Source organism: Passer domesticus, chromosome 1 (genome assembly GCF_036417665.1).
Source record: "Passer domesticus isolate bPasDom1 chromosome 1, bPasDom1.hap1, whole genome shotgun sequence".
Lineage (NCBI taxonomy): Eukaryota > Metazoa > Chordata > Aves > Passeriformes > Passeridae > Passer > Passer domesticus.
This window is the reverse complement of record NC_087474.1, coordinates 19,528,489-19,584,236: the sequence shown is the minus strand read 5'-3', so window position 1 is coordinate 19,584,236 and position 55,748 is coordinate 19,528,489. Positions and strand designations below refer to the sequence as shown.

At 39.1% G+C, this 55,748-nt stretch overlaps 1 protein-coding gene and 1 long non-coding RNA gene across 2 annotated transcripts; one reads left to right on the top strand and one right to left on the bottom strand.

Moving 5' to 3' along the window:
* The first annotated feature begins 16,640 nt into the window (after nt 1-16,640).
* LOC135293992 (uncharacterized) lies at nt 16,641-25,968 on the top strand. The gene is made up of 4 exons (XR_010356105.1): nt 16,641-16,980; nt 18,655-18,760; nt 24,761-24,848; nt 25,675-25,968. It is a non-coding gene; the product is annotated as an uncharacterized LOC135293992 (long non-coding RNA).
* Nucleotides 25,969-38,287: 12,319 nt separating this feature from the next.
* Nucleotides 38,288-51,285, bottom strand: HACD1 (3-hydroxyacyl-CoA dehydratase 1). Its single transcript, XM_064408722.1, has 7 exons — nt 51,011-51,285; nt 46,879-46,996; nt 45,639-45,657; nt 45,469-45,557; nt 42,611-42,732; nt 39,963-40,141; nt 38,288-38,494 (listed from the first exon to the last, which is right to left on the bottom strand). The coding sequence occupies exons 1-7, from the start codon at nt 51,139-51,141 to the stop codon at nt 38,412-38,414; spliced, it is 741 nt and encodes a 246-aa protein (XP_064264792.1). The 5' UTR covers nt 51,142-51,285; the 3' UTR covers nt 38,288-38,411.
* Nucleotides 51,286-55,748: the final 4,463 nt, after the last annotated feature.

Below are 55,748 nucleotides of genomic sequence, written 5' to 3'. Positions count from 1 at the left end.
GTTGCTTATGGCAAGGGGTGTTTGGAATTAGATGATCTATAAGGTCACTTTCAACCCAAAACATTCTATGGGTCTATAACTTGGAGTGATTTTGGTAAAGAAATGCTTCTGTAGCAAGCTTGTATCTTTCTACCTGATGGTGCATTCAGTGTTGCTTTCACAAGCCAGCCATTGGTATGAGAATCCTAGTAAAGTGACAAGGTGCCAATAACTATCTCCCCTTTATTAAAAGTGGGTAGAAGAGATGCTATGACTTACAGCAGCCTTTCAGTTGTGAGCTGACACCTTGTTTTTGCAGATTCTTCCCTATCCTTCATGTTTTCTGTATCTGTGAGCATTTCCTTAAGCCTTGGAGCTGCTGCTCATCAAACAATGGCTAGAAATGTAAGAGCTCTGCTGCAACTATATTAATGAAGTAACACAGACTTGATATTGTGAGTGGTTAGATATGACAATAAGAAGCAGCCAGCCCCTAAGAAGTGCACCAGAAGAACAGAACAGCACTGTCTGTGATTGTGACGGGGTGTGTAGGGAAACATCTAATGATTTTTGGGGCACTTGTTTGCTTGGTGGTGAGGGTTCTGGTGGGAAGGAGGTAGAAGCAGCTGGCTGTTGTCCCAAGGGGTTGCAGGTATCTGACTGGCTCATTGCACAGTCCCCTGGGATCACAGCTCAGTTGTCTTCTTGGCTTTGAGGTACTTAAGTGTAATAGCAAAACAAAGCCTGTCTGAAGACTTCTGAAGTTCTGAAGAAGTTTGCTGGTTCGAGATTGTTGTGAATCTCAAACCAGCAAACTTCTGAATTGTTGTGATTGAATATAAATGTCTGGAACGTGAAGGTGATTCATCCCCATTTCCCAAAAGCTTGTTTTGGGCCTATTCTATAAAACCAGCTGGCACTCTACAAAAAAAGTAGGGAGCCAACTGTCAATCTTTTCAAGGTATGTGTATATTGATCAGCAGATATTAGAAATATCAATCCCCCGTCAGCTCTGTAAAACATGAAGGCTCCTGCTTATTTTAGTGGATATCATCAGCTATTTTGTAATGCCCATTAAATACCCTATGTAAAACAATAAGTCTTTCATCTTAAAAGCCTAGTGGTATTCAATTCCAGCTCTGAATCAAAGAAGACTAAGAATTACAGTCCAGAAAAAGATTTGGCTTTTGCCCTCACTGTTATTTTCCTCTGCAATACAGTTTTCCTGTGAGTCCTGAGGTATCACTGTCAGCTAATCTATGGGAAATTTAGTGATACCAGTGAGGACATAATATTTCAAGTTAGAGGTCTATAGTACCAGTAAAGATTTTTTTTTTTCCAAAATCAGAAGGAAATGCCAATGCTAGTCTATAGTACCAGTAAAGATTCTTTTTCCCGAGATAGAAGGTTAATCTGTGTGTCATATTAAAGTTCTTGCAAAGAAAATTGGAAGATTATAAACTGAATGTGTTTAGATTAGACTGGGCACTTGGTGCTTGTTGTTTACTAACAAGTTTACAAACAGGTATTGATTGATTGTCACAGTATCTTTAAATGTTATCAGCCTTAATTCTCTGGCACAGCCGCTTAGTAGAAAGGTTAAGTGAGCCTACTAAAGGGTGAGATAAGAATCAATGGTGAATCAGAATTCAAATTTAGGAATGTTGGATTCAAAAGACCAAGTTTCTCTTGCATGGTGTTGCTGTATCAGAAGTGATGGTGTCAGGTAATGTAATCAGAGGGTCAAAATGATAAAGGTACAGGTGCCAAAGATGCCACACAGGAAAAGACAGAGACTTAACGGTGTACATAAAGTCTGTGTCCCATCTCGTCATCCTCCTCACAGCTGGAAGCTGCTGCATTTTGGCAGCATCCCCCATCCTCTGATTCCCATTAGCTTCTGAAGTCAGCAGGAATTGATAATTGCTGGCTTGCGCAGAAGGAAGAGATCACAAATCAGCCAGGTGGTATCATCATGACTTTGTTACTGAGCTCCTACAGCCCTACTTAGCTGCTAATTTGGAAAAGCAAAATGCAGCCTTGGTTATCATCCATGAAAGGCTGCTGTCCCCCAGGTCAGCAGGATTGCATCTCGAAAGGAGTCTGGTGGAGGTGCCTGTAGGGCTGCTGGTCACATGGAGCCAGCTTAGCCTTCTTATTTCCAGCAGCTAAATCATATTAAGAAGCAATTAATGTTCATTAAATGCTTTCCTAGTGCTGCCTTCTCATCTAAGCAATGGCTGTCACAGGGATATTAGTTATTGCAAATAGGAGGAGAAATTACTGTTACAATTAACAGGAAGAGAAAGGTACTAAAGATGTTCAGTGAAACTGGAGTCCCACGTTCTGGGGAAGCATGAGAGGCCCCAGAGTGAGGTGTTGGAGTGAGACAACCATTTTGGTGTTTTTAGTGCACTCACAATGTGCTTTTAGCAAAAAGAAATTTCCAGCAAATTCACAAAACAGACATATGTGTTTCAAACTGGGAAAAAGTCATTTTATTTCACAACTTCATTTATTTCCACCCATGGTTTTGGGCAACATGGTTTTACATAATGATAAACTGCAAGAACTAAGGTACCGTCTGCCAGACTCCAGGACATCAAATGGCCCCAATCATTCCACTAAAGGAAAATCACAAAAAGTAATGCATTCTTGTACCCCCTTAAAATAAAAATGAAGTCTAGACTAAATAATCACCTTGTGTGGCTGTTGCTGCTATGCTTTTTATCTTGCCTTAATGTTTTTTCTCTCTATTTTTTTCAGACAGAATTTTGTGTCCCATAACTTAAAAATTAGGCTTTATTAAAATAATAATTTAATAACTAAATTCAGCCAGCAAACAATCTGTTGGGATCAAGCTAAACCTAGCTAAATTATTAGGTGTTTAAAAGCAGTTACATGTACCATCACTTTGAGATGTTCATCAAATGTGCCAGTGATGACTCATCCAGTCAAGCACCATTCACTCTTTGGAGAAGGTCAAGGTGAAAAAAAATCAGGGCACATGGAGAAGTCTTCAGGATTCTGAGTGTCTCATAAGATGTCATACTTACAGTATCACAGAATATTCTGAGTTGGAAGGACACACAAGGATCATCGAGTCTGGCTCTTAAATGAATGACCTGTATGGGGATTGAGCCCATGACCCTGATGTTATTAGTTCCCTCTTCTAACCAACAGCAGGACTTGCTTCTTCTGCACAAAATTAATGATTTTTCACTGTTGTAAGCTATGTTTTTATAGCCATCAGAGTAAGATATTGTGTACACTTTACCACATTCCTTTATGTAGTTTAACTAAGAAAGCATCTTCTCCTCTTTAGCAATGATGATCCAGCCCAATGGCAGATAAATACTCATTGCCAAAAATGCATCTTGTAGCATAAGCAAACTTCAGGCCAGTAACTACTGAAAAGGAGTGCTCCACTGCCAGCCTCTGTGTGAGCCTTCATCCAATTAAGGGCACCGCAGGCATGTGCCCATGGCTGTGGTTCAGTCCGGTGTGTTTGCTTTTCCAAAGGAAGCTGATGGGCCAAGAGGATCTGAATTACAAAGGAGGATTTTAATTCAGAAACCTAAAAACTTGCAAGCTGTTAACCTGAAGGAAGATAATTTTTTTTTTCCCATTCTCTTTTCTTCCTAAAAGCTCTCTGCACGACATCTCAACATGACACTATGCGAAAGCCATACTGGGTCAGACTAGAACAGCGTGTTCTTCAGGCTGTGCCCAGCAGCACAATCCCAGGGAAGAACTGTGCAGTGATCCATCCCTAGGACCTTTTCTCATCTTCCAGCAATCAATGGCTCAGGGAATTTCTGAACTAGAGTTAGCTGTGTGTTTAGTTGCCTTTCATGGATTTTTCTTCCATAATTGTGTCTAATTGCTTTTTGAAGCCATGTAAACTTCTGGCATCAACAGTATCTTGTGCCAATGATTTCCATCCAAGATGAATCCTTCCATTACAATTAGCCCAGGAACAATTTGCAAGTCTCTGTTGTTATTTGGAACTCTGATCTCCTTTGCTGAAGGAGATTATATGCTAAGTATTCTTTTGCAAAGAATTTTACTACAGTTGCACAAAACAGCGCTGCTGTTAATACAAATTCACAGCATTCATTGCTAGAATTCAGTGGGAGTTATTACAGAGCATACTGTGAATGCAAATTAAAAATAATGCACAACACTCAACCAAATCCTAATGGACCAATGGCACAATGTCAAATACATCAGGAGCAAAGACTTCTAATACGATTATTAAAACCCCAAGCAAACAAACAAAGCAAGTAAATTAGCACTGATAAAAACTGTTGGAGCAACATTTACTTGTAATAGATCAGCATGCAGGGTGACTGTACAGCTCCCAGAGGCTTTTGAAATGCCTGCATGGCTGAAGGGGGAATATGCCCCCAGGGATGTCACGTAATGGAAGGGTTCTCACTGGGCACTGTGGTCAATGGTTGAGGTAATTAAGTCAAACTAAACATCTCTTTCCATCACTGATTGTAACACAGTGTGTCCAGCTGCCCATCTGTAGAAAAATCCTATTTGGGATCATGTGTTTGTTGAAGTGTGCATATAAAATACACAATGATTGAAATGAGAGGCCATAGTAGAGTCCAGAATCATCATTTATGATACAAGTGACGGAGTATCAGGGTCAGTCAGCATAATTTATGTTTATGGAAAATCAGAGCAACAATTCAGGGAAATAAAAGCATGATATAAGCAAATAGCAGGGAACACTTGGATGAAGAAAAGAAAGGGGCAAGATATATGAAGGGCTAATCTTGGGATGGGAAGATTATCTACTGAGTTTCATCCAGGAGGGTGGCCTGACTGATCAGCTCCAAATGACTTTTTGGGATCACAATGTACTAAAAAAGCTAGAGCCCTTTTTCTCTCTCTCTCTCTTTTTTTTTTTTTTTTTTTTTTTTTGGCATTCCTATATTTCCTTTGTTGAAATTCATGGAGTACAATAAATAGAAAAATAAGGAAAAATCCTGTGCCAAAGTGTGGGGATTGACTTCTTCATTGCTATGGAAGAACACCTCAGAAGTGGTACACAGCACTATGAACTCCTGGATTTGAGGGGTTTGGAGGAAGAAAGACAGGACCTCTGTCTTTAAACTGGGAAAAAGCCATTAACCTCATAAAATAGAGTTAAAAATATAACTGTCCAGATTGTAGCCTAAACATATTCTTACATAATAGTTATTTTCACAGTCTCTTCTGCAGTAAAAAATTGTTGAATGCTCCATAGAAACATAGCAGCTGCAAATTCTAGATTTTCCTTCTTCTATCATCAGGTACTTCTTAGGCTATTTGCAATGGTGAAGTTAATGCTGATAAGCCTGTGATACAAGGGGGGGGTGCCAAAGGGGTGCAGGTGAGGGATGTGGGTGTTCACAGAGGGATCAGCCAGACAGGGCTTGTGACTGGGATGCCTTGCTGTGAAAAGGAGATCACTTGGAGGACAAACCATAAATCATGGAGCTGTGTAGAAATTAATTGTGAGGGTGCTTGAGAGTTTGACAAGGTCCCTTAGCTCAGATGCAGCTTTAAGCAGATGTTAATCTGGGGCCAGACTTGAGCTTCTGGTGAGGCACCTGCCAGAGTCCTCTGAAAGCTCAGTGCGTCTCTGAAGTGAAACATCAGTGTTTACACAGGGCAGGGGGCATATCCATGCAGTGATGAGGGAAAGCAAGACAGTCACTGAACCTTCAGCACATCTTGGGAGAGAAATAGCATAGGAAAATAAGCTATACACTCAGCATTAGGGTGGCTTTCTGTTTCAGAATCATCAGTGAAATCAAGGGGGGAAAAACTCTACACAATTCTTTATTTTTTGTTTGCTTAGTAACATCTTGAGCCATTTGTAAACTGGAACTGAAAGCCTTTCCCTCCAAACAGAAATAAATCCAGGTTACTTTAAGAGCTAGCAAGATATACAGACTTTTGGGAATGTGTGCTGCAAACCTGAGTTGTCTCAGATGTCTTTTTTCCCCATCCTGAAGTAATTCTCTGTCTAAATGATGCTGGTTGTAGACTAGAGTCCAAAATGGGCCAAAACATGATGGGATTAATGCCAACATATGACAGAGCCATCTCAGCCAGTGCATGGCCATTGCTGTCCTGCTGGGGAGAGGACTGGCGGTGGGGCAGCTGGATTGGTGCTGTCCAGCAGCACAGCCCCTCTCTGGCATAGAGAGAAAGTGAGAAACCTTGGCTGTGCCATGGCCAGGGGCATGGAAGGTGGCAGGCAGAGGCCAAGGGAGAGCGTTAGGACATTTTCCTTCTCACAGCAGATTGTCATCAATTGGGCTCAGCTCTGTCCCTCTCTCTCTGTCTCTCTTCTCTAAACATGTAGTGCTAGGTATGGGACTTCAGTAAATATGCTGATATCCCTTACCTCAGTGACAGGCCTTACTGATTGTATTGCAATCACTTTCATTAGGCTTTGCAAATATACTGCCATTCCTGCAAAATCTGTGTGCTGGGTAAGCCAGAATCTCTCCTATGGTTCTCAGATAGTCACTTATCTATTTGTCTCCCTCTCAATTACTGTACTTCCAGAGAGAGCACATTTTAGTTTATTATATCCAGTGCCTTTGATGGCCTGGCAGAAAAGAATTAAGGTCTAGCAGAGGGGAAAACCAAATGTAGCTTCGGAAGAGTGAGTGTCGTCTGAACAGAAGAGATCAATAACAACTCTTATGTTTAGCATTATTTTCAGAACAGGCATTTAGTACCTAGCTCCCAGGTGAGACTTTCTGTAGCACATTGTAATTTTCTTCTTACAGATTGACCAATCTCATTTTTAACCTTGAGACCTTTAACACCATACCACTTATTTGGACATCCCCTACAGTTAACAAGTCCATCTAAATAGACTAAGTTGATAAATATATGGTTTTCATGCACCATTTCTGAGTCTTCTATATTGAAGAGCCTTGGCATCACCAGTAGATTTGAAGAGATCTAAAAATGTATCAGTGTTTGGGAAGAGGACCTAAAAGGGAGAACAGGAGCAAGGAGAGGAGGATGGAGGCTCCAGGACAGGGAAGAGGTGCATGGGGAGTTTAGGGGCTCGGTGTGGGGGACAGGATATCGAGTGAAATGTGTGGAGCCTGAGCACTAAGGGCAGAGGGGAGGGAGGATGAAGGCGTTTTCAGCTGAAAGGAATGCTGATGCTTAAAGTACCATTATCATGTGCTGGGGAGATGTGCATTTTAAATACCAGCATTTAAAATCCTTCGACTTTAATGTTGTGTTTGCATATTGCATGAGTATGCATTTGACCGAATAGCTGAGTGTGTGTAAAAGTCAATTCTAAAGCAAGGAATCATCACTTGGAACCTGCAGCTGGAGAAAATTTATTCAGGCTCCCCAGATGCACTCAGGCTCAGCTTGGCTGTCCTTAAGAGCAAACTGAGGATTTAACAAGTAAGCAATATGTGAAATGTTTTTGATAACTGTTGGGTATGGTCATGAAAAACTGAATGAGCCCCCTGCTGACAGCTGACCAGAGAGTACCAGAGAGAGCAGCAAGCAGATGCTGCGGCACTTCCCTGAACTGCTCCAAACCACATTTCCTGGATCTTCTTCAAGGAGAGACAGTGCTTCAGCCTTTACACCACCTTTTTCTATCTTGTGTGACTCAGTCTTCAGTAATGTGTATGGTGGAATAATTTCTCTTTTTAAGGAAAAAAAAAAAACCCCAAAACCAATTATCTTTTCACCAGGAATGAGATTGAGACCACGAATTCAGTCCACATTGGAGGAGTTGGAACTAGCTCCCTTTCTTAACCACAGTGAACCAGATTTTCAGCCCTGAATTGCATGTTCGCATTTCTGAGGCACGTTAGCATCTAGCTGAGGATGATGTGTACTGGCAGGTATCTGAAAGATCTGCTGCACAGGATATTTGCATGTAGCCTACTGAGCCCTGTAAGACAGGAACCAGTCATGGGGCCCATTTCCTGTCTGTCCCAGTGATGCATGTCAAGATCTGAAGCAAGATGATCTCTGAAAATTAAAAGGTGCCAAGTAATTCAAAATTGTGACATATTGATTTCTCTGTTCAGACACCATATAATTCATAAAGCTGCAACACAGCACTATAACTCAATGTTTGGTCTTTAACTGCTGGCCCAGTTATAAATACTGTCCTACCATTTACTGACTTTTACATTTATTGAGCATGTATTTTATCTAGATTTATAAACAGAGTGCAGGCCATTTTTAACAAACACAAAAGTATTTAAGGCTAAACAAAAGCAAAAACGGATTACTACGAGAGTGCACTTCCAATGCATGATGAGAAGGTGTTCCCAGGTGTTCTGTAGGAAACTAGGAAAAGAGGTGTGGGCCAGGGAGATGTGAGCAGAGCAGGGAGAGTAGCACTGGTAGAATTCCAGTAGGAACCCATGTACAGGTACAGGTTGCCTGAGGTCCTAAGCTGCATGTGGCATGAGTGGCATTGCTTTGAGCTGCACACTCATTTTCCACACACAAAGCAGTATCCTAACCACAAACTGCAGTAGCTGATGGAGGGGACAGCAGGGAAGGGAGCTGTGTTTTCCCCAGGCTCGGGGTGAAGAATCACTGAAGGAGCTCTGCAGTGGGCACATGAACATCATATCTCTCCTGAGTCTTTTTCCTGGTTATAGCAAACAGGCATTATTTTCTGTAGACTGTAGCATGTGTACTCCTGTATTCAGGTAGCATAACAGAAAAAGTGACAGAGCTCCCCCTTTGATCTTTGACTGTACTGATGTATTCTGTAATCAAAACTGTAAAATAGTATAAAATTTGGAAATTTAAGTTAGATATGTGAGTCTGTAGGAAGTTACTTTTATTTCAGTAAAGAGAACATTTTTAGGAAATTAAGTAAGTTATGAAATACAAACTTACCTTGCCATTCACAATTTGTTTTTAAATAGTCTATAGATACTGTGTTTTTCTAGACAGGATGCAAAATGAATAAATTATGTACAAACAAGCTGGTTTTGCCACTTATAGATACAAAACCTGTACGAGCTTCTGGTTTTAAAAGGAAATTGAAATGATACATTTTTCATTGAAAGTATCAACCTCATTAGATCTATTTATGTAAAAGATCTTTAAAAAACAAAGACACAAAAGTTTATTTTTATAGGACACAGATGGCACATCATGGCTGGGTTTCATATACAGTCATATGAAATATATACATCTACATCTGAACCATTCACCCTGGTTCCATTTATACTTAAATGAAAAATACTCACTGCTGGAGAGAAATTTATCTCATCCAAAAGTGAACATATTTAAGCTGATATTTATTATCATGTGTGTAAAAAACCCAGAGATACTGTTTCAGCTACAGGTGAGGTAAAGCCATCTTCTTTTGAGAAATATTTAGGGGAATTAAAAGCATTCCTGTCCTCATCTGAAAACGCTGGGTTTTTTTCATGTATTCAGACATATCATTTTATGAGGTAACGGCAACCTTTTAAATGAGTATTACTTAAAAAGCCTGGGACACAACTTCTACTAGAGATACAAAGCTGAATCAAGCCACATTTTGACATGGACTAAGCTTGACAGATATAGGGTTTAATTACACTTGCATGTTTAATTATGTGGGAAAAATAATTTAGAGACTTGGTATAGTGCCTGTTCCAATGCAACTGACTTCCTGAAAGGTGGTTGTAGTCAGGTGGGAGTTGCTCTGTTTCTCCAGGCAGCAACTGGCAGAATGAGAGGGCACAGTCTTAAGCTGTGCCAAGGGAAATATAGGTTAGATATTAGGAAAAAGATTTTTACAGAAAGAGTGATCAAGTGCTGGAATGGCCTGCCTGGCGATGGTGGAGTTATCATCTCTGGAGGTGTTTAAAAAATGTGGATGTGGCACTCGGAGCCATGGTTTAGTTCAGGTGTTAGGGCACACATTAGACTCAATGATCTTGAAGGTCTCTTCCAACCTAGTGATTCTGTGATGTTCTCATGGCCTTATTGACATGAGTTATCCTATCCATGGACACACTGCTATATTCACTGTCTACTTCAATTTCTCCTGAATTTAGAGCCAAAAGTAGCCTTTATCCTTTAATGTAAAAGATGTCTGCCACACTCACCTTATAGGAGGTGGAATTTTTCAAGCACTTGCCACTTGCCAAAGATGGTTTTGCTGTTAAATTCCCCAGAGAGCAGAAGTAGTTGGTAGGAACTATGAGGAGAAATCCTGCACCCACCAAAATAACTCTTTCATCATCTGAAGGGCTCTGGTACCCAGACTGGATGGCACTGGTATGCAGAGCACTACCAGGATTGTGGCTCACACTGTTCATATTGAGAAAGTCACAAAGCATGCACTTGCTTTGGGAATTCAACTATCAAACATCCTTTCTTCTCAAATTTATGAGACTTTAAAAGAATACTGGGTTGATTTTTTATTTCCATTCATGAGAAAAACAATAATTAACAAAAGTCTAGGTTCAAGTCAGTGAACCATAGAGTCATTTAAGCTGGAAGACTTCTAAGATCATAGAGTCCAACTCTTAACCCAGCATTGCCAAGTCCATCCCTGAACCATGGCCCTCAGTGGCATGCCTACATGTCTCTACAACTCATATTCTGTCAGGCTGAGCATGCTTCTTCAATAAAAGGAGCTGCCACAGATTTTAATGTACTGAGCCATAAATGTGCCAGGTGAATGGGCCTGGGCTCAAAAAACCCCGAGAGCCCCTCAAAACGTGGTGAATACAGGCACAGCCCACCCATGCAGGAGGCCTTCCTGGGCGACAGTGCAGCTCTTAGTGAACAAAGAGGAGCTAAACTCCTTAAAAAAAGAAAGGGCTGGCAAGAGTTTTAAAAAAGCTTTTAATCCGTAAAAAAAAAAAAAAAAATACACTGCAGTTCCTGGAAAATTACAGTCAAATTAAAATAGAGCAATAAGTCTGCTCCTAAACATCTCCTGTGGATGTTTAATGTTTTAAGACATTTTTTTTTCTGTTGCTTTTAAGTCATTGTGTTGAATTGCAGAAGTTGAAATGTTAAAAGAATTTCCATCGTGCAAAACATCCGGCTATTCAATAAAAAGCTATTTTATTTTTGTAAATTCCTCCTGAAGAAGTGACTTTTATGGGGAAGCGAAAGTAGTTGTTAATGTAGGTGGTACTGCCTCAGAAGCATAGTGAGTTTGGCTACACAAAGAGCTTGTTTTGTGATTATTCAGCTATTTCCTTTTCTCAAAAGATATTTACTGAGGAGTCCTGTTAGTTTGAAGTAATGGTCTCTATAGGACTTCCTCAATGCACTAGTTATTCTTAATTTGAACCAAACAGACATTCTTTGAGTAGCTGTTTCATACTGTAGCCTAGCTTTATGTAAGTAATTTTTGTATATATACACATGACTTGGGATAAGTAATTTAATCGAGGATATAGCAGTGTATTATACTGCCATGGAATTAAAAACTGTTAATGAGTTAGCTTCATTGTCAACCCTACGTTAGATTAGATTAGATTAGATTAGATTATTAGATTAGGGGTGGTTGCCTTTCCCTGGCCAGGATTAAAATGTTAGCCACTTTGAAGATCGGGAGAATATTCTTAGGACAAAATCTCAAAAACAGAAATATACCTGTGGTTTAATTAGGCATCTTGTGTCATTTAGTGTTTCTCTCACTGCTTAGTCACTGGAGTCATGAGATTCTGAAAAGACAAGATTTTCCTTTAAAAACTAATTATTAGTCCTTAAAATTGCTGAGGAGAAAAAAGTAGAAAGAAAGCTCCTCAGTGCTAAAGAAACCAAAAAGGAAAAAACAAAAAAGTCTTTTGGAAGAACTGGTGGGTTCCTATGCAGGCTTTTTAAAGCTGTGTTTGATATCAGCCATTAGTAAGCAAGTAATGTGGAGCAGAGACTGTATAGTTCACAGGAAATTTTTTTTTAAACCATTTTCCACCTCTTGGTCCTTAGAAGAAAGTCCCAAACAATTAACGATGAGGCAGAAGAGCTCCAGCCTCTGCTGGAGCCTCCTCCATCCCAGTGCAGCAGACGGCGAGCGGCACACGGGCCAGATTGCTCCCGTCTGGCACAGCTGGATCTGCTGCCTCCTTCCTGGCAGTCACTGACATTCACAGCACTAACAACTCAATAGCAGCGACCCTCAGTCAGCTTCAATATCAGTGGCTTTCTGCAGATCTCACAGCCCTGCTCACGCTCTGGGACTCAGTGCCAGACTGTCCTGAAGGGAGGGAGGGATGCGGGGAAGGAGACCCAGGGCACACCTCCCATACCAGGTGGCACCAGGTCTCTGCCTCCAGAGCGCAGCCTGGGCAACCCCTGAGACATTTAAGGTCATAACAACCACTGTGTGTGTTAGGGCAGCCTCAGTGCCTCTCTGCAGCCATGTGTGACAGGGAAAAACAAAAGGAGAAGGATGCAAACAGTAAGCTTTCCGTTACTGTAAACCCTCAGCTCTGTGAAATCTCCAAGTCACTGGTTATCTCTGGACTATCTTGTTAAAAAAAAAAACCTAAGGTTTTTTTCTTCCAAGAATTTGTCTAAATTCCTCTTGAGCTTCCTCGTTACATGGAATTGAATATCTCCATTTGGTTGGGAATTATGTGGAAAAAAAAAAAAAAGGAAATCATTCTCATATTTCATTTGCATAGGATATCTGATAATTTCACAACTTGATCATTATGATGGACAAATGGTGGCTAACATTTTTCTCATGATCCTCATACCAGACATTTAATTAGCCTTGTCTTAATCCTTCTCAGTTTATGAGTTCTTTCCAATTTTTTTACATTTGGAAGCAATTCTCAAAAGGTTTGAAAAAAATTAGAAGCAGAGCTTATGAAAAATCCATGTTTTCCAGTATCTGTCTTTAGGACAGACAATTTGGCATTGTCCTTGTTAATTTGCCATTACCACGTGCCATATTTCTAACAAGATCTTTTTTGCACAAATTCAAAATACAGGACTGGCCATCTTTTACCTGCTGCTGGATCAAAGCATTGAAAAATATACAAAATCAGAAGAACAACATTGATGTTTTATAAAGGAAAAAATGTGATATGAGATTATATCTTTTACCAGCGGTAAGAAAAAAAAAGAGGAAATATTGCTTCAAGGTTTTGTAGAAGCCTAATTTGAAGTAACTATTAATAGATGCTGCATATTATGTTAATTTGGCTTCTCCTGACACACAAAAGCTTCCTTTGAGAGCTTTTGTAGTAAAAGAAGGAAGAAAGTGAGGGGCCCTCACAAATAGAGGTATGATAAAAGCTGCTGTCATTATAACAGATCATCAGAAAGAGAGAAGGAAATGCTGAGACACCATTCATCACTTTGAGAAATGCTCACATTTCAGCTCACATTTCACAAACAGCTCCTGGTTAAGTAGGACTAGCTGCAATTTTTATGAAGAGGGATATGTTATCAGAAAAATGCAATTTTCCTTTTTTACAGGTTGTTTAAAAACTCATCCCAGTTTCTGCCAGTGTGATTTGCAAGAATTCGTTCGAATACCTCACTCAAAACAGCAAGAATTAATTTCTATTTGAAAATAAATTTCGTTTCCATGAAACATTGTTTGGTTTGGTTTTTTTTTTCAGAAATGGGATGTGAAGTATTTAGATTCTAGACTGTATGCAAACAGATCATTTAAAATGGGTTATTTTCATTGTATTGAGGTCATTGATCACACTATTTTTTCTACTGAATGACTGTTGGCATGAAAAACAAGATTTTTGACATGGGAAAACAGACCAGAACTAATGAACTATTGACAATGCATATGAATAATAGATAACAACCAGAAATGAGCTGTCCTTTCTATTATTTCAGCTTATTTTTTATTTTTGATAATTTTAAGGGAATATTGGCACCATGGCCACCTTCACTGATTGATTTACCCATAAAAATGCAATTTTTTCAGGAAGATAAAAGAAAATCTTTACAAATGAATGTCTGCAAACACAATATGGTTAGGGCATAAATGTCATGCTGGAAATTACATGTCCATGGACACTGCTTTGTGGCCAAGTTCTTTCCACTCTCCTGCAGACACAGACATCAGTGGAGTGAAACCCTTTGTACGGTGAGAAAGTGCAAACGTCCTCTAGAAATGTGGTGTTGGATTTATTTAAAAACATTAACAAAACACAAGAAATCATTCATTTGGAGATTATTCCAACTCATTTGTATCAAGTTGGTTTTCCATGAGTCTGTACCAGACGCTAAATCCCAGCCACTTGGGCAGTGTTCAAAGGGAAGCTTCTGTCCGGTCGATGGCGCAGCAGCAGCAGCCCCCTACAGCTGCTCTGTGCTGCTGTGGGGAAGGGGACGAGGCAGGAGGTGGCAGGCCAGCTGCTTGCCTGTGCAAAAAGTCCATCTGCCAGCTGCTGGGGGTGGTCTGGGAGCACCCTGGAGGATTTGTCTGGTGTGAGCAGGCATGCAGTGCTGTTCCAGGGAGGGCACAAACCACAGAGGGGCTGACAAGGTTTTAAAAATTAGTTGTCTGCACTCCAAAATCATCAAGCAAATCATGTTTTGTATTTTGCCCACATAACAGGGACACATAGGTTAAGCACTGAGGCTCAGAAGATCTGGTGCCTGTGCAGGTCTTGCTGGCCACAGGGGTTCTGCCAGCTTGTGCAGGGATTTTGATGTGATATGCACTACATGGTGTTGACTTAACCTCATCCCAGATATTACTTGAATGAACCCACACCATGAAATAACATCTTGGCCTAGGAAATCTGTGTCTTGATCAGATGTAAAGATGTAATTAAAGCAGTCTCACCATCTCTTATAATTCTCTCTCCAGTATTCTGTAGTGAGGCTGGAAACACAAAATCAGGAATCTTGTCATTTTTCAGGTCAGGGATAGCAGTAACCAGTAGCCTGGAAACATCACCATCACACTCATCTTCTGTGAGGTAGCAGCTGATACCAAGACTACAGAATCAAAATTCATCCTTCTGGACATATGGTTAAGTCAACAAAATTTCTCATCACTCCATTCCTCAGGGATAGAGGCAGAGACCATCCAGATGTCCTGCATTCTTCTGTTATGGATTTTATTATCATTACTTGCTGAAAAACAATGTAGACCAAAAAAGGAACACTTCCTTCATGCGAAAGGACCTACCTTTTAAGTTTAAAATGGGCTTACTTCTGCTGGGATAATGAATTCATTTATATTCTTCTACAGAATGTGTCTTTCCCACACTAAGTCACAGAGCCACTCTGAATTTTCAGTTGATGCAACCAGATACGACTCTTTTGGAAAAAGCTGACATTTCCAAAAGTGCCCAAGTAGGAAATGATTCAGTGGTTCCAAGGAGTAGAGCCAACTGTAAAAGACCACTTGTAATATAATACATCTGGAACCCTAAGCCACCCTTTTGTTTTACGAGCTTCTAATCCCACTATTTTAATGTGTGGTACTTTCCTTTTCCATAGGAGGATTTTGATCCCATGCTGGTTTCTTTTGCATCGACTGTGAAGAATTTACAGTGTAGCTGTTTAGGGAAACTCATCATAGGGACAACCAGTGGTCCCTGTCCTCTGCAAACCCCACTGGGTCCCAGTCAGCCCAGGGCAAGCTGTTTATGTAGGGTGAAGAGTACATCTAAAGAAATTAGTGACTGAGCCTTTACCATTTTGATGATTAGACTTTGACCTTGGATTCAAAATACTCATTTGCATTTGTCACAAAAGTGGTCACTGAGGTATGCAAGTTGTGCTGGCTCATTTTCTAAAAGCCTATTTTGCAGCATATTGAGGTATTGTATGCCCTGAGAGAACAATCAAAAGCTTGTTTTACCTAATAAGGAAGCTGCTGAGCCGTATGAATTACCGTGCTGTTTTCCAATACATTTCACACTGATTAATTTTCCAGTTTTATGAAACAAGCTGCAGTTATCTTTGAGTCAGGTTCAGCAAACCAGTGCTTGACTTTAAATAGAAAACTACGATGTTGCTGGACAGATGTGCACAGGCTTTCAAAAGACCAAGGCTCCCATCAACACCAAATGACACCATCCTCTTCAATCTCCCACTTGCTTGCTTCTCGCTGCAGCAGCACTGACTTCCCTTGTAACTGAAGTATATTTTTATTTGATACTTGCAATATTACCTTGTAACAACTTGCAGAAGTTCAAGTTTCATAAAAGAAAAAAATGAAGTTCAATTTTACTTTTCTAATTCATTTTCTATAGTTTATAAGTTTTTTTCTGAATCAGGTACTTTGTGGTGTAAAAGCTGAAGACGTGTTTTGCTGGCTGGCTGAAGGAACAGCTGAACTGCTTGCTCCTCAGATGCTTTTGTGTTGCAATTCTGTCCACGAAGACTGTTCCATAAAATATCAATATTAAATACTTAGTCTTCTTTCTAACATTAGTGCTGCTAGGCACCACATCCCTGAGAAATTATTTCATGCTTCTAAGGCAGACAGTCAAGTCTTGCTTATGTTAAGCCAGTAGGAACAGAATAAACATAAAGCTCATGTCACTTACCTTTTCATGCTCAACTGCCTAGATCTCTGCAGCATGCAGGAGACCACTGGTGTGCTAGAGGATCAAGCTCTTGGCACATTAGGAGGGATGAGAAGGGGTGCCTGTGACATCGCTGCAGAAACCTCACCAGAGGGCTTGCACAGTTTCCTTCCATTGCTGTTCCCTGCAGCATGGCCTAGGAGCACCATAACTCCCTGTGTAATACTTGAGCCTGCCAGCCATGTCAGAGCCTCACACACAGATCCTTTCCAAGGCAGAAACGAAGGGTGTTGAATCCTCACACTGAGACCTCCTGGTCTGTGCGTGTAGAAAGGCTCTGGCATCATATTGACAGCACAGCCAGCAGCCAGAGAAGGATTCCACACATAGGTTTAAACATTCCTAGCATGAAAGGTGCCATTTAAGCATCAGTCATCATGTTCACTGTTGGCAGAGGGCTAGGTGACTCATTTTATCAGCAAGGCTATTCCTAGAAAAAGAAAATGTAAGTGCCTCAGAAAGGCAGAAGGGCTCCAAGTACATGAAATCTTATAGTCTTTATAGGAGTGCCCAAAGTATGGCCATTAAGCACCAATGAAATCCTGAGTGATTAATGATCAGAGGAAATAGAAACGGGTTTGTGTTACTGGCTATGCAGCATCACCCCAGGTCCCACAGTGGGATCAGAGGTCTGTGGTGCCAGAGACCAGTGACCAAGGCACAGGTGATCAGCGTTTGCTGGAGTTGTGGGTCTGTGGTATTTTACAAACTGTTAACAGCTCCGTGAGAAATACTTCAACATCCTAAACAGAGAACTCTGGAACAAGCACTGCTTTGTTTCCCATGAGTATTAGTTCACCCCTTAACCAACCTCTTCCCTGCCCATGGGAATGATTTCCATCCAGGTTATTGTTATATATTGTTAGAGAAATGTAGAGGGTAGTACACTCAGGGTATGTTTGTAAAATCAGCCACCCTATCAATCCTCTTTTTGTTTGCTTTGTGGAGTTGTCTCAGGGTATACAAGGTGGCTGGCTTTCAGATTAGATTAAACCAGAAGACAGGCTTCTGGGTTGGGTTGTATCTAGTGGGCTCCAGCCACTAATGGCATTAACAGCCTCCTCCATCCTCCTCCATGTCCCCACCCTGGACAGTGTGGAAAGTGGATCCCCAGTGGCAAATGTTTCACCCCACAGACCCACTCCTATTGCAAACCACTACTCAGTAGTATGAGCATCCATTCAGATGCCCCAGCCAGGTCCCTGCTGATCCATGCCTTTGCTGATCTGGACAGCAGGATGGGGTCTCTGAATCTTTCAATTCAATTGGAGCATGCCATCTGCCACATCTTCAGCCTTGCAGGTTGTAAATTTCAAAATCTGTAGACTAAATTCACTGACTGTATGTCAGGGTGTGCATGCCCTGTCCATGTCCATGTCCTCCTCACAGAACTCCCTAGCCTCCAGGTCCTTGGTTCATGATTCCTCATAACCTTTCCTTCTTTACACAGGTGCATGCACCAGCTCTGTTCCTTCCCTGAAATATAATTTGTAGTCATGAAATGTAGCAAAGCACAGAGAAGTTAAAACCCATTGAGTTAGCAGGCTTGAGAGAGGGTATAACAGAAGAATGCATTTGGATATTGCTTAACAACTATTTTACCTATCTCAGTGTCCTGGTTTCAGCTAGAAGAGAGTTCATTTCTTCTCAATAGCTGTTATAGTGCCATGTTTTGGATGCAGAATGAGAGAGGTGTTGATAACACACTGATGCTTTTTTTTTTGCAAAGTCATTTCATTCTAAGTCAAGGACTTTTGTTTTTCCTTGTCTCAGTGAAGAGATGCAAAAAAAACCAAACAAAAAAAAAACCCAAAAAAGAAACAAAATAGGGAGGGAGCATAGAACAGAGGGTTGACCCAGACTGGACAAAAAGATATCCCACACCACAGATCATTCCCACTATATAAACTGGGGGGAGTTACATGGAAGCATGGCCAGTCTGGGTTTGACGTCTGGCATTGGTCAGCAGGTGATGAGCAATTGTACTATGCATCAATGGTTTGTTTCCTTTTTATCCTCATTAGTTACCATTATTATTGTATTACTCCATTCTCAATTATTAAACAGTTCTTGTGGCAACATGCAAGTTTTACTCCAATTCTCCTCACCATTCCACCAGGCAGAGAGGGACTGAGTGAGCAGCTGAGACGGTATTTTGTCTCCAGCTGGGCTTGAAACCATGGCAGTCCTTTTTTGGCAGCTGAACAGGGGAACCAAAGGTTGAGGTAAGGATCAGAGTGTGTTAAAAGAAACATTCATTATATTGGTTTAACAATAATTGCTAGTTAAAATGTGGACTTATTTGCCATCATATCTGTGGTGTTTTGTCTGAGTTGTACCTGTAATACCTCACTTGCAGTACATGCTCTCTCTGGTGTATTTCATAGGATGGGTTTATGATGTGACAGTGCTGCTTGTCAGGACACAAACCTAGTGGATGTATTCAGTATTGCAGGCACCTCTGTGCTTTGGGAGTCATCTAGAACAACTAAAAATCACACCTTTGGCTTTTTCTCCATTTTCTCAGAGGAGCAACCTATGGGGGAAACACCTTCCTATTTTTTTTTCTCCCCTCCTTTATTCTTTCCTTGTCCTCCAGGCTGATTACAGTAGTCAAGAATTTTAAAGATTTTGAACATCCTGTGACTACCCTTGAAAGCAAACTGGTCTTTTTGCTAAGAGCCAGCATGTTGTTGCATATGGTTCAGACCTTCTTTAAGGTCAGACAAATAATAAAGAATATTACTCAGAGATCTGCCCAAAAACTGGATAGTTCAGAGTGATGAGGTGGGTGGGATTGTATGAGTAAGTCCCTAGGGCAGTCAGCACCTCCAATGTGTTTGTATCTTACCCCTCAATATGTGCAGCATCCAGGAAAGAAGCAAAATATTCTTTAAAAGTGTCTTATCACCCTGGCACCCCACAGAAGACCCAAATTTCTACAACAGCTTGGGGCCTAGCCCAGGCCTATCAAGCCATGTTCAACAGTGCTCAGTGTCCTCAGGAGAAAAAGGTCTTTAAATATGACAATGTGACAACAGCCCCTGCAGATGCTCCAACCCCAGCAACCAACACCAGCAACAGGCACCGCCACTACTCTACCCCTGAAAATTGCTCTGCATATTGCAGATCTTGTTTCCATCTTCTCTGCATTTTTGTTTTCCCCAGAATGAATCAGTTCACGAGTAGATTGCTTCCTGAAATCTGAGTTCTGGCCAAAAGTACTTACTCAAAAATTACTCTATTTCAGAAGAAAAAACCCATCAAGGTAATATATGGACTTGACAACTCAGCTATAAGCACCTGTTCATCTCTTCATAGATGAAGTTCAGTTGAGTGTGTCTTGTTTCTAAAATTGTCCTGACACTACTGGGAATCTTGGCTCAGAGTAAAGGAAATGAGCAAACCCAGCATCTCTGCCAAACTCAGTGCTATGAACACTGAATGTACTGGGGAGCAGAGAGAAGAGTTATCATTCACCTCACAGTCACTGGCAAGTTCTACTGTAACATTTAATTTTCCATGAAATTGTATTCAGACATAGGAGGGAAGTATGAGAAAGACTATTCGTGTCTTGGCCAGGGTCTGCACAGAGAGGGGCTATCAGTGATAGCAGGTCTTAGTTAAAGGGTTTCTTTCTTTCATGAATGAAGACAAGGTTTTCAGATGTGTGCAAGCTGCGGTCACTACAATGAGAAGGGAGTTTTGCTGTCAGGTGAGATGTCATGCTGCTGCCAGTTTCTTTGCAGCTGCTGCCCCTCAAAATAGTCTCCTGTTAAGGAGGTGCTAAAACAACATAATGATATGAAGAACAAAAATAAGTAACTCACTAAACAGGGAACGTTGTAAAACTACATACATTGAGTCAGGACAAAATTCCCTGACATACAGTACTTTGACCCAAGCTTCTTCTGAGACTCCCAGTGGCAGAAAAAAGGACAAGAACACATCCTTGGCTAAGAAAGTTGTTTGTAGGTACTTCACAAGGCACCTAGAATATTATTTGCCTTGACAAAACCCAGTTTAAAAATGAAGCGACTAAACAAGCAGGACAATACATATGTGAAGCTGTCTATCCAGGAGGAGAAAGCTTATTACTCAAATCCAGGTCTATTTGCAAAATCTGTCTATTCAGACACCACCAAAAGTTGTTGCCGACTTTTCAGAATTGTGGCACCTGTTTTTCACTGAACTCTTTGGTTGATGGAAAAAGTTTTTATTCCTCATACTCAAAAACTAATCATTGTTTCCATTACAAAGCTCACTTCTGAAGTGGGCTGCTAGAGACTCTCCAATGGCAGTTGGTGTCAGTGTCAAGGGAAGACCTAACCTTCTGTTTCAGTAGACTGGAGAATGGTACATGAGAAGAGTCCTGATTGAAAAACGTGGCTTCACTAGAAGGCTGGTAAACAAAACCTGTTTGTTCAGGTTTTATTATAGAACAGCACAGCCACATGAAAGATTCAGCACATCTTTGCTTCTGCATTGATCTATAAGTTGAGAAAGGGTCCAGATGCGGCCAGGGGGAAGAGCACATTCATGTTTTCTTTCAAAGTGCACTCTTGCTTTTGTTGTCCCAATTCACTATTCTTAGAGCCACTAGGGGCCCAGAGCCTTTTGAAGTCACTTTTCTTATTTTCTGTCATTTGCCATTCATCCTGGCTCCTTCACTGTCACTCACACTTGGGTACTTCCAGCTGCTGTTGTTATTGTTGTCAGCTATTGGAAAAAATAAATAATTTTTTTAAAAGTGAAGCATCCCTTCTCCCACACCTGTTATCCTCTGTATTTCACCTATAGAAGCTGCCTTTCACATCATTAAATTGCTTCGCCTCCTGTTGTTAGTTATGCCTACAGAGCTTTAGGTAAGTCCTTGTCTCTGTTGCTGAATGAGGTGCACCTTTCAAAATAGCTGTGACTCTTACCTGAGACCATAAACCTTTGTCTCTTTCATCTCTGTTGTCTCAAGGCTTTCAATAACAACAATCCCAAGAGATATTTATGGCTGTTAACAACACACTAGTCACTAGTATGGTTCATCCTGCAAATGCAAACCAGCACATTTTGGGATCAGCTTTTAGGATAGCAGTGCAAATTTCCTTCAATTAATGTGGTTCTTGGAGTTTAACTGTGTCTTTCAGACACATATTAATGCTCCATAATTTAAGAAATATCAGTCTCCAGAAGCACAGATCCTCTTCACAGTCACAGCTCAATGTTATCCTTTCATCTTTTCTTTCACCCAACTAATATTTAATAAACAGCTGAGAAAGGTTTCATATTTTAAAGCTATCTATAACTCAGTCAATGGCTGAAATAATTACCTACACCATCTCTTGCACAAAGGACATAGCTCTTCTTCAGTGTCCAGAATATTTCTTTGACATGCTTCTGACTTTCTGACCAAGTGAGTATTTTTTCTCAAGGGCAGGTAACTATAGACTGAACGCATGTGAGGACAAGGGGTCATTACAGAGACTGAAATGTGCTGGTTTGGAGCAATCCTGTCGGAGTTAGCTGTCTGTAGGCAGGCTCAGAGAGGGCTACATAGATTCATCTCCCTCCCTAATGTACTATTTCTTCCCATTGTCTTTCTTTTTTCCTTTTGTTGTAGTAATGAATCACTGTGCTTAAAAGCTGTAATTCTGAATTCTGAAAAAGCTCCCAAGCCAAAGAATACTCCTTGATGTAAGGAGCAAGAGAATAAGAAAAAGTAGATTCAAAAACAGAGAAAAGGTTTTAGAAGTAGAAAGAAGTAGTGAATATAGTGCTTCATGGAGAGGTGTGAGGTTAAAACTGCAGGAAATATGACATTTTCCAGAAATGTATCAGGCAAGGGGAAAAAGTTCAAGTGACCATTATGTTTTCTGGGAAGACAGTATGAAAGAAAGAGGCCATGAAGTGGGTATTTAAAAAAAATATTGCTAGGAGACAGGCTTTAGATTTTCATGTAATCAGGTTTGCATAGGGAAGTTTTGAAGTTTGAGCCAGTGATCAGGCAGCACAAAAGGTACTGAAGGGGTGTATCACTTCTAGGAGAAAAAAAGTACTCTTGAGAGGTATCAGCTTGACAAGACAAACTGATCAGAGGGGAAGAAATTCTGAGCCATGTATAGCAGATCTATAACTTGTCTTAACTCAAAATACACCATATACTGGTATTATAATCACTGTGTCAGAGCAAATTGTAGTGGGGATCAGATGTCAAAATCAAGGGGAAAAATATGGATTTAAACCTGTAAAAGGCAGAGATTATTTAGTACCAGCAAAAGAGAACCAGGCCTGATTGCAAGAGTTAGAAGGAACAGAAACCAGTTTTACAGAACAGAGAGTAGCTAAACCCTTAGCCAATTAAGGAATGAGAAAAATTAAGGATTTCCTGGATTCCTACTGGGCCAAAGACTGAAAATCATAGTTGGAATCAGTGTACACCTGCAGTCCTCTGAAACACCATGCAAGACGTGTGTATTTTCAGCAAACAGACTTTGGCCAGAACTGTTATATTCCTAGGGGAAAACATTTTGTAAGAGCTTGCAGAGTGGTATCTAATGCACCTATTAAAAAGCAAGGACTCATTCACAGTCTACACAGTGAAAAAGAATTTCTCAAAAGGGAATGATGTGAGCAGAACATCACTCTGTTAAATTTGTGTCAGCTTGATTCTGTCTTTTGAACTAATTTGAGGTCTCAAAAATGAAACCTTATACTGCTGAGCACAGGCATAGAATGCCTGCCATGGTGGGTGTTCTAGAACTCCACACAAAAGGGCAATAACATCTTGAACATTCACTTCTAGGGAATAGACTACTGCATCTGTTCTAAGGTGGAAAACAGGTCAAATATCCAGGTTCATTAAAAAGTAAAAGAGTCCATAAAGACAGAAAGCTAATGCAGAGATAAAAAGAATGATGGACACAATAAAGGTCTAGAAAGGGCAGACAAAATGTTTAGTTCTGAGGAAGCAAACAAAGGACAAAAAATAACAAAACATACTATTACCATTAAAAGCATTAAAAAAGTATTGTGTTTTATGCACAGTGTTCAATACAGCATGAAATTAACTTATTTATGCTCATTCCTGGATCATGGATTCTCAAGCTGAAAGGCCAAGAAGTTGGTCAATAGGACAGGCCAGAGAATCAGGACTGAGCAGAGCAGTGTAGGAACACTGGCAGAACATCACAAGGCCCACGAGATGCTCTGAATGCCCAAGACAAAGTGAAAGGCTGAGGAGGTCTAAGTCATAAGACACAATAGAGTGTCAGTGGCACGTGCTGATTTTAAGCAGTTTTTTGGGTCGGTTAAAACAAACCTGACAAGTGAGGAGACACAGTTTTTCTTCCTTGCTTAAGGATGTTTCAGCCTGGATTCACTTCCACAGTGAATTTGTGTTTTGTGGCTTGCAAATTTCCACTGTCGAGCTTTCCTTTATTTTGTGATAAATTGCTCAAAGGAGCTGCCTTTCCATACCTTTTTCTCTCATTAAGGTGTTTAAGTAGACTCATTAAGTATAACATTTGGACAATACCCAGGCAGCAGAGATTACCTCTTTTCTGTTAGCTAAATAGAAGTGCAGACAGAGTGCAATTTTCTTTACACCTGTGTTTCAGAGGGATGCTAAGAGGATTTCATAGCAGGGAATGAGGGATTACAGGAAGTGATGCTGCAGGTGAAGGCAAATCAGCTGTTTGCTCCAGTTTCTGAAGAGTATGTACATTTTATTCCCTCAAATTCTCCTGATCCTTCTTTAACCTCTAAAAGTGAACAGTATTTACAATGTTACAAGTGATTAGAAATGACATGTGCAGAACAATCAGTTTAAGCTTGGATTCCTATAGATTTTTATCTACTCAGCATTTCATCACAGACGCAGCAGCTTCCTAAACCCTTTCTCTCTCATCCACCTGAGATTCTGCTCTTAAATTTCTGAAGTCCTTGCTTTCTATTGCATCCCCAGGTAGCAGCTAGATACTAGAGAAAGAGCAGGGTGCAGTGGTTTGTCCAGAGCCTGCTGGTGCTGGCAGGGTAGGCAGAGTGTGCACCCCAGTTTAGCCAGGGGCAAGTCCATGACCTCCTGATGGTGGCTTTCTTTTATGGTAACATTCACTAGGCTTTTTCTTCTGTATTCAAGCACAAGTTTCCTAAAAAAGATTTAGGCATACAGTGTCTTTGAAACATTATTGTCTCTTTTTCATGTGGCTGAAATTCACAACTGGATTGTAAAGCTGTTGGAGAGAGGATATGAGCAAGCATGAACTAAAAGGACATGTCACTCATTAGGAAGCCTCTAAGAGATGCAGAATTTTCTCATAGGTAAGATCCTGAAAAATATAGGATTTTTTTCCTTTAGAGATAGTCTGTAATGTTTTCCTTCATGTGGTCCAAGGGAGACTTACAAACCCTGGAAAGTGTCCGTTTTTGGATAGTGTTCAGTTTTGGAGAGTTTCTCAAATGAAAGCTGATACACAGCAGGGATAGAACCAGTCTCCTCCTGGCGGGGCAGCCTGTGAGCAGTGTGGAGTCCTTTATCAGTGTGCCTCTAGGAATACTGCTTGCAGAGCCAGGTACAGGATGGTATTTATAGCCAAAGAGGCTGGAGTAGGGTTCATCTCAATTAAAATTTGATGTCTACAAAAGGTTAAATGAACCACCCAGTTCTCTCTCCTGATTCTAAAGGGAAGGTTGTGTACCTGCCCTGGCTGCAAACATCTGTAGCATAGAAAGTTACTTGAGAGGAATCTCACCTTAATGTCCAGCCAATAGCTTCCCCTTTGTTTTACTTCCAAGTAGCAGTATTCTCAAACAGCAAAATACTGGTAGTCATAAAGCAACATGAAAAAGCATTTTAAAAACCCAATCTTGCTATAAAATGCAAATAAATCTGTCCTCTTGGTGACAATGTCATCAACATCAACTTGACAGGATGCTATCATTCAGCCTGCAGGTGCTAAAGTTCCAGCGCAGTAAGTGGACTGTGCTTCAGTAAAATCCATTTCTCAGTACAACCACTGCCAACACCACGATCTCTCTCTGCAATTAAGAAAATGTAAAACGATCCCCTGCAGAGAAGAGTACAGTAGCAATGAAGGGAACAGAGTTAAGTCCAAACCTAAGCCAGCAAATAATTTTATTTTTACAGCTTCCTGGAAAGGACTTGGCAAGGGACATGAATAGACAACGGAGCACAGTAAAGGCTTTATCATGATCCCACTTCTCTGTCATGCTAAAATGCATTTCACCAAGCTGCATTCAAAAAGAAAGAGGTTTTATTTAAGAATGGATGTACATTTTTATATTAATATGAATGAATACACGTATTTACTTCAAAAATGAGTACTTTGTAACTAACTCCAAGGTTACAGCAGTCACTGACTGCTTCTGCCTTTCTGCATTGTAGAAGGAGCATGACCAGCTCTGACACCATTTACCCAGGGAAACTCTGCAGTTCAGTTCCATGATGTGTTTTTCTGCTAGATTCTCATTATCACACATTCTGATCTGCCTCAGGCAGCTATTAAGCCCCTTGTCAAGTCACAGTTACATATCGACTGTGAATCATATCTTCTTTTAGCCCAAATTACCTCTACATTTCATGAGACTGAAATAGATACTGTACAATTAAAGCATCTTAAAAGCATTAATTGACACTTCAAGCAATAACTCATTTTGTTGTTTTGTGTCAGAAAAGCCATTTTTCTGCAGATACTGTATTATTATAATTGTTTTTAGCGTCCCCTTTAGTTTTATATCCAATAAACAGCATCAATCCTTTATAATATTCTCAGTATCAGAAGGGACTCACATATAATAGAGAGGAAAAATTGTATTTGCTATAGCCTTAAACAAAGTAGAGCCAAGTACAATGAAATGAGGAGTCATTAATTTCTTTCAGTTTTCCAAAGAACAACCTAGAGAGATACAGTTCAGAAAACTTAAAGTGATAGAGAAAAGGGAAATACACATAATGTGGGTTATAGACACAAAGGGCCATATACCATTTGCTGTAAACCAGCAACTTCTTTTTCTTGGTACTACATGAATTCCCACTAAATAACCATCTTGTCCACTTTCAGTGTCAGGAAAAAAAATCTGGCAAACATGGAAACCTTTTCTGTTTATCTCAGACGTGCAAAATCAGCATTTATACTTTGGAACTAGCTTGTTTTTACCGTACACTGTTGTTAAATCCCATGCTCCTACTTTCTAAACCATTCTTCTTGTCACTTCATCCTTTGTTTTCTTAGGAAGTTTCTTGTCTGTTACAACATTAAGCATCTTTCTAATCTTCTGAGAACAAAATATGGTTCTTTCAGTCAATCATCTTTACCAGAGGGCATAGTGGTAAAAATGAGATGGGTGAACCGTTAGAAGAGGGATTATTTTAACTCTATCTACACTTCAGACTGAAAGCACAAACCACTGCAAGAATCACATTCATGGCAGTGGTTGTTTCCTTTTGAAGATCCACCCCTGGATCAGAAGGTGTTGGAAGCTACCAGAATCTGAAGCCAAATCCTTGGCAGAGGTGAAACTCAAATAGCTGAATTCTAATGAAACTCTACTTCAGGGATACCAAAAGGCTTCAGGGGAGTGGCTGTGTAGATGTTTCAGATAGACCCTAGAGAATTTTCTCAGTATCCTGAGGTACTGAGGATTCAGCCTAAGGTGAATCAGGGTTAATCTCCTGATGCACAGGACAAGCCAAACACTCCCTTGGAGATCTGCAGTAAAAACACAGGAAGGAGTTAGGTGGTTCCCCATTCAAGTTCCTGCCACTGTTCTCCAAATACCAAGTCAAAAGCACCAGGAAACATAACAGATCCAGGAAAAGATGAAAAAGTTTCCATCACATTGCTTTTTATAGGAAGGAAACAGATTAATTCATAGCAAAAGATTTGTTGGTCAGTGACAGAATGAGGTAAAATTGGTGCAAAAAAATCTCATTTAATGAGACTGTATTCTTCTCAAGTTGGGGATTAATTCAGCCCAGCAGCATTGCCTTGTTTTGTTTGGCAGGCAGAAGACCCAGGAAGTCTTTTGTCTAGATTTTATGACCATTGTTACAAGTGTCCCTTGCTCCCTGTGGCCACTCTCTCAATTGTTTCCCTGGCTGTGTCCGTGTGGGAGCCTCCACTGGCTGCTCACAGCTGGGGAGGCAATGTGGCTTTTCATTCACCTTCTTTCACCTTCCTCCCTATTACCCCATCCCCATCTCAGGACTTGGAGGTTGTGCTAGCCAAGAATTTCCTAGGAAAATAATGCAATTTTCTGTCAAAAATGCATTTTCACATTATTAGAATATTCAGAGAAATGTTTATTCTAAAACTGCTTCAGAAGAAAATTCCTCACTATTTCCAGTTTTATTAAAGAAACTTTTAAAATAAATTAAAATTCTTCTAAATTAAAAAAAATAAAAACATCACCATTTCACACATACTACCTATTTAAATTTTGAACTATTCTTAGAAAAGCTCTTTTAAAAGTCAAGTCTTCAAAATTGTGTAAGTCAGCACGATTCCACTGAGGCATGGCAGCAAAGGATCAGGCCCCAGGATCTGTATCTCCAAACCTACTGTGAACTGCAAACCTCTACCCAGCTGTGACATTTCAAATTGCAATCTCTTAAGGGCTTTTGTAAATTATCACATCCTGCCTGCGTACATTCTCAAGAGGTATTATTTGCAGATGAAACCTCTTGGTAAGTAGTGTACCTAAAGAATAACAGCTATTTAGAGCTCAGGGTAGTTCCATGGTAATTATTTCTCAGCTTCTCACAGAAGAGGAGCTGTACAGGATGACACTGGTTAGTGCTTGGGGCAGCGGCCATCATCATGAGACGAGTAATTCTCTACCTGTGGTTTCTCAGAGAGAGATAGTGAAATAATAGCTTGTCTGCAGCTGACTTTAAACATGTTTCATTATCTCTTCCAATATACACCTGTTACAGTCTCAGAGGTTCTAGTAAATAATGAAGTAATTTAACCCCTCCAATTTAAGATTTGTTGTGTATCTCACCGTTTTGAAACTAAGCATGCCTTGATCAAAAAAACCTCCATGATTACAGTCATCAAATACAGGGTAATAACCTTCTCAACCAGAGGAAATATTAGGTAATTCTACTTGGGCTGTGAATATTTTAAGATACATCAGTCTCAGGGAAACAAGAAATACACAATGAAGAAAGATCATCACTGGAAGGATGCCATGGGCCTGTAATGGGAGTATAACTGAATCACAGAAAGGTTAAAGCCTTTAAAAGGTAGAAATTTTAGCACTAGATAACTTGAAGGTTTAAGCATCACCTCTGTGATTGTGTACACACAATCATCTTAAAGCAAAAAGACTGCCTTGGGAAAAAAGGGCTTGTGACTGAAATTCTCAGCAAGCACTTACAAGAAACACACCCCTGAGCAACTCCCCTCAAACAGTTTTAGACCATTGTTGGTGACTAACAGTTTTATTGTTCCTCAGAATTGTTGGTCTGATATTCCTTCCACAATTGTCACAAAAGACTGCAGTAAGGAAAGAGAGGTCCCAGATTTTCAATATGCTGGCTCACCTACATACCTCCTATTTCTCTTTCATACATATTTTATTTTGCGTAATGAGATTTCATAGTACAGAGAGAATTAGAAGATACAGATTATGCTGGAGAAGATGACATCAGAAAGATGGGAGACTGGATTGAATGAACTGCCAGAACTATTTATGGAGGGCACCCAAAACCCTAAATAGATTTACTTCTGCTCCTTGAAACATTTGTGCACTCAAGATGGAATCAGATCAGTCCAAGGTGTTATTTCTTCCAAGAAGTTCTTGACATCTCAGAATTAAACTACATTAAAACACTGGCAGAAGGTGTTAATTCTTTTAACATGTAAGAACCATGCAAATCGCAGGCACATAGTGTGCCCAGAACTGAAAACCAAGAGCAGATATATAAATGGTACCTCTCATCAGTGAAGCACGTCTCATGTGTCTTCTCAATACCAAAGGCTAAACAGCAAGTTTGTTCCAGTCACAAGCACAGCAGCCTTCCAGGAGTTAGTGACTCAGAAACACAGTCTCCTTTTCAGTTCCCTAAACATACATCCTACATACTACACACGGCACATGGCTAAAGCCACTCAATCTTCACCCAGCACCAGTGTTGGTTCCATTGCTCTCTGCTGGCTTTCTGCCCTCTGCGTAGTCTAACCCAGAGTGCTTCACAGATGAGAGGAAGGTGATTGAGTTACCTCCAATTTAGTGCTGTCTAACAGCTCAAGGATTGTAGAAAGTTTTCAAATGAGCCAGAGGAGTGAAAAGAGAACAACAACCTGACATTATTCACAGGAGACGTCACGATTGTTCCCTCTCTGTCAGCATCCTGTACCGATCAGAAGGAAGCAGAACAAAAAGAAAACCATGTTTAAACACTGAATGCTTTCAGAAAGATATTCTGAAGTATAATGCTCACTTCAGAAGCTGAAGTCGTATCTTTCCCACAAATATTTGTAACTAAGAATTGAAGATAATGATCAAGGAAGTTTATTACAGACTTGCCATAAACTCAAGGAACTCTCCTATCTGAAACCACCACAGTCCACTGACTTCTTATTCAGTAGGCAATGTTGTAATTAGTTTTTAAGTAACTATACAAGTGGAAATAAACACCCCAAAAGTAAACAAACAAACCACACAGACCCATTCACACATAATAGACATTTTTATGAGGCAAGAACATTCATAAAAGATATTAGTATAGAATATTTTATCTTCATCCTGCAATTTTTGGGAGGATAAAGTTATTCCTAAAGACTGAAGCCATTGCATCAATTTAGGAATATCACAATGAAGTGTTCTTCCAGTTGGGACTACTGCTGACCTGTAAAAGAGCAGGACCCTGAGACAACTGAGAAAATCATCAAGACCACAGACTTATTTTTGCAAAGCAAAGAAATGGTGGGAAAATAATACTCTAAAAAGTAGCTTATATTTGGTTTTATGACAAAATAAAAATATGATGGCAACACTGCCTAATATGGCTCTTAAGACAATCTTTCACTTTAAAAGTGTTGAGAAATGGAAATACCATGCCCTCTTTTTTCTTTTTTCTGATTCAAGTTGCACATAACAGTGACACATTTCTACCACCAGTAACTAATGTCTATTGATTTTAAAAAATCCAAAACCTTTTCTAGCAAGTATGAACACAGTGAAATTTGTAATAGACAGCAACGGACTGCCTGTGGATCAAATGGAGCTGAACAGCAGGTGTGGTATTTCAGCTAGTCTTTCCATTTAAGCAGACTTAGTTGTGCCTCTGCTTTCTTTCTGGTAACCCTGAGTTATTATGATCATCTTCTTAAAGATCCAATACCAGCATATTTAGTATATGGACATTGTTCTCTACACCTTTTGTTCTACACCATTGTTCCAACACCTTTTCAAGCATTCTATTATTGTAGTGAGAACAGAGAACTAACTAACTAACTAAATAATAAATAAATCTTCAAATTATTTAAAGAAGTATTTCTCAAGCGTATGAAAATGTTCAAGAATATTTATATCTCACGAAGTCTAAAGTACATTTTCTATTTAAGAACATTTAGCAGAATTGTTTTCAGATTTGTTTTTTTCCAGAGACAGAACTCTTTCATTAAGAGTTGGCTGGATATAATGTAGAGATTTGGAAAGTTAAATTAATTGAGCCCTGGTCAGAGATGATCACTGTAAAAAAACTCCTTCTGTCAAGAATTCAATTTTTTTATTCTCAGTAATATCACCTCACTTTGAACAAAACCAGAAGTAATGTTTTCAGTTGGCAGCGAGTGTTGGCTGCAAGATACCCAATACTGTCTCTGTTTTGTCACTGAATGAGCCTAAATTTTAATGGTCTTCCCAGACTTAAATTAGAGAATTAAATGTAATTCGCGTGTAAGGTAATGTCTTTGGTAACAAAATTTGTTTCCTTTCTTCATGAGTTGAAGGTCTATTGTTATTGAACTTCATACATGATAAATTAACAGGCACGCAAATGTTACCACACACTCAGGATTTGGGATTCTCTTCTGAGCACAGGAGGGTGCTTGGTGTGTGGAGCAGGACACCCATTTGAGTCTTTTCTTGCTTGTCTTTTGCAACTTGTTCTATCAAACTGGAACAGCCACTTAAGGGCAGGCCATCTTATAAAAGTGGTATGAGCAGAAACCACCAAGAGATTATATATGAAAATCAAAGTTGCTCAGTGACGGCGGCATTTCAAGCTAGGAATGTCCAAGCAGCTGTGAGGGATGATCTACCCTGCCTATTTTTAATGGGATGTCTCACTGAGCCTAGATTAATTTCAGAAATTAAAGACACTTATTTAGATATGTGGAGGGAGTTTCTACAACTCTGCTGAATTCAAATCAGTGTAATGCAATCGTGGTGTACTACGGGAGATTTCCAGGTGCTCTGGAGCATTCTGCAGGGAGCAGTGCTGGGCACCCTGCAAAGCTGGGAGGAAGTGTGCCACCATGCAACAGCAAATGCACAAGCACAGGCTCTCTCCCAGACAGTACCAACAGGAAGGCTACAGCTGACTCTTTCCCTGGTAAATTCAGAATTACACAGAATAGAATACACAAATGTCTTTGTCCCATCATACTCCTGTTGAGATCAGTGGATATTCTTCCACTAGCTTCTATAGAAATCTGAATGGCTTAACCTTGGTAGAGGGCCAGGACACATAAATCCTGTCCTGTAAATTCAGATCAGGAGACCATTTCTGTGACTTCTAGATTAGGAGATCTACATCTCCATTATAATACATCTGTCTAACAGGATTTAAGCTTTATATGCAGTTAAGCTCCTTGGGGTTACAACCACTTGATTCCTAATTCAAAAGAAGTAGGTGTGAATGCTCACAAACTGCTTTCTCATACTGTCATGGCAACGAAATCCTCAAAGCTGCAGTGTCATTGTTAGTCACATGGCAAAGGACAGACAGAGGATGTTCTCTGCCTCCACCCCTCGCAAAGATTAATACCACAAAAAAAGTCCTGTTCCAAAACACTGAAACATCTACTACTGGAACATCTATTTCAGGATCACTGTAATGCATTTCTTCTCATACATATTGGCATTCTCTTGAATGCCCTGTGTTTTCTGCTCTTCTTTGATAAACCAATATTGTTACTACTCAAACCTACCTGGTTTTTATGGAATATATTTTAAGAAATATGAAAATACTGTCTGGGTAAGAGTAAATAGTGGACCTCAAGATTAATTTGTTACAGGGGACCTCAAGATTAATTTGTGAATTAATTCTAAATAAAAAAGTATAGTATTTGTGAACAGTACCAGTCTGGTGTAATAAGCTGAATGCTTATATGAACAGACTTCTACATGCTGAAAAAAAAATTAAAAATCAACTAGAGCAAAGTTTAAAATACCTCTTTTAATTGATGATTAATTTCTACAGTGCTACAGTAATAACAGTCACTAAAACAAAAATATCTGAATCTATAGATCAAAAAATATTATGCTTTTTGCAAATAAATAAGTTATTAGAAGTATCATATTGTGTTGTTTTCCTGTCTGTGTAAACTTCTAATGATAATGCATTTTAGAAGAAATAACAATAATAAGCAGTTGCAGTGCATTTACATTATTAAGAAACTTGAAGTACAATTCTATACATATACATTCTATACACTTAGATAAATATTTTTTGCACTTACACTTTTACAAAGCCATAAACTGAAAGGACATTCAAATACATTCGAGACCAAAAAGCGAGGCAGGAGAATATGAATAAAAGGACAACACGTTTCAGGTGGTACAACATGACACAGAAAGTGCTGTACATCACCAGCCACAGGTGTGAAACAGACAGCAACCTCCTCGGCAGGGCTGGAGTCACCCAACATTCAGCTCCCCACAGTTCTATTGGGACAGCTCTCAGTTCACTGGTCAGATTTGCTTTTGTGACCTAAGAGTCACATCTGGGAAGCCATAGGGATGAATCAGCTGGGGACACCTGCAGAGCTGGCAGTGCTGAAGGCGCTTGAGACCCCAGGATGGCACCGGTGGCACAGCGGGGCCCGACACCGACCCGAGAGTGCCACCCACTGTGGAGCTGTGCCCTCCTGGAAGCAAGCTCAGGGAGCTGCCCTTGGCAAACTGGAACCTGCCACTTCAGCCTGGCACAGCATCACAGGCAGTAACGGTACTGAAACTCACTTGAGCAAGAGAACACAGAGCTCTGCAGAAGAATGGGGAGTTTGTTCTTTAAACAGCCATTGTAGCAAACACAGAATGAAACATTTTAATGGGCTACAGTTAATCATCTATAAAAATGGCAAGTTCAGCATGAATTTAAATTGTAAACTGGTAATAAATAATACAATAAGTCTCAGCACATTTTAAAATATACATTATGAAATAAACTTTGATTTTCAGAAAAGCTTTCACCTTTTTTGTTAAAAAAACCCCACTTAAAAAATCATGTATGAAATGCAGCCAGTTTGCCTGCCTGAAAATTTTGATTGATGAGGCCCTATTGCCTAGTGCAGAACATTTATTTCTATTAACTTTCCTTTCTTTTTTTTTGTTTCCAAGGAAGATTAAGCAAGAGCTCGATTCAAAAACTGTTATTTAAACTAATTTGAAATGATAAATTATCGTAATGATTGTGAATTGGTTTCATTCTGGTTTATTTAGTGACCATACACATATCCTAATATCCAGTGAAGTAAGCTATTGTGAAGACCGAGAGTACCACAATCAGAGCAGTAGCTAGAACTAGATTTAAAATGTACATTTCCATCTGGTCACAGAAAAGGTCTCCGTGCATCTCTCTGTTAACCAGACTTGCAATCTATCCATGAACATGAATCTGGCTAAATGTTATGTACAGTGGGAATGAGAAACAGCACCCTGCACCATTTCTGCAAGTTGAACTGCACTGTTGAGATTGGTGTGCCATGCCCACCCTGCCAGACCTGTACATCTCAAGACATGCAGGCTAATAGCAAACCACAGCTGAGTGGAGTGGGAAAGCCCTCTCTGTAACACACCCTTTGTGCACAGACATCCTCCCACCTGATCCCCTGAGCTCCCTCAGCAGACAGTAATGACAGCACACTGAGCTTCCTCTCATCTCACATCCTGCAGGGTGGGAGAAATCACATCTATCAACTACTGCTCACCACGGCCTCACTGACCCTTACCAGATAATGCAGAAGATGCAATACCTCAGCACCATATTCCTTACTGCTGCCCATGCCCTGGAGCCAGGATCTGACCTTCAAACATTCTGGGCTCAGCTGTGAAACAACCCAATCTGTCCCAAAACAGCTTTTCACAGTATGTGAGTGCTGGGGAGAACGTCAAGAAATCGAGTTGCTTTCAGGTAGAGTTTATACAAAAGATGGTTTCTGTTAATACCAATAGTAGGAAAAGTCTCCTGATTAAAAGGAATCTCCCTATTTCTATATACTGCTATTCAAAAAGTTTCATAAAGCCATGCTCTATATGAATTCATTTCAGAAAGCCTATATAGAACAAGTAAGAAAATACCTTTATAAGGACAATTTGTTAAAGACAACATGAAAACATTAGAGATGCTGATGTTTGAATACATTCCTAATCTTACATAAGCAAGAGGATTTAAATACTTTAGAAAACTAGGACTATTGCAGAGAGGAAGACAAAAAGACAGATGTAAAAAAGAAGTTGGAAAGAGAGCACCATATGAAAATCATACTTAAGTTTTAATGTCCATTTGACAGGATAATTAAATGTTTCAAGATGGTATATTGAAATTTAAATATAGCTACCTAGGATAAAATCCTAGCTCATCTGAAGTCAATAGCAAGAAGATTTTACCTGAAATTCTCACTATGTATCAGAAGATATGTTAACAGAATAGCAACCAGCAACCAGACAAGAGGAAAAGGTCTCAAGCTGTGTCACGGGAGGTTCAGGCTGGACATCAAAAAGAATTTATCCATGGAAAGGCTGCTCAGGCATTGGAACTGGCTCCCCAGGGAGTGGTGGAGTCACCACCCCTGGAAGCATTCAAGAAGCAGCTGGACATGGCACTTAGGGCTACAGTCCAGTTGATGTGGTGGTATTCAGTCAAATTTGCCTTGGTGACCTTGGAGGTCTTTTCCAACCTTACTGATCCTGTGAAAAGGAGGCTTCAGTGAAATGTTTCAGTCAAAAAACAGGAGGAAGAAAAGAACATGTTGCTTACTCTTTTTAGGTAAATGTCATGTAAATGAATCTACATGACAATCTCTCTGGTCAATGAAACATTGAATGTGATACTGTGAGTAATTTTTGGCTTTACTTTTATTAATTCATTATTTAGCAAGACTGTTTTGTAGCTGTAAATTCAGTTTTAAATTGTATCATTACCTTGTACATTGTTGCTTTATGAAACTGCAACCCAAGATTGTAGCAAATAGTGTTGGGGTTTTTTTTTCCATTTCGTATGTACAAAAGGATATAAAAATAGGTCCTTGATTAACATATGATAATATCCTTAGGCCACAATGAAAACAAATATGATACAGTTTTATAGTGCAAGTATTCCCTTTAGTAAGAATACTATCTACAGGACACACTCATCTGATCAAGGATTTCAAAATCACATCCTTAGGTATCCAATGCATTTTCAATGAATTGATAGCTATGGTCTTCAGTGAGCTGTCCAGACAGTAAAAAGAGACACAGAACTTAACCTAATCTTAGTTTTTCGTATTTCATCACACTATTCTGTTTGCTAGTGGAGATATATTTCCCAAAACTGCCCATATGTTCCTCATAGTTTATAAAACAGTACTGAAAGAATACTGGACACATACAACTGCTAGTCGGAACACATGTAACACAACTATTTTGTGATGCACTGTTGTAACTATAATTTATATTTTAATTTTTTAATAATTTTATCTGCATATAAAACAGAAGTAGTAAGTTAAATTAGAGCACCTTTGTGAAATTTAAGGAATATAAAGATTATATCTTTTAAAATTTAAAGAAATACAACTGTTCTGTCTCAAGTTCATTATGCACCTGTCACAAAAAAGGAAACTCATTTACATGTAATGAAGACATACATAAATATCAGAAATCCAGGGCACAATTTAAAAGTTAGGGATATAGCAAATCCTTGCTTTTTTATTAAATTACTTGATACACCTTATTCTGGCATATCTACCAATTTCAAAAAGTGGTATTACCATAGTATCATTGAAGCTAAAAATGGAAACTGCCTATTCAAAAATGTAGTTCAATCTCTTGCCAGCTTTAACTGAAACCCTTCCAAGACATGCATGCATTAATAAGCATTACTGTGTCATTCCACAATTGATCTAATCAGTAGGACCTTTCTTCTGATATTCGTTGGCTCTTTACCTTGCTCCAAATTCATCATAGCTACACCTCCATACTTAGAAAAGCTCTTCCGTGTATTTATCATGGAACAAATTACACATATTAGCAACTCAGTCTTTCCGACTTCTTTCTCACTTCAACTAGTTTTGTTATTGTTCTCTGAGCTTTCAGAAGATTCTCCAATTCTTCACCCCTGAGGTAGCCAAAATATAAGACTGTACTCCCGAAATTACCTCAGCAACCCCAAGTGTTCTGATTTACAGCTGCCTGATGCAGCTCTTCCACATATGTATGCACTTCTTTTGACATCAGTGAAGCCAGAAACAAGACAGGTTTGCTGCCTACATTTTCAGGGCTTTGTACCCCTTTACTACATTTCAATCTCTCTCTCACTAAGTATCCAAGTTTCCTCAAATGCATCACCTTTTCTCTGAATCTGCTAGGCTGTTAGATCAAAATCTTTGAATTTGTTGGACCTCTCCCACTCATGTATCATATAGTATAATATCATCTTTAACTTCTTTCAATATACTGTAGATCCTTCCTGCAGATTATTGAAGACATGAAATAGAATTAGGTCAACACAGTATAAACAATTAATTTTAAAATTAAATTAATTAATTTTAAAAAAATTAAAATTGCCCAATGGGATGAATCAAAGCACAATTTATATTTTAAGATGATATTTTAAATATATTTTATCCCACTGAGCTATTGAAAAGAAGTCAAATATCTCACCATAGCTACAGATTTTCAATGCAATACTGATTTTTCTCCACACATAACTTAAATGTGTAATAGGAAACATGCTGACAATCAACTTTGCACTGCAAAGGAGTCCCATTCCAGCCACTGATTGGAGAAAGGTAGGCATATCTTGTCTTCTCCTCAGCACAAACTTTTAACCAGTTAATATTATATCTATTACCCTAAGTATCTTTAAAATTACAAATGAAAATACAGGGAGGTCTAAATTTGCACTGACAAGAATTCAACTCTGTTCAAAAGTCGTTCTGTAATTCTGCATGTATTCAAAAAATGTTAAACAACGTGCTACAGTACGTATAATTGGAACGGTATTACTTAACATTCCATTCAATTCACCTAGTCTATGAAAAACATTACCTAATTTACACACTGATTTCCAGAAGACTCACTTTCAGTACAACTTATCAACTCTTCAGTTTTTGACTACAGGTCTTAACAGAATTTTCAGAACAGAATGCACAGTAGCCAACTATTCTAATTCTTAAAGCTACCTATTGAAAATAAGAACCTATTGAAAATAAGAAAATATTTCTTTGAAGAAATGAACAATTAAAAACCAAAGTGAATCTGAGAATGAAAACGTAGGTCTCAAAATATATGAATTGCAAAAATAATACAGTCCACAGGCACAGGCACAGTTGTTTATTCTTGTTCCATGTTTAAAATCAGAGGAAGTTTTGGGTCTTTACCCTCTCTTCTTTTCTTTCCACTGAAAGCACCATGGTTACACAGCTTGATTCAATCGTCCTTTTCCACAATCACTTCTCCATGAAGCACCCTTCTTCTCTGCCGCAGCATGTGGAAGTAGAGTTGTGGAAATACTTGATCAAAGCAAGTATAAAAGAAAGCAAATTAGATGGAAAAATTCAACAGATCCCATAATGGAAAACCACTATTTTACAGCACGATGAACTGAGTAAAAATTATGGTACACAGTGGTTGAGTTGATTAAGGTGAATAAGAACAAGTCATGAACATTGCAGTGATCTAAAAAACCAAAAATTACTCAAAGCTCATTTATCCCTGAATAAAAACCCTGTGTTCAAGGAACTTCACTCCGACAGTTTCCTTGTAGAAAGAGGAGTTAACCACATTCTGGTAGTGCTTGAAGACTTCAAATCTGTCCTCAGCATTTTGAAGACTTGGAGGAGAATACAAATTTACCCTATTTGTTCAAGTCTGAAGTAAGGAGATCACTCTTTGCTGTCCCTCTGTCATCTATTATATTACTGTCCTACTGACAGAGTCGATCCTTATATTTAATGGCTAGAAAACTGGATTTATTCCTGAAGTGTTGTTACATAAACAGATGTAAAACTGTTAGTAAGTTATTGCACCTTAGAGTGCTTTTTGTTGACATAAATCTCTCTTGTTGGCCTTCATGACTTCTTGAGGCAAAAAATTTAAGTGTGTGTTCATATTGTAAAAGTCCATATTGAATGTTGCCTTCCCAAATGAATACCTTTCATGAATGCAGATCACAGACCCTTTAACTTCAATTTTCCTGCTTTTCAATTTCTCTCTCTAATCTGCTGCCTCAATGTACAGATTATTTTAAAATATTATATATTCTGTTATTAATATTATCTAAAATATTACATTTGCCTAGTTTGGCCTAGCCCTATTCATGGTGGAATATCCAGTATATCAGGTTGCTTTCTCCTTGTCTTCACTGCTTAGGTAGCAGTGGAAATAACACTGGGAGTGAAAGATACTCTCTCTAATGTTACCTCCATGGCTTCTGGCATGCATAAGTACAAGGACAAACTGATTAAACCAGGGTTTGCAGATGTTCAGAGAGGTTTGGGGGGGGGTTGATTTCTGTGAGAATGAAATCTTAGAGAATACTGCTTCAAGTTTTTCCTGAGCACGCTTGAATGATGGTTTTTCCAAGGTAAATGGTTATTAGTAGTAAAAAGCCACAGCAAATCTCTGGCACAACTTACAGGACCATTTTAAAGTCATTACTTCAAAGTGGGAGAGGCACTAGAAAGTTGCAGTGACGCAGATACAGACATTTCTGTGTGTAAGCAAAAACTTTTCTTACTTCATCCAAGTCCAAGAAATAAGTTTTCATTGAAATTTTTAAGACAGATTATGTTCCTAAGCAGATAACAGGACAGAAAATTTCAGCCTAACCAATTAAAGCACAGTAAAGCTTGGCACAACAGAAAGTAGGCTCTTACAGTAGAAAGTGTTCAGCAAATTTTAGTACTGGCAGTGTTTATAGCATTGCTGAAGATTTATTTTTATGATGTTAAAATGTTTCTACAGTTAAACAGTACTTACATGGCACATAGGAGAACATGACAATAATAAGGAAGTAATAGTAGTCAAAGGAGACGTTGTATTTGTTGGGAAGTCTCAGTGAAAACATTCCTGTTTTCTTCACGTAGGGTAAAGCAGCATATATGGTTAGCAGTTCACCTGCAACTCCAGCAGGATACAAAATGATAAAAAAGTTGTATCTGCATTGAAGAATAATTTAAAAAAAAACCTTGTGAGAAACACTCCACAAACTTAAAATTTTGTCTTGTTGTTATTAGTGGCACAGAATGTATTAAAGCAGTTCAGGCACCAGAATCAGGGACCACAGCCTGACTTGACACAAAATATCAGTTTCAGTTACTTTTGGTAGAGATGCTTAGATTGACAAGAGAATGCATTCCTCAGTGCTTTGTTTAAAAAACAGTGAAGTATCAGAATGTTTTTATCTCTTTCTAATAGAACAACCCTCAAATTGTTAGTCTCCAATAATGATTTTTTAAAAATGTACTATTCTTACTCCTGTTGTCACTGACAGGATTCAGACCAGGACTGAATCTCAGATGATCCTACATATTTTCACCACAGGGCACACCCACTGGGTCAACCGTATGTACTACAAAATATTTGAAGATAATGACAATGTTGAAAAGCATAAGGAGCCTATTTTACTCACTACAACATAGGAATACTATATTTACCACTAATGGAAAATGGAATAAAAAGAGAAAATTACAATGCCAGAAACTCATCAGATCCGTTTTAAAGTGAGATGACGTTCAAATAAAAGGCAAAGCATCCAGTTGAAAGAAAATGTGGTTTGAATGCCAAAGGCCCTGTAAGCAGTGACAAAATGAAAATTGTAAGCAATAGGCTATGTGCTGTCCTTTCACACAGTGCACCATGGATATGCAGGCTCTCCTAGAGAACAATTCTCCAGTTCATATAGGGAACAGCAATGAGAGCTGTCACAGAGAGAGAAAGGTACAATGTGCACTCCCTGACCAAAAGAAATGAGATCCAAAACAGCAGCACCTAAGCATGAAATCCTCCTAGAAGCAAAAGGGCTTAAAAGACTCACAGATGAGAGGAAGCACAGAATAGTTCAGGTTGGAAGGGACCACAATAACTCATCTGGTCCAGCCTCCCCACCCAAGCAGGGTTATCCTAAGGCACATGGAACAGCATTGTGTCCAGACGGGTTTTGAACATCTCCAGAGTGGGAGACACTGGATTGTCTCTCTGGACAATCTGTTCCAGTGCTCGGTCACCTGCACACTAAAGAAGTTCTTCCTTAAGTTCAGGTGGCACTTCCTGTGCATCAGTTTCTGCCCTTTGCCTCTTGTCCTATTGCTTGGCAGCACCGAGAAGAATGTAGATTAGATAAGAAGAACTAATGCCTTACATATTGTCTCTATGCAGTTAGAAGCTAAAGATCAGAAATTCCATCTCTCTTGGTACTAAATTAATGCCCAGTTGTGCTGTTGGTTTATCCATAAATCTTGAAGGGATATTTTAGACTCTATGAAAAAAATTATATATTTTAAAATGTTTTGTTTATATTAATATTTCACATTTTATAGTAATATGTCTTTTCAGTGAGATTGTTGGTTTTCCCTATTGTCTGTATTAAGGAAACAAAATTCTGTTATTCAAGGCACACTGACCTGATGGCAAAAATTATTATCTGTCAATGTAATTTGTTCTGAGTGTATTTCTCTTTCTGAAGTCTGTATAAAAAACTACTGATGATAGTCAATCTGACTATCTCTAAGTTTGTCATTTAGTGCTTAGACAAGTCTCTCACTTAGACACTAGCAAAAAGGAAATGTTTTATAAGGATGGACACAAATATCAGACATATTAAAGAAGTGCATTAGAACCATCAAACCTGCATCATCTATTAAACAAAAATAAAGGAAAATAACAAACAAACTCTATTAAATAGAGTCGCCTGTGCTGAATGTAAGTTAGATATTATTCTTCTAACATAATAAGTCTGCCTTACATGTATTTTTCAAATAATGACTACGTAGAATACTATTCCAGTTAAGTCTCCAGATAAACAAACGCAGTCTCTGTAGTGTATGTGATTTAGTGTCCAACCTTAAGAATGCTTCAAAATCAAAATAGTTTTGATTTGGAACTCAGTTTTTGGTGGCCTAAACTAAGTCAGTATTTAACTTCACTACATGGATACAATCTTACAAAAGCTCTGATAAAGCAGAACTTCTTGTAAAGTAATAATACAGATTGAATGACAACAACTCCCACATTTTCAAAAAACTAACATCCACAAAGCACAGGTGCTTAATTTTGGGCACTGTATTCAGAGTATCGTAAAGAGTCATACTGCAAGTTAAAAGATGAGATAAAATTAAAAAGATGGAGAAAAAAATTAGAGTAAGTGAATAAAAAAAAAAAAAGTGAAAGCAGAGTTCAAACTGTGAGACACAGAAAGCAAAGAAAAAAACACACTCCAAAAACCTCAGCTAAAATATTTTTAACATATTAAGCCAAGCAACAACGATCCCAAGTGCAGAAAGCAACTGACTTGCACTTTGCTGACACATAACCAAAGCTCAAACATCTGCTCTCCTGTGTGTTAGTTCAGCATGCGTGAAACCAACATGCACAGAATCATGAGAAACTCAAGTGCAAGACATCTCCACCTGGCCCATTTAATGAAGTATGGCAAATGGTTGAGCAGGTTGAATGTGTAGAAGGAATATCGAGTAATCTCTGTCACAGTCCATACGACCAGAAAAAGAATAACACTCTCCTCATTCTGGATCTGCAGAAGTATAAAGAACCAACATTTTCTTCATCCTTAGGCTTCTTTTCTGTGCAAACTGCAACAGACTTCTCTTTAAGATATACAGAACAGAACTAATACCTTGTAAAGGAAGAAAATTTTGGCACAAAAGTGATATGCTGAAACCATTACCATGTACAGTTCATTATCATATGTGTTTACTAACATACAGACATTTGTCAACTGAGCAATCTTCACCCATTATGCAAATATCAAAATATAAAACCCTATAATTACGTTTATTCTTCCTCTTTATTCTCTTCCTACATTCCACAAAACTATCTAACTATCCCTCTTCTACTTGTGGTTTATCTACTTGTTTATGTTTTTCCTCAAAACAAGAACAACAAAATGCTACAGAAGGTATGTTTTTCTCATAATCACTTTTTAATCATTCTGCATTTCACTACTCCATTTCCTAGATTTTCTCCTACTTTTTATCTTGCTTCCTCTTCAATATATAATGCAAATCTCCATGAAACTTTAGACAAAAGAATTGCTTTATATAACCTACTAACTGGAACTTGGTCACAGACGATCCAGTTTGGCAGACTTCAGGGAGCTCTGAGATAGTCAAGGAGCTGGAGCACAGATGGCTCACTAAATGAAGAGTAGCTGGTAGATCAGGAGCTTTGGGTAAGCTCACTCAACAATCCGATGTAAGATTTAAGTTCTGAGTCATTAAACTGCCTCATCAGTAAGTAGCACATCTCTGCTGTTTCAAAACACCAGTTATATTTCACTCTGAGTGAACAAATAAATAAAAGTCCCCAAATACAAAGAAGGCACCCGGGGATCTATTACAAACACTACCTTCTGTGAGGAAGAATTACACACATGTAATTTTCTTTCCTTTAAGAGGGGAGGAATTTTGTAACACACTTTTATGCCTGAAGGCTGAAAAGCTCCAGGGATGTCTGTGAAATAGAATAAAGCAACACAAGTTTTGTTAAAATTATAAAAAAATGAAATTATTTTTCAAAATAAAATGCAACATGGTGACAAAGCTTAATATATCTCCAAGATGCTGAAAATCCATAACTCTGACAAAAGTAAAAAATAATTATAAGTGCTCATAAAATCACACCCTCAATATGCCAGTCAAAGATGGTGCAATTTTAGCAGAAGGATCTCACCAACATCATAAAGAAAATGGAGACATAAAAATAGCACCAAAATCACAAACAAATAGCAGCAACTGAAGTGCAAAGACACCCAAACAGATACGCAAAGGTAAAGACAGAATTAGGCTGTTCTTTGCCTCATGCTATTAGAGACAAACACTGATAACTCAAACTTGGATTCATGTCACAGTGCTAAATCCAAGCAGAAGAGCTTTAAATAAGTATGCAGAGAATTCCTATCTGCTGCCTTGCAAATCTGCAGTCAAGTGGGGAGGTCTGGCTTTGGCTGTTATCACTGACGTGCCTCTCACCACCTAAAGTGACCCTGAACATTCATGCCTGCTAAGCAATAGCAGCGTGAAATACAATCAGACATACATTCAAATGTATTTCTTCTTGGACACATCTTGGCCTACAGTAGTGAAGATAGAGGAAATAAAATAAATTGCTGGATATGCTTAAGATTTAGTCCACTGCAAATAATAAAAAAGGCAAAATGCAGTGCTACAATCCAGCTCACATGTAGATATTCAATATAAAGAATCTTGTTAATATTTGAGACATTTTGCTTTACAGAAAAATATAAAAAGTTAGCTTGAAAGAAAAAAAACAACAAAACCAAACAAAACCAAAACAAAAAAAAAAACCAAAACAAACTGAAAAAACAAACAACACAAGAAAAAAGAACAAAAAAATTAACCCTATGAAAAGTCCATTGAATTTATTCCATGTCAAATGAAAAGATGCAGAAAACAGAAAAGTGTAGAAAACAAGTGTTCTTGTGGAAAGAAATGAAGATTTGATAACTGAGGCAGGTACTAGGATAATTCATCTGCAGAAAGGCCTCTGCCATCTGCTGGTGAGACAGTTTAATGGCTCAGCTTTTCAAGTTCTGAAGAAATTCAGGAGCACAAAATCTATCACTTAATTTTTTTACATGCCTTTCATAGAAAGCATACCTCACAAACTGAACCTAATGTCATACTACTATTGTGAACTGCTTGCTTCATTCCACTAATGGATCACTAGCCTTCCAAGAGCCACCCAAAGCCAGGCAAATAAGCCATTTCCATTTACACAGGTCCTTAAGTGCCATTGTGACACACTGGATGTCATCAAATGTTAAGATTACCGTAACATTAAAATTTTAAGAAGGTTTCTAAAAGAATAGCAAAATCTCAACCATGTTTATCCATGTGAATTCAAGACATAAATTTAAAGACATAAAATTACCTTTTATTTAGATTAATTCAGCAAGTGCTAATTAAAATTTTTGAAAGGGAACTGTTAACACTAGGGTAGTTTTGCTTGTAAATAATAGTAGTAATTGATTTCATTTAGGCAGACCACAGAAGGCATGATGCTGAAAACACTGCTGATTCACAGCTTAGACCCAGACTTCATCTCCTGGCAAGAATCACAGAAATTCTATTTTGCAACCCTAACTTCCAAAATTGCACTCAAATATGTAAGCATTCTCTACAGGAACAGAATTAATTTTTAGCTTGGTCTTCCTTGTGAAACTGGAAGAGAACTGTAGTAATAGCTTCTCCTTAAAAGCAATCAAAACATAACTTGCTCAGACACATACCTGTTTTATACTGTGTGCAATGAACCACACCATGAAGATTCTTGAACTCACTTGGACCCCAGTCACAAGCACAGATGTGCGAACTATTCCTTAAAAAGAGAAACATGTTATCTCTGCTCCACAGTTCATGTTTTCATTAGTTACAGGAGAAACTAAAACAAAGAACTCACCAACTGCACAGTGGATTACCTGTAAATAAAAATAAGTCAGAGGTTACTGATGTGCAGCATGTTACCAGCTACCCTATAAACATGGCCTTTTGACACTAATATAAACCTAGGCTCAATTCTGGCTTTTGTCTCCCACTAACAGTCTTAAAAAGAAATAAATACATGGCAGAGCCCTGGCAATCAGTGTGGGGATGGTCTCAATATCTGAGCTATGCAAATACATGAAAGACATTTGTTTTCCAAATTAATTGTAAATATTAGACATTTAGATACTTACAAAGCAATTTATTCAACTAGTAAGCTTCTCTTCCTTTACCTTACTCAAAGAAGAATTTTACAGGACAGTGTAGAGGAAGTCACATAAGGAGCGCTAAACACACAGCAATTTTAAAATGTTCTGCATTCATTACAGATTAATAACATTATTATACTTTTGTCAATGACAGCTATGAAGCTTTAGATACAGTGTATTTCCTGGTCAGTAATGTTTAGCAAATGAAGTGCTTTTCATTATTTTGGCAGGTTTGAACAGAATCACTTACAGTGAAAGTTTAACAGCACAAAAGCCTATTGCAGCTGGTGACATGATATTAACAATTGTTTGAACTAGAGACATTGTAGGCAGATTGAGAAAAAAAAAAATTAAAATGTAGATAGACATTCTTTGCTGTGCCTGGGAAAGAACTGCAAGTGCTCCATAAACCCATCAATAAAGCTTCATTCCACAGATGTACCAGAACTGAGACTACTAGTGCATAGTTTGCAAAAGTATTACTTAAAGAATACTTTGCACATCTGGCACAGACCCCATGCAATGGATTATATGGGGTGTGTGAATCCTGTCTTGAAATAAGCAGAAGCAGGAACGGCACAGAAGGATAGTAAGTCCAGTATAAAGAATATAAGGTAAACTATAATCTGTGAGATGGTGATATCTACTACACTAGAGGGCTGATCTGCTGGTTGTAATGCCTTCAAGATTTTGCCTTTTGCAGTAAAGATTCTCAAATCAAAGCAGTTCCCAGCCATTGACTTAAAGAAATAGTAGAATTAAGTCTGAAAAACACATGCCGATTTCTTTCAAGTAATCACCTTGTCCCACCCCCAAAACTTCATTAAATAATAAAGTAAAAAGGACTTTTAGTACTAATATAATATTTTTATTTTAAATTCAGGATAATAATGTGTTTTGTCTATGATATGCAGCATCCAGTAAAGCAAACTAATGTTTAAAATTTACCTCAAGCAAAGCAAATGTCTGGAAAAATTTAAGCGTCTTTTGAACGCTTCTGAATAAGCCTCTATGTGTTCCTTTCTGTATATAAAACCGCACCATGGCAATACCTAATACCAGCCACCTATAAAAGAAAGAGAATGGATACATTTCAAATTAGAATTCTAAAAATATCCATCCATCATAAATAATTTAGTATTTTTCTTCACAGGTTAACTTTGATTCTTCACTTGTCAGTGTTCTTAGATCTTTAAAAATATCTTTAGACACAAATAGTATATAATATTATGTAAACATTACACTCATCTCTTTACTTGGAAAGTAATGGAGAATAACTTGCTGCCTTCCGAGGACTGACTTAATCGAGGGAACCCCCCCAAAACCACCCATCCATCAGACTTTTCTCCACCAGTGACTACATATTTTTACTGTTAAATCCTCATGCATCTTGACTATTAAATACTGTTATTTGAAACCACATGATGAGCTTGGCACTGAAGTCACTCTTTGAGTTGCAAGTATGTCAAAGTAAAGGACTGGAATTTATGCACATTTTAATGCTCCTGTTTGTGATTGTCCAAACAAAGGTACCACTACAATTATGTTTTCCGAAGTGTTGAGAAGTGCTTTAAAAGTTAACTTAAAAATCAGACTCCAAAATGATGAAAGAAAGGGTGTTCTCTGCTCCTGACTTCAAGAGGCAGACATATTTAACTAGCACATTTGAGGGGGTTGGATACATTTTTTTTAGGAAACTGAACAATGACGACAACTAATAACCCTCCCAAAGTAAAAGAAAGAAAAAGTAACAGTATGTTTTGATTGCAGTAGAATTTGACATAAAACTTATATTGAGATTTAGAATAGAAATTGAGATAAAAAATAAACATCTAAACTGTGGGTTCATCCCACCACCTGCACAGACTCTAAAATAATCCAAGGCACGAGGAATTCCTTTCATGTAATAAACCCATTTTTATAAGGATTTTGAAAACAGTGTACTATATCTTAATCATGGGATTGATTGGGTAGGAATGGACCTTAGAGATCTAGTTCCAACCCCCTCTGCCATAAGCAGGGACACCTTCCACTGGACAAGGTCACTCAGGGCCCCATCCAACCTGGCTTTGAACACTTCCAGGAATGGGGCATCCAGGGGTTCTTTGGGCAACCTCTGCAAGTGCCTCACTACCCTCTGAGTAAAGAATTTTTTCCCAATATCTAATCTAAACCTGTCTTCTTTCAGTTCAAACCCACTATATTTTATTCTATCACTATAGGCGCTTGTGAAAAGTCCCTCTCCAGCTCTCCTGTGGGCTCCCTTCAGGAACTGAAATTACGTCACCCTGGAGCCTTCCATTCTCCAGACTGAAAAAACCCAACTCTCTCAGCCTTTCAGACCTATACCTCATTCTTAAAACACCACATTAGCAAGAAGACTGAAAACTTCAGGTTTCAATCCAAAAAAACTAAGAAAGTACAAAAATTCTTTAACATAGACATAGGCATAACAAGAGCTATGGATGGCTATTTTGAGAGGTAAAAATAAAAATCAAAAATGACAAAAATTGTAGTTTAATGTCTTCTGTGAAATTGCTGGGAACAATTACTCAGTCCTTTCATTCTCCACAAAACCATAGCAAGTATACTCTACAGCAACATGAGTTCTGGCTAAGGAAGGGCCCAAGTGACAAAGCAGAAGGGCTTCAGAAATACTCAGAGGCAGATTCAGAGAGATTATAAACACTCAGAGAGATATTTACATAAACATTTGGACCAATATTTAACTTGTCCTCTTGTAGTCCTCCCTGAGCATAAGGTATAGGCTAGCACTGGAAACAAAGTGCCTGGAAAGAGTAATCTTTTGTCAGATCCACCCTGGTGTAGGGTCGTGAGAGCCGCCTGGATCCTGACAGCTCCCGCTCACCTCGCATGGCACGGATTTCAGTGTCAGCCCCTAAGAGCTCCTGTGCACAGCGCCTGCTATGCAGTCACTTGGTGTGCCCCATTCCAGCACTTCATGACAGCATTTCAGACTCACATAGAGTTAGCCTGGCTTCCCCACACAGCAGGAATGATTCCCCTCTTTGATCCCTTCTACTTTAAGCCCATGAATCTGATCTGTCAGCGCTCCAAAATTTTCCCCTGTGAGTGTTACTTAGATTTTATAATGGATTTTAAATATGAGAGCATTTATTTCAGGTTGTCTCCAACCACTGTGGAAACAAAGAATTACTGGAATATCACCGGTAGGCTGTCACAGTGGAGCTGCCCCGTTTTACAGTGAAGTGCTTGACAAGAGGAAGGTGATAGTGAGTTTACATCCAGCTGGCAGCACAAATGTGGCAGCAACAACTCTGTATGCAACTTAGACTGAGAAGTCATAAGACATTTAACCTAACAAGGCATTTTCTGCATCTCATTGCACAACCAAAGCATAAGCATTGCAGAGAGAAGTAATCTTGGACTACACTCAGAATCAAAGACGGCAAATGTATTTTTCTCAAAGGATTTTTAATGTAAACATAAAATTCTGTGGATAGATTTATTCAGCTGTCCATGGCTTTGACTCTGGATCTCAAGAAAGTTCTCGTACTGATTATTACAAATCACCAGGAAATGGGAAACACTTTCTGTAATAAAGGCAGAATCTCCAGTTGGGACTTTCAGCAAGACTGAGTATTGATCTGTCATTTTAGTCCCTTAAATCTGTTTAGAAACAAAGACAAGCTGCAGGGCTTTTTTTTTTTTATTAGAATGGTTGTTAACATGTAGTTATACATTAGTTTGTTAAAACTCCAGAAACATTTTTCTATATTGCACTACCTGGGCAACTAGACAAATATACTGTTCTAGTTAAATATTTATCCTGTGTATCGTCTCTGTTAAGTATAACTGTATTTAAAATATTTATTTTTCTCTTAAATTGTACCCATAAATGATTGTAAGAATTTATTCCTTTTTTTTAATGTTTCCACATAAAAAAATCAAATTTTGCATGTGTTAATTAATTTTTATATTAATGGAAAATGAGAGAGAAGGAAGTGGGAGATACTGATGCAGCACCTAAGGTCAAAACTAATATGGTTCGATAATCTTTTAGAGACATATAAAAGTCAGTGGCAAGACTCAGTGTTCATTAGCAAATTCACACATGGAGCACAAGACTGGTAATTCAATGAGGTAACATTAACCTCACGTAAAAGCACTTTTCAAAAAGTGCTGCAGTAATATATGAACAGACTTTAATACATTCTCAAGACTCACAGTTGCTCGTGAGAAGAAAGCCATTACAATCCTATTCCTGGCTTTCTCCAGCAGTGCCTGAGCTCCTGCCTCAACTGCGGCGTGTTAGTTTTACTCTATGGGATTCGAAGGGCAGTGAGACCACCCATTAGTAACCAAAGTAAAACTGTTCTCATGATAAATATCACACTAGAAGTTGCAAATTTTTTCGTTCTTAGCTTTCTTTTAAACACGTGGAAATGAATAGATTGAGGTTTTTTTCCCGCAAGAGTTAGTGAACAGGGAAAATTTTCAAGAAGTGAGAATATGTGCTTCGAGCACTAACCACATAAACCTGACTGCTCTTATGATCTGTTATTCAAAATAAACACCCTCTTTCCTCACAGCAAAGCCTCGCACAAGTTCAAATGAACCTCTTGGGCTGCTCTGCCGCCCCCACCGGCGCTGCTCCCCGCTCCTGCCCGGGGCCGGGCTGGCTTTGGACAGCTCAGCGAGCCGGGAGCGGGGCGGGCTCCGCTCGCTCACAGCCCGGGCGCCCCGACCCGAGCCCACACGGGACCCCGGCGCTGAAGCCCCGGCGGCACCGAGGAGGGGGTCGGCTCCCTGGGGCGGCCAGCAGCCCCCTCCGCATCCGGCGAGGCCGCGCCGCGGGACGCGGCTCCCCCGCCCGGCATTCCGGTCCCGGCTATACTTAACCTCCGCGGCGGGCGCGGGGTGACGCGCCGGCGGCTGGCAGCGCTGCACCGTATTAGGCAATGCTCGGCAGGCGAGGAGAGCCCCGCTGCCGGCGGCTCCCCCGCGTCCCGGCCCTCCCGCCGGACCCCGCCGGGCCCCGTCTCGCCCCGGCCGCTCCGCGCCCCGCGGAGGCGCCGCGCCGCCCGCGCCCGCTCACCCCGCCGTCATGGCGACGTTGTAGAAGATGAGCCATGTCGTGGCCAGGACGCCCAGCTTCTTCTTCTTCTTGCCGTTCTCCTTCTCCTCCACCGCGCCGTTGCCGCCTCCGTCCTCCTCGCTGGACGCCATGGTTCCCTGAGGGAGCGCGGCGCACACGGCGGGGAGGAGGGGCTCCCTCGCGGCGGGGCTGGGGCCGCGCTGACAGCCGGACCGGGCGCTGTCTCTCACCCCATCTGTCTTGCCCGAGGGCCGCTGCCGCCGCCAGCGGCTCACATGGCCCGGCGCGCTCCTCCCTCCGCGCCGCGGGTCTCCCCGGGTCAGCCGCAGCCTGCGGGGGCGGGTGAGCCTCCACCGGCGGGCAGATCCTGGCGGGATGGTACCTGGCCTTGCTGCTGACCGTCAGGCAGCAGCAGCGGGCACAGCCCACCTCAGAAAAAGTGACAGAAAATAGCGCGGTTCTTGGAAACACAGAAATAGGTGTCTGAGACTGGGAACACCTGGGAGTCTGGCCAGAGACCGACTGGTGGAATATGCCCAGGCCCCACCTCAGAGGCCAAAGAGCCACCTGCCAGGGTGACCGTGACAGTCTGGTGGGTCTCCATAAACACCACCCTCAATACAGGAGGAAGACTAAGGCTCCAACCTGAGAAGGGGAAATTTCTTCCAAGGGCCTGAAGAGCACCCAGGTGGCAGACTGAAGGATGACATTTGACTATGCAGGTTACCTTGTAAATGTCTGCTCTTTGTGCAAGTGCACAGGGAAGCTAAGCCAGCACAGGTGGCATTGCTGGGACTGGCTCTGGAAGGGGGACATCCTTAGCCTGAGCTAATGTGACATGATGCTTCAAAAATGTGGGCTGCACCCACTATCCTGACACCTGGCTCAGTCTCTGCTAGCTTGGGGATGCAGGCTCCTCATTCCCACAGCTAAGCATGGTGACCATGGCCTCTCAGCCCAGATACCTCAGACACAGGCATATACAGGCGGAAGAATTCCAAAACTGGGTCAGGATATCTTTGAAATGCTACTTGTTCGGTAGAACTTAAAGAGTCCAAGTCTATCTACTTTAGAATGGGGTGGGTGTTTCAATGCTGAAGACACCTGGATGTCTCAGGTCCAGGGCCTTCATGTACAGGTAAGCAGCTGTGCCAAACAAAACCTATGTCTCCCCCTCCTCACCAAAGCACACAGGCAGCTGCTCATCTTTCAGCCTCAAAACACACACCCACTGGCAACAGCAAGTGTATAATGTGCAAAATGAGTAGTTGGCAAAAGAGCACAGTATATACGCTCTTAGATTACACTAGGTACCAATATTACACATACACAGATGCTTTTTGTGTTCAAGTGATAAATATAATCCAGTTTGAGAATCCTGTAGTTAAAAAATTGAGACAAAGAATTTACACACAGGATTGAATGACCCAACTCAGAAGTTTTTGCCAATACAGGTTAATCTGAGCCTACATGTCATCTCAATGTGACAGCTATAAGTTGGTTTAAACTTTAGTTTTCAAAAATATTTTCAATATTTATTATTTTAATTCTGAATATTCCTACTATCTTACCTACTCATTTTCTCCACCCAAATTCCTCTTCTCTCTTCAAACCACTCTAACTTTTTTGCTTTGACAATGTAGTGTTGAATGAGGCATCAAAAATTAATCACATATTATGAGTAAGGTGTTTTTTTTCTCATTTGATTTTCTCAATTTATGACTTCATGAAGTGATGAAGACTTTCTTAAACTATGATACATAGAGAAAGGCATGACTCAATCCCATTTTTTAATATCCGTTTTTATTTTTTACTACTTTTAGCTGTCCTTTGTTGTGTTTCTTTTGAGATTTTTTCAGAGCAGATTTGAGGCAAGAAATCCTATTTTCTTTCTGAAGTAAAAATTTTCCATTTTAAAATTTCTTTTTGGATGTTTTCCATGCATTTGATCAGAATCTTTTGAAATTTGATAGGCAGTTTGTCTAATTCTCATCAGAATTCTGTATTACTTTCCTTCCCCTATTTATTTGCTCAGATTTATTGATTTTAGATGCCCACATTATCTGTAATGATGACTGGGTTTGTCTTCAGTTAATTTAGTAAATTCAGAACTCAGTGGTGAGGATAAGCATCTCAATGTGTTTGCTGTAATATCATGGTTACTATTTATTAAGCTTACAGTTTCTCTTGCTATCACACCGCTCATTCACCCAATTGATGAAAACTTTCTGAATATCCCCATAATCTTTTCTTGGATTGAAATAAACTAAATTTTTGTTCCATTTGCAAGATTTGTCATCCCACTTGGCTATGCTTCCCAAACATTTATTAAAGTATTAAGCACAAAAATTATCACAGAACTTTCATAAACACCCCTCTGCTCTACTTTTGCTGTAATAAAGTTGCTCCTTGTTTCTATTTCCCATGTTTTAATCCATGGAGATATTTTATTCCTTAATCTGTAACTACTTCATATCCTGGGTAGTTCCTGTGTAACATTTTTTCAGCAGCATTTTCAAAACATATTTGTTGTGTTAATCCTTTTTTGGTTTTTTTACAAATCTGTTTTTATAATTGCCTGTTCCAGGAATTGCAATAAATGAGTTGAAATGTAATTTCTTTTTCATAAGTTTTTTACTGTTATTCTTTAAATCATTATTTCTGTCAATTACAATGTATATATTTGGGGTTACTAGTCTGTATTTTCTGAATCCTTTATTTAAATTTGATAAAGTGTCAGCTATTTTCAAAGTATTACGTACAGTGTCTTGTCTTAATTAGAAAGAATGTTTTTATAGTAGCAAAATTATTTCATCTAATATTTCAGCTTTGGCTAGCACCTTTTGACCCCCAAAAATCTCAAAATTATTAATAAAATAGATTTTCTTTACATTCAGAAATTTAATCAATAGAAGTGAATAAGCTTATATATTAATTGCACTATCTAAATCAGCTTTTAAAATCAGTTATGACTAGCTTATCAATTGAGGTGAACTTTGTTTTATTTAAACACAAACCAACCTTTCCAATAAATTTCAAGACAGTCAGATCAAGGTCTTTTCTGTTGTAGGTGAGAGCATCGTTTTTCATATTCATTCTCAAGATTCCCTGGGAGTTTACCTTTATTTACTATAGCTCCAAGTTATCAACACTGCCATACTGTTACTACAAAGATAAGTGGTTTTCTTGGCCTTCATGATTGATATTATCAATATATATTTTGCTTCTATATTCCTATTGCACACACACATACTCAAAACCTTATAAAGCTGAATGGTTTTTACTTGCAATCTATTTCCAGAAATACAAACTGAAGCCTATATGAGATTATTTTCTAATGAAAAGTTCTACAGCATTTTGGGGTTTTTGTTACAAAATTTATCTATTCAATATGGAAATACTTCTATGGAATGAAAAATTGTAGTGCTCTTAAAAAATTATAATGACTTATCAGCTTCACCTTCATCTACTATTGAACGCTTCAAGAACTACTTGATATGAACCTTGCAGAATTACCTTTATACTGCAGACTAGTTAAATGTTAGACAGAAACTTAAAATCCTGGCAAGAGGAATTTGTTAAAAAATTTAACAGCTTCAATTCTGTGTCCTTCTGCCTTGTCTTCAGTTAAGGCTCCCAATACACAGAAAGAACAATGTGTTTAGACAACAGACTTCACATATACTGCTTGCACACTATTCCAGGTTTATGGTATGTAGCAATCAATGAGATATCCAAGGATAAATAAAAGTAAACAGAATTTTGTCTAAATTAAACAACACTGTGTGTGACTTTTTCATCTTTCATCCAGGTGTGTAGACCTATTATTTAATTTACTATGCTTGGAATTTGAAAGAAAATGCTTTCAAAAGATGTGGTGTATAATGGATTGCATAAATCTTGTAGGAAGAACTAGAAGGTCTCATATTTGCCACTTCTGAAGCAGTTGGAGTTTTGCACTGCTACTGCAAAATAAATGATTCATATTAAGCCTCTGACTGTACAGCTAAGTAGTCAGCAAAGGAAAAGAAGTGTCATGAACACAGGCTGAAGTGGAATTTTATATTTCTGTTATGAAAATAGAAAAATTTTGGTGTGAAAAATTTTTAAATTTTTCACATCAAAAACCATTTTTTTAAAACATGGAAACTATAGATTCTACATATTTGAAATCCACTGGTTCATTAAATGTTTGGAAGAGCACATTAAGTCTGGGATGCCCTTGTGTATTGTTCTATTTAAACCTCTCCAGGAACAAAACCATAAAGCAAACTGCAATGCTGAAGAACAAACTCATGTTAAAGGGAGGTGGCTATCATGCTCATTTGAAATTGGTTTTTCTGAGTTTTTGATTTATTCAAACTCAGTGTGCTTATTGCTATAACAGACTAATTGAACTCATCAATAATAATTGAAGATTATCAATTGTTCAATAATTGAACAACAATTATTTTCTTTATGGTATATTTTAGATATGATGTGATCTGTGCAGAATCTTTGCACACTGCAGACTGGCTGTATCAAGAAGCTAACTCCACTTCAATAGTCTAATTTTGTGTGTATATATATATATATATAATGATTAAAACTGAAATTAGTACTATTAACTTCAATTGTACTGTTCATATAAGTAAAATAAAATACACTTTGGAAATTAACTGGTAGCATAAATATATTCTTAAATTCCCTTTATGCAATAAAAGCAATATTCTTCCTCTAAAGAAGCTTTTCGACATTG

Coding starts and splice junctions, on each gene's coding strand:
- HACD1 (XM_064408722.1), bottom strand. CDS start 51,141: ATGGCGTCCAGCGAGGAGGACGGAGGCGGCAACGGCGCGGTGGAGGAG. Junction 46,997..51,010: donor AACGTCGCCATGACGGCGGG/GTGAGCGGGCGC, acceptor TTTCTTTTATAG/GTGGCTGGTATTAGGTATTG. Junction 40,142..42,610: donor TACTTCATTAAATGGGCCAG/GTGGAGATGTCT, acceptor TCTTCAATGCAG/ATACAACTTTTTTATCATTT.